The sequence below is a fragment of the Strigops habroptila genome, chromosome Z (genome assembly GCF_004027225.2).
Source record: "Strigops habroptila isolate Jane chromosome Z, bStrHab1.2.pri, whole genome shotgun sequence".
NCBI lineage: Eukaryota > Metazoa > Chordata > Aves > Psittaciformes > Psittacidae > Strigops > Strigops habroptila.
Genome location: NC_044302.2, coordinates 18,913,987 through 18,985,170, shown reverse-complemented (window position 1 = coordinate 18,985,170; position 71,184 = coordinate 18,913,987). Strand labels below are relative to the sequence as shown.

The 71,184-nt window shown below is 40.4% G+C and overlaps 2 protein-coding genes and 2 long non-coding RNA genes across 5 annotated transcripts in view; all 4 read left to right on the top strand.

The window, feature by feature from the left end:
* Positions 1-8,099, top strand: part of LOC115601254 (dipeptidase 2-like) — a 16,332-nt gene extending 8,233 nt beyond the window's left edge. The window contains exons 4-12 of the mRNA XM_030470989.1: positions 451-577; positions 1,052-1,181; positions 1,513-1,654; positions 2,445-2,514; positions 2,978-3,154; positions 3,811-3,898; positions 4,529-4,604; positions 6,369-6,504; positions 7,633-8,099. Of these exons, the coding sequence (XP_030326849.1) occupies positions 451-577; positions 1,052-1,181; positions 1,513-1,654; positions 2,445-2,514; positions 2,978-3,154; positions 3,811-3,898; positions 4,529-4,604; positions 6,369-6,504; positions 7,633-7,824 (1,138 nt within the window). The 3' untranslated portion in view covers positions 7,825-8,099. The remainder of the gene's footprint in view (positions 1-450; positions 578-1,051; positions 1,182-1,512; positions 1,655-2,444; positions 2,515-2,977; positions 3,155-3,810; positions 3,899-4,528; positions 4,605-6,368; positions 6,505-7,632) is intronic.
* Positions 8,100-16,857: 8,758 nt separating this feature from the next.
* LOC115601253 lies at positions 16,858-18,192 on the top strand. The gene is made up of 2 exons (XR_003989285.1): positions 16,858-17,358; positions 18,044-18,192. It is a non-coding gene; the product is annotated as an uncharacterized LOC115601253 (long non-coding RNA).
* A 1,487-nt stretch (positions 18,193-19,679) lies between these two features.
* On the top strand, positions 19,680-70,504 carry SLC12A4 (solute carrier family 12 member 4). 2 transcript variants are annotated; one of them, XM_030470987.1, is made up of 24 exons: positions 19,680-20,191; positions 41,294-41,388; positions 43,644-43,775; positions 50,162-50,308; positions 50,898-50,952; positions 51,275-51,405; positions 51,839-52,080; positions 53,985-54,199; positions 55,170-55,334; positions 55,418-55,516; positions 57,599-57,656; positions 58,115-58,289; positions 58,690-58,808; positions 59,251-59,349; positions 59,713-59,832; positions 60,554-60,658; positions 61,638-61,806; positions 62,875-63,070; positions 63,801-63,970; positions 64,140-64,271; positions 64,369-64,476; positions 65,253-65,437; positions 68,080-68,213; positions 69,321-70,504. In XM_030470987.1, exons 1-24 carry the CDS (start codon positions 19,918-19,920, stop codon positions 69,410-69,412), a joined length of 3,417 nt encoding a protein of 1,138 aa, XP_030326847.1. In that variant the 5' UTR covers positions 19,680-19,917; the 3' UTR covers positions 69,413-70,504. The 2 variants fall into 2 exon arrangements, with proteins under 2 accessions (XP_030326847.1, XP_030326848.1); XM_030470988.1 differs by lacking the exon at positions 59,713-59,832.
* LOC115601252 lies at positions 25,330-31,412 on the top strand. Its single transcript, XR_003989284.1, has 2 exons — positions 25,330-28,930; positions 31,266-31,412. It is a non-coding gene; the product is annotated as an uncharacterized LOC115601252 (long non-coding RNA).
* Positions 70,505-71,184: the final 680 nt, after the last annotated feature.

Here is a 71,184-nt window from a genome sequence, read left to right as displayed (position 1 = left end):
GTGCAGAGCTAGAAAGCAGGCATTGTACCTTGAGAGGGTACTCTTAAAACTTGAAAGAATGATGTCTGTGGTGAGTGTATTTTGACCTGGGAACACAAATGCTGACTCTTCTAGCACAGGCAGCACTGATTATTCTGTCAAAAGTACTTATTTCTAAAGAGCGTGGTGGCTGATTTCAATTCTTCCACTCCTTCAGCAATGGTAGGGAGAAAAATAGATACAGAAACACAATAGCTATGAAAATGGAAGAAGCAAAATAAAATTTCTTGCTGTCCTAATTAAGAAATAAAGCTTGTTTGCAAAAGAAATTAGACTTTTAAGCATATATTACTGCAAGGATTATTGCAAATAAGTGGTCTAAGAGACTATGAACAGTGGAAGAAATTACATTTGTGTTAGAAAGGGGAAAAACTTATTTCTATCACAAGCCCTATTTGTTTTCAATTCTAGCCACAATGACTTGGTACTGCGGCTGAGAATATTTTACCAAAATAGACTCAGTACAGTCAATTTAAGAGAACTCAACAAGACCCACACAAACCTTGTGAAACTTCAGGCTGGTTTTGTGGGAGCTCAGGTATGTACTGCCATGGTTGTGAGTCTGAGAACATATTTTTACATTTGCCTCCTTCCCAATCACAAATGTACTCCTGGCCTTGGTTTTTAGCTATTTCTGTTGAAAAATGATGAAACTGAAAAGCCACAGACACTTTTTCATAACATTTGTGTTTCAAAAGTTCATGTTTCATAATCCGGGTACCCTTATCCAAAACAGCGGTCTTTGTTTAGTGATAGGTAAATTAAACTTGCATCCGCTTTCGTGTGTGTACTGTGGAGCAGCTGAGTGTGTCAGGAGGCTTTAATTGTGTCTGGAGCAGATGCTCTTCCCTTACATCCTAACTCTTCTCTTTGGGGAAAAATTGTAGTGGCAACTCCCTTGTAAACTGTAGAAAATTATTTTGGTCTGTGCTCATGAACTTCACTATTAGTAATTGAAATTTTCCAAGTTGAAACACACGCTATCCTGTTTACTTGTCAATGTCTCTTTCAGTTTTGGTCAGTGTATGTTCTTTGCAGCGCTCAGAACAAGGATGCTGTGCGTCTGACCTTAGAGCAAATTGATGTTGTCAAGAGGATGTGTAACAGTTATGAAGAGCTTGAACTTGTGACAACTTCCCAAGGTGATGCTCTTTCTTATACCAGAAATGTTTTAAATGGGGTTGCAGGAGTTATGTGCAAAAGACAGAGCTACAAGGACGCAAGTTATCCTGCCTTAAAGAGTAACTTTAACTTCATTTTTTCCCACTGAACCACAATAACTGACTGTGCACAGTTGTAGGCCACTGCAGTCGTAAGAAAGTTTGCCATATAAACATGCACTTGTATAAGCTCCTGTTCTATGCAATGTCGGTATTATTGCTTGCAATTTACAATAACCATTGTTACTTCGTACTGCTTTTTTCTCATCTGTTATGAAATTACTTTGGAATTATCTTCCTTTGTTGTTTCCAGGTATCTCTGACAGTAGAAGGATTGCGTGTTTGATTGGAATAGAAGGAGGTCACTCCATTGACAGCAGTCTGGCAACGCTGAGGATGTATTATGACCTGGGTGTTCGTTACATGTCTTTAACACATTCTTGCAATACACCTTGGTAACTAATGTCATGTTTTTGTGTACACATCTAATGCAAAGTGGTGGCATTTTCCAAGATGGGGAAAACATGTATTCAGACACAGAGTTCACCTGTGAAAGAGACTGAACCAACTCAAAGATGATAGGGTTTAGGGGTAAATCACTTGCCATACATCAAGTGGGAGACTGAAGGATCTGTTACGTAGCTTGTTATGCTAATAATTCGGGAACTTTTAATCCTTGTTAACAGCACAAAGATGGTAAACTTGCTATCCCCTTTGCTTTATTAGGAAAGCTACATACGACAAAAAAAGGAAAAAAAAAAAGTACTAAAAATGCATAAGATGTAGATAAGAGGTAAATGCTATGTAGGTCAGCAGCAGTCAGCAGCCTTCAACACTGTCCTCTCTGGCCAGCTCAAAAGTGCAGGTCCCATGTGCAGCATCAGAGGTGGGTACTTAGCTCCATATCGGAATATTAGCACCTGCTCCTTGCTGGATTGACAAAATTTCTTCTGAAATTTTGAATACTGACTCAGGGAAAGGGGAATTATGCCAGAAAAATTCTTACAAGCATCTCTTTGCTTGTCTTGCATTGCTTCACAAACATACAACAGTTCTGAACACGAAGGCATAATGTCCAGAAAACAGTTATGAACAAGATAGTTATTATGAAGCTCATTATCCTTACATTTGGCTATGTGACATGGTAATGATTTTTATTGTGTGTAGCATAAGAAGTTTCAGTTGCTGATATTGAGGTGTCCAGAATAATATGATGTTTCTCCTTCCTCACCCCCACCTTTTAAGGTCTGAATCATCATCTAAAGGACTACACAACTTTTACCCAAATGTTAATGGTCTGACTGCATTTGGCCAAGTAAGGATCTCTTTCGAAAATGTTAATCTAAGCAATCTCTCATGCAGCTAAGAACTTCTGGCCTTCTCTTTTCAAAAATAACTTGTCATTAAAAATTAATTACTGGAAGTTCTTGATAGTTAGGAGATGGTCAGGGTTCAGTCAAACCAAATTCCCTGAGTGTTCTTTAGGGTAAAAGAAGTGCTATATTTAACAATTGTTTTAATACAGATCAGATATATGAATTAATACGTGGAAGTAGTGGGATGTGAATAACAGTTTTCTAAGTTTTGAGCATGTGGTGGTGTGCTAGTTAATTGTGAGTGAATAAACTACTATTCAATTCATAGGTAAATAGAAATCCATTCAGGCACAGAGTATTTATGACTAGCTGACAGATCCAGAACTTATTTATCTGTTTATATATATCAGCTAAACTGTTTCCTTTAAGGAAACTTAATACTAACAGTCTTGTCTGTTTTAGGAAGTGGTAAAGGAGATGAATCGTTTGGGTATGCTGATAGATTTATCTCATACTTCAGATATGACAGCAAAAGCTGCACTGAGTATCTCAAAAGCACCAGTAATTTTCAGCCATTCCTCAGCATTTTCTATTTGTAGTCACTCAAGAAATGTTCCTGATGATATCCTCGAGCAAGTGGTGAGCAATATGGTGCAGGTTTTTTGGTTGGTTGAGTTGGGTATGTGTGTATGTGTGTGTGGTTTTGTTTTCTTTTGTTCGGGGAGGGCGTTTGGATTTGTTGATCTGGGGATTTTTTTTTTTTGTTTGTTTGTTTGTTTGTTTGTTTGTTTGTTTTAATGGTCTGAGGCAAACTTGCACATTCAAGTCATGGTGTTTACTTTTCACCTTCTTGTATCTGAATTGGATTTATAAGCAAATCCCTAAGCAGCAAGTTACACATTTGCTTCTTGAGACATTTTATTTGGGTTGTGTATTTTCTTTGGCTACAAAAAATGAAGTGTTTGCAAATACTTTGAGTTCCTGGTTGAGTTTGTTTGACATGGACTGGACTTCTGCTGATTCAGGCTACATGAGAATATAATGTATCCAGGGTAAAGGACAGAGAGGCAAAGCCTTGTGCGGCCATCTAAGCTTTGATTTTTACAGAGTGTTGTTATGCTTACTGATGGATGGATGGATGGATGGATGGATGGATGGATGGATGGATGGATGGATGGATGGATGGATGGGTGGGTGGGTGGGTGGGTGGGTGGAGAAGGCTCTACATGAAATGCCCATGAGGTCTTCAGGAAACACAAGTTTCCATTCACTGCCTGTCTCTTCATATCTTCCAGAAAAAGAACAAGGGAATTATCATGGTGACTTTCAATGCAGATGTACTGGCCTGTGGCAGAAAAGTTGTTAATGTTTCTACCCTTGCAGGTTTGAAGTTAATATACTGAAGTTTTTGTGGGTGACTTCTATGAATTTCCTGGTGTCTGCACCATTTTTGAGACAGTGTAAATTATAGTGCTTGTTTATTCCCTTCCACATCGTACCCCAGCTCTAGGTAATTTTGGAGCTAATATTCATTAAACAATAACAAGAGGTACTAAGTGTGTAGCTGGAGGACATGATGCTCCCAAATGGAGCCAAGAACCATTAATCCCAGAGAAGTTGTTACTTTCTCAGGTCTTAAACCTTTGTAATTAAGAGTGGAAAACATAGGTATGTAATGGGTAATGAAAAATCTGTTGGTATATGTGGGGTACTTGTTGGGAAATAATGTGCTGTGATGATCATGTCTTTTTCCTCATTTGTATCTCATCAGAGTAGCTTTCATTTTTGAAGATTGCTACCTGATGTGCTTAATAACAGGTAACATCTAGTTAAGCATCAGTAAATACACCAACTGCATTATTAAATTTTAATTTGTATTATCAGGATGTCTTTTGACTTTTCATTAACAGGATTTGGTTAAGAACCCACGACTAGTTACCTAGTGCCAATATGGCTGAACTACTTCTTCTTGCTGGATGCTTAGATATTGTTTTCTTTGACATTTTCTTTCAGATCATTTTGATCACATAAAGAAAATTGCAGGTTCAGAATCAATAGGAATTGGTGGTGACTATGATGGAGTAGAACGGTTAGTAAAATTGCACATTACATTGACATCTGCTCCTTAAATTAGGAAGGTTTTAAATCCTTTTAGGGAAAAAAGAAGGTATACTAAGAGATCATAGAATAGTTTGGGTTGGAAGAGACCTTAAAGCTCACCTAGTTCCAATCCCCTGCCACAGGCAGGGACACCGTGCTCAAAGCCCCATTCAACCTGGCCTTGAAGGGTTATAGCAAGTTGTCTTGTGATGAGCACTAGACCAATTTTAATGAAAACAAGGCACAACGATTATTTTGTAGAACCGTATGAAGCAGTGCTACAAATGTGGAAATAGATTCTAACACTCTCTGAACTCTGCAATTGTGAGTTCTAGGCAGTGGTTTGCACATATAAAAACAGCAAGAGAGTGCTTTACTCCAAGAAGCCAAAGATGAGTAACAGAATACGTCAGCCTTTACATGGTTGATAGGTTAGCCTAGGGAGATGACGCATCACTCTTCCCTCCACTATTACCTTCTAGTGGGGAAAGCCCAACATATGAATTGACTCCTGCTTTTGAGACTTGGAAAGTGTTTGAGGCAAGCAGAGCATGGTGGACAGCCTACAACGTAACCTCTCCTGCTCACTCCTGAGCTATTATTGTTACAGCACAGGAAATAAATGCAGATTAGGTGGCATTTGCTGGCCTATTTTTGCTTTTTATCTTTCTGTTGAACCTTCTCTCCCTCACCCCCTCTCTGGGGTCAGACACGCTTTGGTAAGAAAGTCACAATCAGACTCACATCTGTAAAGTAGGATCACAAAAACAGTGCGTCAGCTCCCATGAGACTTAGCTAATCATAGCTCTGAAACTATAATCTCCAAAATAAAACCACAGATTGCAACAAAAGGACACATTTTATTGCATGCATTTTCGCAGAGACCATCAGTTTAATTGGTGGTGGAGTTGAGGTCCTAAGTCCTGGTAGAAAGTAATGGCACAGATTTCTTGAGATATGCTTATCACCACATCTCCACAGATAAGAAAAATAACAGAAAATGTTAGTTATCTCAAAACAAAGTCAAACATTCATGGAAATACAGTTTAAAAACATCTGTTTAATGCAGGTTTTGCAGCTTCCAATTCCTTTGTATTTTGATAAGAATTAGCACAAGACACAGGTCAATTTTGCTTACTGTAATTTCTTCAGTAGAGGACTCTCAACAGCTTTCTTTTCACTGCCTAAACTGCTGAATTCAAAACAACATTATTATTCTAATTATATGTTCTTTGGGAAAATGACTTTGTAAACAACAGAGCACATAAAATTGCCTGCAACTCCTTAGTTCATCATGTGCTAGCAGGTTCCTTCTTGTTCTTGGTTACACAAGTGGATTGTACCAACTCCATCTGTGATGCAGCTGTTTCCTCTTAAAGGCCAGATAAAGAGTGGGTTACTGCATACATGAATTTGGTTTTGTGGTGTTTGTTTTTTTTTTAATCTTTTGTTTTGTTTTAATGTGCTCCATACTGTTGCTTTACCCATATACAAGTGCATCTTAATTCCAGAATACACAGTTGTGTTCTGCTTATGGGATCCTCTGTGCAGAAAAAGCCTTTCATTGTGTCCCAGCCCTGCTTCTGTTTGTTAGTTGAATTCTTCATTACTTTTTTAACTTCTCAGAGGAAGAGTTGGGTCTAAAGTGAGCTCACTCCAAAGGCAAATATGTGCAAAAGACTAATTAAAAATATTTTTCTACATGTTTTTCAGTGATATGTGCTGAATGTTCTTGTGTGACTCTTGCCAACAGTTTCCCTGAGGGACTGGAAGATGTTTCTAAATACCCTTCTTTGATTGAGGAACTTCTTAGAAGAGGATGGAATGAAACTGAACTGAAAGGGGTCTTAAGGGAGAACTTCCTCCGTGTCTTCAGGGAAGTGGAAAATGTAAGATTAAAACCAAAACTGAATCTTGATTCGTACTAAAAGGGAGAGAGAACCTTGCTGCTCCCTCCCCCCAACCATGAGAAAGTTATGAGGGAATGTAGCACTTAATGCAATAATTACAAATGCTGGGAAAGAAGAGTGTTAGCAGAATAAAGGAAAGTGAGAGAGTGGACAAAGCTCTTTGGAACTTTTACTCTCTGTGGTAATCTGATAAGTACACATCACTGACTTCTCAATAGAATCACTTCATGGTTTGGAGGAACTGCGAACGTACCAGCGTCACAGTCTGGCTGTGTTCGCTGGTGCAGTAAGGAATGCTGTCTTCTGCAAATCAATTTAATTCCTGTCATGGGATCTGGCTGCTATCCAAAAGGCTTCTGCCATGATCAGATCATTAACAAGCCATAAACATAACAATTAGATCACGAGCTTTATGTGTAAATGTTAGATGCTAATCCAGAAGGAAGACAGAGGAGGAAAGGGAGAGACTGTATGAGAGTAAGACCCCCTAAATGGTAATAATTTCAAAAGCTTCTGCTGAAACTCACAAACTGCTTGCCTCCTACTGTTTTTATTTATAGGTATAAGTACGTAAACATTATACACAAAACCTTATAGACAACATATATTTCACAGTGATATTTGTTCCAGTGAAAAAATGCCTCTGGGGGGCATGTTAGATGAACAGAGTTCTGTACTGTTCCAGTTAATCTGCCAAAATATTTACGTAATGCCGAGTTGCATGTGTAGCAGTCTGGCATTATGAGGAGGTTGGAACTCATCACACCTAGCCAATCTATGGACTGTGAGCCGACTTTGGGGAAGAAAGATGATGAGTTTGTTTGCTTAAGGTTTTCCTACTAATGCATCCATATGTGGATGGAGCAAAGACAAAGAACAGCCAGATCTGTGACTCTCACCTCCAATGTATCTGTACCGAATTCTAGGAAGCGTTTCATAAGAATGCAAACATCAGAATAATTACGTAGATTTTCTCACATTCAGGTGTGTTTTTGCAATACAGTTTGAGTAGATTCACTTTAAATAGCATTGAATTTGCTAGCTGCATAATGCTTTCTGCTGTTGTGCCAGTCCGGCTTTCAGCGGCAACCTTTTGTATTCTTCTAGGTGAGGAACCTTAGCGGACTAATGGATGTAGGTGAAAGTGAAACTCCACAAGAAGTACAAAATTCCTGTCGCCTAGACCTACGTAATCATCAGCCTCAGAGAGTCAGGTCCTTTGGACTTCCTTTTGTGGCACAACCTTTGAGTCTGACACTTGTAACTATATCACATTTAATCCTGTATTATGAATTTTAAGACTTATGGAGCCTAGAGAGAGATATATGGAGTAATCTGCAATGCAATTAGTTATCTTTTGGGGATTTTGTTAATGTAAAGCTATGCTAAATTTTTTAATATAATTTCTATAAATTTGCCTGCATACTTGAAAGTTACTCTAGTTTTTAAATGCTGTAGCAAAAGCATTTGGATTTTGAAGTGATAAACTCTGTGTCATCCTGGCTAAACCAGGACTAACATTGTTAATGGAAAGTATTCACATCTAATGAATAAATTCTCTAATACACACTGGATTCCAGAGTCAGCAGTTCCACACAAGAACTAGGGAGCATGATTGACAGCTATGCTGAGATGTTTTCAGATATTACTTATTAAATCATACAACTTCCATCATCAGTCAAAGTCTTAGTCAGAAAAGACCAACCCCTGGTATATGTAGAAAAGTGGGGGTTTTGGGAGGCAGTTGTTTTTGGGGTTTTTTTTATTTTATATTATTTTGTTTTGTTTTTTAAAATGACAAGATGGATAACATAGAATCATAGAATGGTTTGGGTTGGAAAGGACCTTAAGATGATCTAGTTCCAACCCCCCTGCCATGGGCAGGGACACCTCACAGTAAACCATGTTGCCCAAGACTCTGTCCAACCTGGCCTTGAACACTACCAGGCATGGAGCATTTACCACTTCCTTGGGCAACCCATTCCTGTGCCTCACCACCCTCACAGTAAAGAACTTCTTCCTTATATCTAACCTAAACTTCCTCTGTTTAAGTTTAAACCCATTACCCCTTGTTATCCTATTGCTACAGTCCCTGATGAAGAGTCCCTCTCTGGCATCCTTGTAGGTCCCCGTCAGATACAGGAAGGCTGCTCTGAGGTCACCACGCAGCCTTCTCTTCTCCAGGCTGAACAGCCCCAACTCTCTCAGCCTGTCTTCATACGGGAGGTGCTCCAGACCCTGACCATCCCTGTGGCCTTCTCTGGACTTGCTCCATCAGCTCCATGTCCTTCTTATGTTGAGGACACCAGAACTGCACACAGTGCTCCAAGTGGGGTTTCACGAGAGCAGAGCAGACGGGCAGATTCACCTCCTTCGACCTGCTGGTCATGCTTCTTTTTATGCAGCCCAGGATATGGTTTGTTTCTGGGCTGTGAGTGCACACTAAACATGGCTATTTCAATTCAGATTTCACGCTTTAGGGACCCATCCTGCAGTACTGAACTCTTAATTTTGGACACTGACCGGTATACTGGGCAACTAGAATGTTATTGAAGGGTGCAGGTAGGTGTCTTGCTTTCAGGTACAGGTGACCAAGCAATGTTGTAGATACTTTGCTGTAACTTGGGAATTGCTGTTTGCAGCATGTTAATGGAGCTGGGAGCAAGAATAAGCCAGGAAAAAGCAGGAATTCTGGCTAGCCAGAAGGTGAGATCTTGTTCTGGTATTTTCATTGCAGCCTGAAAAGTATAAAGTGAGTATTTAAATAAAAATTTTGTTAGAATGTTCCACAGCTTTGTGGAAATCTTTTTCACATTTAAACAATGATCCTTATCAATAACAGGTTTTATTATTTTTATTCTAGCTGGCTGAAATCAGACCATTGTCCAAGGATTCATAGGCATGAGAATAGAGAGAAATCTTTTTATTAGAAATCTGCCATTTCAGCCTTTATAACACATTTTTGAATATGCAAGGTGTGTGAGGTTAGAAGCTACTGTTATACACACAAGCATATATTGTGATAGGCCTATTCTTGGTAGGCTAATATGGCTCAAAACGGGAAGGTTAATCAAACATCCTGAGATTCATGACTTAATCATAAGGTGGCAGCACTACATCTTTGTAGGGTCATTTGCCGGTGCTTGCTGGTAAATGCCTTCTCATGATAGTTGCTGTTAATTGTAATTTTTATCCCATGGTACGTGCTTTTATTTACTGATATGACATCTACAGAATTTAGCTGTAGTATAAAATTAAAGTCCTGTAACTGGCCTAAGGACAGCATCTGTAAACACACGAAGTATTTAACAACTGAAAGACAAAGCTAAGCATGCACAGAATAGAAACAGCAAGTCAGATATTTTCTAGAGTCACTTGAGACTGTTCCTGCCATCCCCTTCTGCGCTCCATATACAAGTAGAGTTTCTGGAAAAAGACTGTTCTTTCATTGCTTCATTAATTCCTCTGATAAGGTGGTCTCCTTGATAAGTATATTCTGAACATACTACTGCCACTTACTAAATTCTTCACAAATCACGTTGAATAATCTGGTTCCATATAAGTCAAGTTTTTCAGAACAGTTTCTCGACAAATACTGATCGTGGTTATGCATCCACAATGGAGAAATACTGCACCGACTCAGAAGTCTTGCCTTCCCTTGAGGCAAAACATACACATGAAATTTAAATAAAATATTGTTTAAAATTGTGTATAGATACTGATGTAATATCACAAAACAATGTGCATGTTCAGAACTCCAGGAAAACCTTCAAGAACCATGCAACTCTGCTGCAGAAGGAAGGCCAGGCTATCATAAGGGCTCTGTTCTCCTCTTCACAGGGAAGGTAGCCTCCCCCATAGCAGGCAGGATAAAGTCAAGTAAGTTTAACCCTAGAGCATCCTGGATGTAGGTAGTCAGCCTCATCTTCACCTAGATACCACCAACTAACCTGTAGAGAAGTCTGAGCAAGTGCATGTGGAAACGGGACATGGGTGACTCAGTCACTGCAGCGAGTCCATGATGACAGTGTTACCTACGGTGAATCACTTGGTCAAGCTAGTCAAGTCACTGAGAACAAGGCTTATGGGCAACTAAACAGGTTGCCTACACCAATGTTGGGATAACATCTATTTCACAGCATTTCTCACAGGTGTGTGATGATCTAGAAGTCCCTTTTTCCATTACTGGCTACAGTGTTAACTCAGAATGCTTCAAATAAGCTGCTTGTGTGAAAGTAACATCAGAGTGCAAAATCATCCAACAAGGAATGGAATCTTATGCATGGAGCAATGATTTTGCACATGGTATCTAGCTTATCTAATAGATGCAGTTTATTTTTCTTAAATGATTAAAATCACACAGCTCTAAACATGGTATAAAGGCATCTTATTAGAATTCCATTTCAAAAGTAAATGTCAGATGTGGCTGTGTCTGCTGCCAGAAAAACTAGTGACCCTGCAGTCTGAACTGCTAGTGTCTCCAGTTCTACTGACAGCAGTTTGTAGTAGCAGTTACAACACTGCATTTCTAACAGCTCCAGCATAAAGTGATTGCACTCTGATTTCTGCCTCCCAATGGAGAGGATGATTCATCTTGCAATTGAATGCCTTTGCCCTGCACCAATTAATAACAGAAATTTGCACTGGTAATTTGAAATGCATGCTAGCTCAACTGACAGATTCTACTATGGCTAGTGGTGTTAGTGAAGTGTCAGATATAATTGAGATACCAAGTTTGTAGCAAGCTTTGTTGGCTGCCAAATTGAAGAATTCAAGTCATTATTTACCTCTTCCAAATACTGCGCTGTGCTAACATGAATTCTGAGAAGTTTTTACTCTTTCTGTAAATCTCAAAACTGATGTACTATTTAGAAGTACTTTAGACTGACTTTCTTAAGACCCAAACTTCAAGGCATCTTTAACAATCTGAGGCTCATGCTTTCACATATGTCATATGAACAGCCAAAAACTACATACATAGTATTAATGTAGACTATTGATTCTAAAAGGTTGATGCCATTGCCCTTCTCCCAGTACTATCATTTTCCAGACTAATGAGCTGTAGCATCCACAGAAATAAACAACTTCAGTTTGCAGTTCTCTCATTTGGACAAGTGGTGATGCTAGAACCCAAGCCTAAAATGTCTGTTGCTGGTCTAATATATACAGCTGATCTGTTATGTAAAATGTGAGTAATCCAATTCATGTATCTAAGTTCTACTCAGTAGATGACTTGTCTGGGTCATAGAAGGACTCTTTCATGGTTTACATTGGATATGGACTACTGAAATGTGCCAGTGTTTAACATCTGCATTTCTTCTTGCATATCGTAGAGCTACTCAAGCAATATGCCAGTCTATTTCTCTGTTTCAAGGTCAGTAAACACCATGTATTAAATTTAACCACTTACATAAGTTTATTAACTTCTGTTTGATCTTGAACATAAGGTTCAGTGGATATCTCCACCACAGAATCAACACCGAAAAGCCAGGTTACCAGTGCATCTCCCTCACCTTCTGGAGTATGGTGCAGTGCCAAAGCAGTTCTATACCAGTGTCAACTTCGGCTGCAGCAGTCCTACCCTCCTTTGCCATGACAGCACTGGTGCTTGTGCAACTATATGGTAAGGTGGTTGAGGGTGCAGATCTAGCCAAAACCTAACTGTTCTCCTCCCTGAAGTGAGGAGTTTCCTGCTGATCATGTCAGTGATTGGGTTAACCATGCTCAGTGCTAGTTGAGGGGAGGAGTGGGAAAAGAGAGTGAGGCTGCAGCAACTTGGATTTCTTCCACTTCCTAGTGAAAGCAGCACCTCCTCTATTTGCTCTTCTCTGGATTGATACATACAGAAATGATTAAATTGCTTCATATTCTGAAAACGTAACATGTCTAAATTATAAAAATATTAATTAACCAGAAGATTCTTCCCACCAACAGTGGCTTTCATTTGCTCTTGTGATTTGCTGTATTTAATTCACAGACCCACAGCAGTATGTCGGTAGTTCTGCTGAACTGTTTTCAGGACAGACTGTGATGCTACCCAAGCCTTCTTGGGGTGTTTTTGAAGGCTTGATTCAGTGTTTCAAGAGCTACTTTTTTTTTTTTTTTTAAATCTGGTCTTGATTTTTGTCTTTATATTTTACCTACAAACCTTACATCTACATAGTACAACTTGAGATGGTGGTGGGTGCTTGGTGCTTCTGTAATTTTCCTTTTTTAACCTCTTGAAACCAGAGAAATTGAAAAGCTTTTACAAGCTTTCATATTTGTCTAGAAGTTCATTATATAATTCCTGTCAGAGGAAAACCAAAATTTGTGGCAATGGGAAGCATTTTTGTCCCATTTCTGTATTTCACAGATGCCCAGGATCTTTGGTGATTGAGTTAGAACCTAGTCACTTGGTCCCAGTATTTACCAGATGAGCTGTTCGCAGCCTGTTTCACTTCCTGGCGTTCAAATTCCAAAGGTGGCAATTCTTTTCCCAATGTCTGTACTGTTTGAGAAATTATTGCAAGCCAAGAAGGGTTTTTTGTTGTGGGGTTGTTTTTTTTTTTCTTGCTAAGCCATAAACAATCCCCCTTTCCTGAAGCTGTGACTTCAGAAAGATATTAGACTTGGATCAGCTGCTTCTGCCATGAGGCAACAAATGTGGGGGGAAAGATAAGTAAACAAAGTTCAGCATTTAGCTTACATCACAAAAACGCTGCTGCTTCTAATCAAGGCTCTAACCTTAACGATCAAAACCCAAATGAGTGGGCACTTAGTTTTGCTGTTTCTGTTGCTTCTCTCCAAATCGTTTTGTAAACTTCACTAGGATGATTCTTTCCCCTATAGAATGAGTATTTTCTCTGAAGTCCTTTGTCAGCACCTGGTTCCACTATTTTCATAAAGTATTTCTTTTGCCAGTTCTGCAACGTAAGAAAAGCGCAGAGCCCAGGAAGAACTCAAATTCCCCTGAGGGTTGTTGCCAAGAAACAAAGATTAAAATAGCTAAGATTAAAACTGAAGCTAACACATGTTCTGTCAGACAAATCAAAAGAAGGTCCCTTCAGTCTGGATTACAAACATTTGGAAAAAAGTTTAACAGCTTTGAAAAGTCCATTTGGATTAATTTTCCTGAATGTCCTCCTGTAGTTAAACTCAACATCTGAAGAATCTTGTCTAGGCCTGTGCTCAGTTTCTTCTTTGAGCCCTTTCTTAAAAATAGACCACAAAAACCACTGAGTAGCATTTTTTCAGCGTATTAATTGTAAACTAAGACTAAACTGTAATGTTTAACAAGTTTAGTGGAGAAAACTTTGATCTAGTTCTTATTTGAATTTACAGAATCTGATTGAGTGGGGCAAAAGATGTCAAAAACATAGTAACGTGTCAGTTTCCAAAGATGAAACTAAGGTATCTTTGTAGAAATGGCTATTCCACATATCAAATACAGTTTTGAGTCATTTTAGAAGTGAGGCAGAAGTTTGAGGTAAATTAATTTCGAAGATCAGTGGCACCATAGTGTCCTCTTGTGGTCGTCTAATGTCTAAGCTGTGACTTTTTTTTACGAGAACAGGAGCAAAATTTGCAGTTGCAGTTAGCATACGAGCTCGTACGTAAGTATAATGTGACCTTTCCTTGCCTTATTTTTCTCCTCGAACTGGCATATTGGGGATTGCACATCGCATCTCCCACAAGCTCTTACTACTCTGTCTCCAATTCTTCACATGTGGACGTATGGGCTGTGGTCCTCTCCAAAGGACCTCTTTCAGCGACTACTTATCTTTGTCATAGATGAAGTAGATCCTGATCTTTGTTAGTGAGAAACCTTTGCAGCCAGGTTGCCAGTTTCTGGCCTGCTTTGTCCACAAGGCTGGTGTGATCCTCAGATGTGGGGAAGCAGGAATGTGCTGAAAACAGAAGTTCACTACTGGTCATGAATTTGCACAATTTCTGCCAAGGCTCATGTCCAGGGAAGCAGTACCTTGGCAGTGGCAATTTTTGTTATTTTTTCCAGTGGTCAGCTTCGAGCTATGTGTCACCCAGGTTCCACCCCAGTGGAAAAAAATCTTTGAAAACAGTAAGTAATATTTACAGATCCACTGCTGTGCCAACCCCAACTTTTTTCTTCACACAGTTTTAAATATCTGTATCTATGCTTTTAAAAACATTCTGGCTTCAAAACTTCCAGGTATTTTTATCTTCCAGGTATGAGGGCTTTGTGCCTCACTGTATGGAAGATAACTGAGCAGGGTTTCAGTTTCCCAGAGATTTTTTTTACTATCTTAGATCTGCAAACCTTTCCTCCAACCAACAACGCTACTTCTGTTCTAACTGGAATGTATTTTTTTTTCCCCCTAGGACACTACCCTGTTACTAACTTGATGATCCAGGCTATCTTGGAAATACTTTACATGTCATAGGTTTAGAAATTTCTCATATGAGCGTAAGCTCATAGGTTGTCCCACTGACACAGAGGAAAGAATCGTTATAATGGTCTGTAATAATAACAGGGGTACAATACTATTATTATCTAAAATATCAGAATACAGGTATTCCACTCAAGTTTTATGTGTTTTGGATAAACACATTTTGGATGTTATCTCTTAGGCTTCCAGGGCAGTGAATCCTGTGCATATACTTCTAAGCAGGCCACGTGTTCTGCCTGGGGACATAAACACTGCAGTCAGCAACAGCAGTAACTGGGCAGGTCACTCCACCAATGAGGCATTTCAAATCTTCGTTTACAGAAAGTTAATTTAAACTTTCTACAAAGCTTTTTCAGGTATCATGTTATTATGAAGAACTCCAAACAATGTTGGGGCAACACAATTTTACAGATGAATAAAAAAAAAAATCTTAAATTGCAATTTTATCACATATTTATTTCTGAGAATGATACTTCTAGCTTGGCCTTTATTTTCCTCGTTAGAAAAAATAAACTAGTTTGTCTAAAATTAGCCATCCCTTCATGACATTCAGGAAGGATGGTAAGAAAAGCTGTCCTCAAACAGTTTCAAGTACTGGGTCATCCTATTCTTAAACAAATGGCAAATAATTTTTATCGAAAAGGGGTTGAAACAGTGTCACATTTTGTTGTTTTACTGAGGTTTAATCATACATTGCAAGTCTATAAGCCAATAATACTCAAAAGCTCATTTATAAGGGCCTTCTGATGTGCGTACTCCACCCCTTTGTGAGGGCTGAGGCAGGCTGTTCCCCCTACTATATCCTTAAAAGCAATCCCTAATAATGATATTAATTCTATGTTCACTTTCTCCTAGGATGACTCTATGAGGACCACATGAGAACTTGTCAATTGCTGTCTGGCAGGGAAGGGATGAAACACCCTGCACATGTAAGTCAAGTCCGTTTCTGTGACAGCCGATGTGGTGTGCAGTCACCATCTCGTGCTGGGCTGTAAAAGCCAAGCTGCCTTTTTTTGAATGCTTGAGTGTTGCCCTCTGTAATAAGTGTTCAAGCAAACTTGGCCTTGCGTGCCTGCCCTAAGAATTTGTATCAGGCTCTTCAGCAGTTTACCAAACTGCTCTTCTAGAAGACTTAGAGTTTCCCACACAATCTTTTTCTTTGAGTCGAATGGCATAGTTGTTTACTTTGAAAGCATACTGACCTTTCAGGTAGAAGCTTATACCCACTTCAGGTAGTTCACAAATACTCAGTGGCTTACTAATGAAGAGCTGAACTGTGTCTTTACTTACATGATTTGTAGGTTACAAACCATTTCAAAAGCAGTTCCTGCCTGTGTATCAGACAGATCATGACTTTGCTGATCTTTAGGCTGCTGATTTCACTGATGCTGTTACTGTACACTAGAGCACAGATAATTTAGGCCTTTTCTCATCTAGTAAGCCTTGATTCTGCTAAGTTGGTCTTGATGTTTTTCACAGTGAAACCACAAGACTTTTGTTTAGAAGTGCAGTTTTTCTCTGTTGGGGGTGGGGTGAGGTGTGTGGTATGGAGAGAGAGAGGAAAAAAACCATATTAATATTACTCTCTCTGCTCTTTCTTTTGTTTTCACTGATCAGTCTATACCCATATGAAATCATAACCCCAAATTCCATTTAGCTTTGTAGAAAACAGGTGATTAGTTTCATCCCCATTAGACAGTAATGTTGTCTCAGGTAAATGCCATGGTATTGTAGATCATTTCAACCTCATATTCATATCGGACAACTTCTAAGCTTACAATGGCCACTCAAAGTAACAATCAGTATTCATACTTGGGAGGTGGGGAGCAAACAACAAACAAAAGTCAATCACCCAGGTTGAAATTTCAGTTCTCTCACAAACCAGATGCTAAACAATAAAGTTGATACGGATAGACAAATTCTTATCTTTAAACATGGGCTTTCCACAAGTCAGTAAAGAACCATTGTCTTTAGACAAAAGAAATATTTTTGCTTCAATAAATTTGAATAGTTTCCTAGGGCTAAATTCTCTCCTAAGACATTTGGATACAGTTTCCATTCTAGAGAGGGGAGTTGCTGGTATATGTGCAAAAGCTTAATTTTACTTATTTTTTTACCCTCATGGGGTACAATTTCATTGCCATTGATTCCATGATATTAAAACATTTTATGGTGGCGTAGTTGCATTTTTTGGTACCTGAAGACAGACAGCTCCTTGCCAGACCTGCTTTCAAAAGCAAGATGAGAAGGAAGTGCCTAGTTTAATTCTTTTTCCTGAATAAGCATGACTCCAAAAACATTAACTCATGAGATTTCTTTCTTATAATCCCTGTCTCCTTTTTCCACGACAGTTTACTTAGACCAGACAATTTCACTCAAAAGCTTTACAAAGTGGAAAACAGTAAACATGACAACAGAAGACTAGGTATGAAATAACTTGCTTAAAAGTGAGTTATCATCTTGCCCCTTTTCTACATAAAATTCTTTGCACCCCATCAATTAATACTTAATTTTCTTGTTTTCTTCGTGGACTCCAGCTTATTAGGTCATATTTATTATGAATACCAATGAAACATAATTCAAGCAAAGAGGGTTAAACAGAAAATGCCACTTTTTGGCTAATTGTTCCACTTTCCTCCAGGGGAAAAAATACTGCTGGAGATAAGACAGTGCACTAAGAGGTGCATCAGGATGTTTCCAGTCTGTCGGAACTAATACTTCTAAGATTAACAGAAATCAAATTCTAGATCATCAATACTGGCCTAACTCGCCCAAAGAAATTGCTGGTAAAATGTCACAGTGCAACCGTATTTACAAATGTGCTCATTTTTGGCTTACGGGGGGTGGGGGGGACGGGACAACCCCAAAAAAAAGGTTCCACCATAGATTTTCAAGATAGTGTGAGTTTTGACTAGAGGGAAATCTGTTTTTTTATCTCCTCCAGAACTGATGAGGCTGTTATTGAGATACGTATGGCCACATGGAGATAACTGCTGTTTAACAGAGCAGGGAAACAAAAGTAAAACGTAGGTTAGAGGAAAGCACAGGAGTCTAAGTATTTCCACCTCTTTGAGCAATACTAAGAGGTGTAATTGCTCTGGTTTCCCTAGAGGTGGTCTACCAGCAAGTTTGTCTTAAGTGAACTGAGAGACCTGTACCACCACCCTTTGGCAGCAGTCACTTCACAGCATGGATCCTTCTTGTTTATTTCAAACCACAACTAATTAAAAGTAGACTTACTACTCAGTTCTTGTGAACACAGCATTCTCCCTCTTGTTTGTTTCTCTTCTGCTCATTACACATTCCTCTTTCTCCCAGCGACCTGGCGGTTGCTATGTCAAAAAGGCAGGACTAAGTTCAGAAACCTAGGGATAAGGTGGTTTTGAATACAGGACATGTCTAGTCTTATCCTTCTCCTCTGGTTCAAGTTTTACATTCTCCCATAGGCTCCTATGCAATCAAACGACAAAACTTAGACCAGTACTGGATTGACTTGTAACTATACACAGATTTCTTGATTAAGGAGTACTTCAGTAAAAAAAATCTACAGAAGTAGTTTGAGCTGATATTTCACGGCAAAATGCACAAACTCTTCTCTAGAGCTTTTTTCTGATGATTATGTATGCATTAAAAAGGGATCCTTCTACTTCCAAGGCCAGCTTTCAAACACAGACAATAAACAGCGTTATCAACTATTAATTCATGTTTAAACTCCATGTGAAGGCTACCATACATGAAACTAAGGCGAAGATACCCATTGCTGGCGCCAGCTTTTTCAAATGTGGAAGCAAAATTGAATTTTGCTCCCTCGGGGCTGAAATGTTGAGACGCTTGGGAGGGCCTCCTGCCACCCAGTCACCCACCCCACTGCATCCTTAGTGGGACAGAACAATGGTGCAGCCCCAGCTCCCAGGCCCCGCCTGAGCAGCAGGGCCACAGTTCATCTGCCCAGGCAGTCTGCTGCCCTAGCAACTGTCTGCTTTGCATAGAGCTGGAAATATGCTTGGCTCCAGCCTGCATCCAAATGGCCCCAGTGCAGGATTTTACCCCGCTCCCCCCACATCTTTTGTGCAGCTGGCTCCCTCAGGCTTGCCTCGTTTGACACGTTACTTCTGAGGGTTTTATGCAGGCAGAGAAGACAGCGAGCACCAGAGAACCACACACCCCACCCCCCTCTCCGCGCTGCCACCACAGGCACAGGAAGCGGGGACAGCTGCCGCATCTGAAGTTAACGATAACTTGCATAAACACACGCCCTGGGGAGACGGTGTGCCTTCCACCGGTTGTTGGTCAGCCCAAACCCGGGGTTTAACGCTCTGCTGGGAGTCGCGGTTATTTCTACTTGCCGCGCCCCGCTCCCTCCCGGTCCTGCGGTGTCTGCCGGGTCCCTCTTGCCCATGCTCTCCTCACACCACCCCTCCCAGGGGTCTGCGACCACCTCGCCGCTGACCGGAAGAGCACAACCAGACCGGCAACCGCCACCAGAAGCGGCTTCACCCGACGCGGCCTCTCTGCGGATTGACCCCCTCGCAGCCCCTCGGGCCACAGCGCTCCCTACACCGCTCCGGCCAACCAAATGGCGGCGGGGGTGCCAGGGGCACGGCGGAGGGAAGTTTCCGCCCTGAGGCGGCCCGGCAACGCCGGCAGGGGAGCCCGCCCCTCCGCTCCCCTCCCCTCCCCGCCCCGCCCCGCCCCGCCCCGCCCCGCTCCGCTCCGCTCTGCTCCGCTCCGCTCGGGTCCTGCCGCCCCCGGGCCTGGCTCCTGTCACGATGACTGCGAGAGGAAGGCTCGCCCTTCCCCGCGCCGCCTCCGGCCCCTCCTCCGCGCCCCCGCTGCTGAGCGCGCCCGCCCGGCGGAACGACCCCCCCCACCTCCCCTGCGCCCGGCCCTCGCTGCGGGGCGGCCCCGGCCTGCCCGGCCGCTGGCCCTGGGGGCGGCCGCCGCCGCCGCCGCACCGCCTCGCCGCCGCGGCGCTCGGAGGGGAATGGGTGGAGTTGAGGAGCGCGGTTTCCTGAGAGGAAGTGACCGCACGGGGCAGGAATGCGCCGCCGGCTCCGCGCCGCATCCCGCCTGCCTCTCTGCGGTGCCGCGGGGAGCCCTCGCTGCCCCGCCAGCCATGCCGCACTTCACCGTGGTGCCGGTGGAGGACAAGCACCGCGCCGAGTACGACAGCGTAGAAGGGCTCAGCTGGGTGGACTACCGGGAGCCGGCCGCGGCGCCCGCCCCTGGGGACTCCTACGACACTGTCAGCTCTGACGGTGAGCGGGCACGGCCGGGGCGGGGGGCGGCGGTATCGGCCGCTCTCGGGGAGGGGGTTCCGGGACGAGCCCGGCTGCCCCGCGCCGCTCCGCTCCCGCCGGCCGCGCCAGACAAAGGCGGGGGCTCTTGTGACGGCTCTCGGGGACCGTGACTGCTAGCACTGTCAGCCCGGGCCGAGTGGTGGCGGCGCAGCCCTCGGGATGCAGAGGAGCCGAATCGGGCCCGCTCGGGACCCGCCCCGGGATTCCCTCCGCCCCGCAGCACTTGTTGATGATAGCCCCGGGTGCGGCGGGCAGCGAGGCCGTGGGGGCGCCGGGCGTTATCGTTGCTCCCACGAACTGCAGCCTGCGGAGCTGATAAGAGAGTGGGGAGATACGCTCCGATATTTTCAGTGCTCCCCTACCAAAATAAACCGGTGACAGAGAATTCGGTTAAGTTAGACGAATCGTAGGTGACTGCTTTTCTTGCTTATGTCATCTTAAAAACTGCGCCTGCCTAGCTAGGGCTCTCCCTCAGACCGGGCCCTCCAATACTACAGCATGCCTGTTGTGTCTGTGTGTTTCTCACAACCGCTTCTGCTAGGCAGAGCTGCTTTTTGTTAGCGGTTAATTTATTCCAACTACAGAAGAGGATCATGTAAGTAGGAGGGGATTGGGATGGTGAGAAATGCATTCTTTAATTAGGCAGCTAATATCAGTGTGTAGACCGTCTTGTTGTTTTGCAGTGTCTTTTAGGTATAAATCAATTTAAATACAGTGAGTGTTTCTAGTGAGAAAATAAAGGACACATAGATTTGGAAAGTGGGGTAGTTCTGGTGAAGGATTGTTTTAGCTCTCCATGGGGATCTGTTTCTCTTTTCTGCCTTGGTTGTGTCTAGTTCTGTAACCTTTAGGAAGAGGATCTTCCGATGGGCTCAGTTGATGAATCTGACTTGCCCTCTGTGAATCATGCGTGACTCTAGGCAACAAAAGAAGAATCAGTAAACACCTGACCTGTTCTTCCTTCCCTGTGCAGTCAAACTTTTCAGACAGCAAATGTTACTGGGTGCACAGTAATCCCTGAAAGGAGTCCGCGCTGCTCAGGCCTGCCTTAAGGAAGAGAACAGTGTTATTTTTCTGAGTAATACTCAATTGTCATGAGATCAAGGTCCAGTGCCTGCCTTGCCACGCTGTTCAGTTCTCTGTGAATCTGTGCTTCAATCTCCAATATACCATTTCTCCCCCCACACACACACTTTCTTTGCATAGTTTTCAAAGGAATTTTAGATTTCGTATACCAAACAGCTTACATAGGCCTAATGCTCATTATGTCAGTTTGTTCCAGTTCTAGTGTCGAATTTTGGAACGATGAGAGGTAGGTGCTTTTCCCAATTGGTCTGTTATCACAGACAATTTGAGGTTCTAGCCCTGAAGTCTGTGCAGGGTCTTGACTTGATTTTGTAGAAAAGGTTCTATTCTTAGGTTATTTAACACATAGTTCATGTGTATGAAAGTAACCAGGTGTTTTTCACCCATCTCAGCAGGTTGAGGTGGAGATCTCGTGGAGTACTTTTCCGCTAACTAGCTTTGTCCGTGGGTTGGTAAGTGTGACTTGTGGAAGCTACGGGCGTGGTGGATCAAGGAAAGTCCACTCAAACTGCCTGTTGTTTGGGTATGAGACTGCCTGCAGGATGTGTGTGAACAACACTCTTGAAGATACTCAGCTCCCTGTCACAGTCTATCAGTAGCTAGCAAGCCGTGGTCTCTTAAGTACTGCTGAGTAGCACAGAACCCTGCTGCTGGAAGTTAACTGAGTCTCTTTATTTTAGAACTGATAAATATCTAGTAACTTCTCTATTAATATATGGTAGTTAGTTCTGTTTCTGTTTGAACTATAACTGCTTTCTATTTTTTAATTTACTTTCACGGTAATTAAGTGGTGTTTCATATCCTCAGGGTGTACCTATAAAGATATGCTGTCTTGCCTACCTGTACTGACAAGCATGTTCTTCTGCAGTACCCTTTTCTGTCTCTTCCTAGGTTTCTTGGGGTTTATAGCTCTGTAGAGGGGAATCTGAACTCGCCTGTGTTAGTCCTTTTGGTTTTGGTACTTCTTTCTACATCCTCTGCAAAGTACCATAACCTCTCATGCTGGGGAACATTGATAATATGAGATGGTGGAGATGGAAGCTCCTGCTGAAGGCAGAGTATCTCACAGCTGTTTAGCACTGGCTGGAGCCTGCAGACTGGAGAGAAGGGAGTGACCCTCCAAAGGCTTCTGTGGGAGCAGATTACGGGGCTCATGGAGGGATTCGTTGGTGTTGGTGATGGCCCTGATTGCAGATAAGGTAAACTTTGTTTGACTAGAGTGCACAGTTCTAGAGTTCTAGGCTGTGGCCCTATCAAATTACATACAATTCATATGCGCACTTCATGAATGCACACAGGCTGCCTGAGCAGTGCCATTGTGCAGGCTTTCTGTTCCATTGAGTGTTGCCGCCATAGTCAGGGTGGGGGATTGGTTGCAGTTGTTCTGGTCAATCTTCTCCAGGGAAGATTTTATTTTATCAGCTTGCCATTCAGAATCTTATTTAAAGACTTCTTCAGTTAGATTGATTTGATTGGAGATGGGTTAAAGTGACTCAGTAATGGCCCTTAGACTATCGTCTATCATGGTAGTGTAACTGTAGCTGCTCTGTAAAAGTGTACCTAGTAGTGGCTTTGTTGTCGAGTACTCCTTGCACAATCTCTTAGACTGTTGCTTATGATTCTGACAGATTCTTATTTCACTGACCTTTTCGCTCCAAACTTTGTCATAGCTTCGTTTTTTAATGTTTTCTCTGAATTTTGCTTTATTTCGGATGTCAGATGTCAAGTGATATGGTGTCATATAAACGCTACAGACATGAAACCATTCTGCAATAGAATTTGGCAACCGTTTCCATAAGACATTTGTCAGTGTGCAATAATTTAGCCTTCCCGGATAGCTCCAGTGCTTGCTTGTGAGTAAAATCAGCCTTTATTTTATAAGCAGGTTCCACTGACTGCCACTGCTTGTAATAGATTTTGACACCTTCCATTTAGAAAAAGAAGTACAAAGAATTATCCTGTGATCCTATGATGAACATGTGAGCCCTGCTTTATGGATCGGCAGGGATGAGAAATGTGAATTTGGCATCCCTTCAGTCTTTGCAATAATGCCAGCATGTTAGGTTGGGTACACAGGGTAAAAAGAGGGACAGTGGGGCCTGAATAGAGCTTAAAAAAACCAAATAAGCTTTGCTTTAATAGGAATCTCAGTTCCACAGTGATGGCGCACCCTGTTAACTGAAGTATGGCAATGTCATGTGTCCTGGGGGAAGTTATTTATCTTCCTTTGACTGTTGTTTGTGGAAATGAGACTCTAATCAGCCTGGTGTCACTAACCAGCTTTGGTCAGTAGCCACCCTTGGTTTTTGCCAAGGAATTGCTCTGCTTATGTTCCAGTTGTCATATGGCTTCCTTTCAGCCCAGAGTTTTCTAACTAGACATGAAGACCTTTTCCTCATGCTTACAGTTTGCATCAGCACATTCAGAGCCCTTGTGCAGCAACAGATTAAGCTGGTCATTTGCAGTAAGCTATTTTGGAGAAGATGGATGAAGTTCTGATGTGGGGGCTATAAAGCTTACATGAAATATGTCTGATTATGTGTTCAATGGGGATACATAAATAATTCAAAAATTCATTTTTAAAGCACTTCATTCTTACATGTAGGTGTTTTGGCGAAGTCCAGTGATAAAATAAAATTAGTCATATAATGAATTAGGTACTCCAGCTAGATAGGAGTGACAGAAATGTGTGCAGATATATTTTAGGTTATCTTAAATTCAAGAGCTTCTGCTAGAAGCAGTGTGGGTAAATGGTGCTGTTACAGTAGTCATAGAAGGATATTTTTGCATAACTTCTGTAGCATCTACATCTTTCAACATTTTTCATGTTGCCTCAAAACTGCAGAAAGAAGTCCTGGAGGCGTGACTTGAGGCAGAAGCAGCTCTTAATTGTCTGGGAGGAAAGAAAGTAACCTGAGAATAGAAACCCGCTGATATTAGTGAACTGCCTCTTCTGGTGACTTGTTTGTTATTGTCTTGCTGAAAATGGTGTGAAGACTGCATCTTCTTCAGTTTAGTTGCATTTTGAATGAGAAAAGGGCTTTTTTTTTTTCTCCTGTTCTGCTAAGCTTGACATCTATTTTTCCTCTCTGTGAATTTTAATGTAGAATCATAGATTCATAGAATAGTAAGGGTTGAAAAGGACCTTAAGATGATCTAGTTCCAACCCCCCTGCCATAGGCAGGGACACTTTGCCCTAAACCATGTGATCCAAGGCTCTGTCCAACCTGGCCTTGAACACCGCCAGGGATGGAGCATCCACAACCTCCCTGGGCAACCCATTCCAGTGCTTCACCACGCTCACTGTAAAGAACTTCTTCCTTATATCTAATCTAAACTTCCCCTGTTTAAGTTTGAAGCCATTACCCCTTGTCCTACCACTACAGTCCCTAAGGAAGAGTCCCTCCCCAGCATCCTTATAGACCCCCTTCAGATACTGGAAGGTTGCTATGAGGTCTCCACGCAGCCTTCTCTTCTCCAGGCTGAACAGCCCCAACTCTCTCAGCCTGTCTTCATACGGGAGGTGCTCCAGCCCTCTTATCATCCTCGTGGCCCTCCTCTGGACTCGCTCCAACAGCTCCATGTCCTTTTTATGTTGAGGACACCAGAACTGTACGCAGTACTCCAAGTGAGGTCTCACGAGAGCAGAGTAGAGGGGCAGGATCACCTCCTTCGACCTGCTGGTCACACTTCTTTTGATGCAGCCCAGGATACGGTTGGCTTTCTGGGCTGCAAGCGCACACTGCCGGCTCATGTCAAGCTTCTCATCAACCAACATCCCCAAGTCCTTTTCTGCAGGGCTGCTCTGAATCTCTTCTCTGCCCAACCTGTAGCTGTGCCTGGTATTGCCCCGACCCAGGTGTAGGACCTTACACTTGCCTTGGTTAAACTTCATAAGGTTGGCATCGGCCCACCTCAGGAGCATGTCAAAGTCCCTCTGGATGGCATCCCTTCCCTCCAGCGTATCAACCGAACCACACAGCTTGGTGTCGTCGGCAAACTTGTAGATTTGGAGATACTAAAGGTATCCTGTCAGTGCTAAATACGTCAATATTTGTTCCTGTTCTATAAAGGACACTTGTGAGATACTTGTAGGATACACAGCAGTGGTTATAATTGAAAATGAAAGGGGTCTCAGCAGCAGGGTTATCCTTGTGAAGTCCTATTTTTTTTTCTTCCCCGCTGTTTGTGCACTCAGCAATTAGCACAGCACTGATAGCAGTGCTAAACTTCAGAATGCTTTTTCAACAATACAGGTGCATAGATAAGTGCACCCTTGCTGCAGATAAGGAGAGGTAAGAGTCTGGTATGTGAAAAATGAGAGTGGAGAAGTACTTTGTGACATAACTAGTTGCTCAAGACACTTGAGAGGAGATGATGCATACTTTCTTTATAGCCTGTAAGCAAAGGAATTTCTCTGAGAAGCTCATATGAGTGGAGCCCATGGTGGATACCTCAAGTTTCTTTTAGCATCATGCAGTGTTACAAGGTTTAATCCTTCTATTAAAATGCTTGTCTAGGAAAAGAAAAAAGTTCATGTTACTGCATAACCTGTTACTTTTGCTAAGCATGTCTCTCATACCTCTTCTAATTTGTTCGGTGATTAAGACAGAGCTGGAGAGGCTGCAGCTGTCCGGTACCAAGGAGATTGTGGTGCCAACTGCTGGCAGCCAGAAGACTCAGCTAAATGTAGAAGAACATGGGCCTTTTTGTGGGTTCTGTGGTATTTCAGTTATTTGGGAGAGCTCTGGGTAGGAACTTGTGATATGTCTAAGTAATCTAAAAGCAACTCCTGTAACTATGTATCTGTGTGGTTTTACTTTGCAAAAAACCTAAGAGAAGAAAAAAAAACACCCAACCAAACCACCCTCTGCTGGTGTTTTGTAGCTGTTGATTTTTTTTGTTTCAGAGAGCACCTGTATTAGAAGGCTGAGGTATTGCATATGAAAAGATAGGGATTTTCCATCTAATTCTACCTGTAAATGCTCGCTTCTTTTGCTAAGTCCACATTTCAGACTTTTGTTGAGACTAAGTTTGGGGTTTTTTTTTACATGCTGAAGCTTTATCTTTTAGTCAATCTCTGCATTTTTCCTAAAGAAATTAAAATAAATTTTGGGACTTCTTATACTCTGAAGTGCATATGTTTCTCACATATAAAATTGTGTGTTATTCAATATCCCTTTACAAATTTCTTCAGTGTTTCACTTCCTTAAAGAAAATAGTGACATTTCCTTTCTTTTCCCCACTGCAACAAAATCAAAGAATACATTTTGGATGCTCTTCAATGTAAAGTTTAAATTTGGCTTTTGCTCTAAAGTTGTCTGTAGAATGGAGATTAAGGTACTTTGCAGCCTCATTGACTAGGAAATGTAGCCAAACATAATAAATGCAATTCACTGAAGTTAAAGTACAACAGCCACCTTGAGGAAGATCAAAGTTAGGGATCACTGCTTTCTTCTTAAGTGCATGGAACAGAATGGGGAGGGACACCCAGTACCACAGGAAGAGAAAAGCTGTATATAGTGAATTTCTCCTTCCAAGACCAAGTTAAGGATTTACACTAATTCTTGACTATGATGTAACAAAGAATTTATAGTGCAGACTGGTTTATATTACAGAAAAATCGCTATTGGCACCAATATGTGGGAGCAAGATTTATTTGATCAAAGGATTTGTGTCTTTAGCCTGGTGGTTCAAGGTTTTTCTTTGAATATTTTGATCTGAACTATGAAGAAAAAAATGCATCATTTTAAGACAGGGTCTAAAGCCCATTGGAATTACATTTTAGGGATGGTTCATTATCCTGAGTAACCTTTGAATCAGAAGTTTTTAATCTTTTAATTGTACTAAGCTGACTTATGCTCTCAGAGAAGAGAGTTTCAGTATTTTTTATTTAGTAAAACCTCTTTAATTATTAGTTTTCAACAGTCATCTGTTTAAATGATGCCAAATGGTCCCTTAGCAATGAGTAGTGCTGTTCTCTCAGTTGAGCTGCTTTGGGTGATTCCTTTCAGTATACTTGGATTTTGGCATGCATGGAGAACTGTGCATCTTTCACAGTGGCTGCTGTAATGAATGCTAAGCAAACAATACCTTCTTTTTAAGCAAGCAAAATAACAAAATACCATACATAAAAAATACTAGTCTTCTAGCAAAATCAAATACTTGACAAACATTTAATATCTTCTGTTGCTAACTATAAAAAGTCTATGTGACCAAGAAAAATACAGCTCTTATAATGTATTTAGGGTTAAAGTTCTCTGGATTTTGGATGTGATAGGATTTTGTATACTGCTGTGTGATAGAGGTCCCCTTATGCCATCCTTTTCACACCTACCCAGGGGTTATTTTGTAGGCTCTCTACTGCCTATTTGTCCTCACGGCTCTTATTTCAAGCATTGTTTCCTGTGTCTGAAACTTCTGAACCATAAAAAGAAGTTACTGGAGTTAAAGGAGTAGTATTTTTTCCTCATAGGTCATGTAATACGGCTTTAGATTTTGTGGTAGATTCCAGGTTTGGCCTGGAAAAGAAGACTGTTTGTTTGCTTACCAGCAGTGTTAATTCATGTCTGAGCAACAGAGGTGTAGGTTAGAACAGTTGTGGGGGTTTTGTGTTGGTGTTTTTTTTTTTTTTTGGTGGGGTTTTTTTTTCTGGTTTTTTTTTTTGTTTTGTTTTTTTTGTTTTTTAACACTTCATTGCTATTAAAGGAACTTGCTGGAATTTTTTCTTACTCGTCTTTTGATTTTCATTCTGTTATGTAGGACACAGTTTGATGTGCAGAATAGAGCACTAATTGCCCAGAAGGAGCTTGGACTCAATTAGATTATGGATGACTGTGGAAGGTTGATAACTTGGGTGTATTGCCAAGTTAGCTATGCTTTGCTGGATGGAGGCAGCCTAAGACCTCTTGGAAATGTAAATGAAATGGCATTTGTTGAGAAGAAGATGAGAGGCCAGTGCCAGGCTGGGCTGGGCAGCTGGGGGCCAGGGGCAAGGGAAGAGGTTGCTGGTACTGGTGAGTGGGCATCATTCCACCCTTGTGTTGGTGGTCACAGTGCTCTGACAGGCAACCGGGAAGCTCATTTGCAAGGCCTAGCAGCATTTCCAAAGGTATTCAGATTCTGGGTTTGCTTCATGTCCCCTGGAAGCTTCGAGGTCCATCCCCTTGAATCCAGAATACTGAATTTGCCCCCTTCTCCCCACTCCACCCAAGTGACCTGCATTGTCCTGCAAGCCCAACTCTTCCATTGATTGGCATGTGGTCTATAATATAATCAGGACGTAATCCATCGATTAATTTGAAAATGAGAATCAAAGCTGTAAGCTGGTGTTGGAAGCTGGCTTGCAAGGAACTCTAGCAGAGATTGTATAACAAGGTCCTGGGAGAGGAGAGATGACGCAGAGCTGTGTTTAGGGCAGAGGCATGCTGTACTATGTATAGGTTCAAGCTAATTATGCCTGAACAAAACTGTATGTGTGTTTTTTTCTACAGTCTAATTGGCAACCTTGATTTTCATCTCTAACCAGTAGCCAGCAATTTCTTGAGTTTCTCATCTGAGGGATTCAGAACACCGTTCAATGATTACAGATACCTCCTGATTGTGGAGTAGGTTAGACATCTAAACTTTTGCCTCTCACTTCTATGTCAAAGGGGAAAAAAGGATATTTATGGTGTGCCATTAGAAGCTGCCCATTTGCTGAGTTAGAGTAACTCCTAAGGAGGGCAAACTTGTTTAAGCTTGCACTTGCATACTTTAAATTACTACTTGCTGCAGTAAAACATAATTTTGATGCCCTGGAGTATTATTATTTTTCATAAAATTATCTGTAGCAATACTACTTTGTGTTATGACCCTGTCACTGCTTGCAAGCTGAGCAGCCCTGAGCTTAGTTACTGTGTGCAAAGTCCACCTCTGGATTTCCAGGTAGGAGGTCAGACCTGAGTCAGGACTTGGAGTAATTCCAGAAGACGCTGTAGCTGCTGCTGTCTCTGATGGAGGACAGCACATTACTGTTTCTCCTCTGCCTTCTACCTTTGCATTCAGGAGCTTTGCCTTCCTGATCCGCTTCTATATAATATAACTAATGTAATTTTTGCTGCTACTTGCTATAGTGTATATTTGTATCCAGAGCTGATGCAAAGGGCAGAGTTAGAAGTTCTTTAATCTTGCAAATCTGATTTAAGAACCTACTACTCTTGAGTATTTTCATCTGTCTTCTGCTAAGGTTTTCTCTGTCCAGTCTGTGATTTTACAATATGAAGTGTTCAGCAGCAATACCGCTTTTCTCTCTTCCCCCAGCAGGATCCCTTCTCCCTTGGTTCATATTGATGGGATAAAGGGGAATGGCTTTAAGTTGAAAGAGGGGAGATTTAGATTAGATATTAGGAATAAATTCTTCCTTTTGAGGCACTGTCACAGGTTGCCCAGAGAAGCTGTGGCTACCCCATCCCTGGCAGTGCTCAAGCGCAGATTGGAGAGGGCTTGGAGCAACCCAGTCTAGTGAAAGGTGTCCCTGCCTGTGGCTGAGGGTTGGAACTGGATGAGCTTTAAGGACCCTTCCAACCCAAACCAGTCTGTGATTCTATGATATTTGTGTTCTGCACGCTGTGGGGCATGATCTCCATCGCACATCTGGTTTTAGAGCATCACAAGCCAACCCTTGCCAAGTTTATCCGAACTCAGTTCTCACATGGATATAACATATCTTGGCTGCTTTGCCTAAGCAGACACAAACCATTCACTTTTTGATGTTCCACAGAATGCAATGGAAATGTCAGGGGTTTATTTCAGGGACATTGCGGCAGGTCCCTGAAATTAACATGAAGGCAGGTATAGTTGAGCCATGTTTGGTAGATCCCAACACTGCGTAAATAGACAGTGGGATGATTATCTGCATTGTGTTAAGATGCCTTCTAGCATACATGCAGGGAGCTTTAAAGCTGTAACTCAAGGCAATACACAGAGAATAACTTAGTTGCAATATTTTGCCTTTGCCCTTTTAAGAGACTGTATTCTAGCCTTTGTGGTAGAAGCATATGTTAAGCAGGAGTTATATGTTAAACTCGTTATATGTCACTGAGTTTCTTCTGACTTAGATTCTGTTTCATGGGCTTGATTTAATTCCTAACAGGTGGATCAGAAGACAAGTGATCTAACGTTGCCCATTGCTCCTTGAAGAGTTCCTGTAAGCTAATGTGCTGTACTAATTTTGCTCTCATGCTCTTGCAAACTGCTGAACGTTTTGCAAAATGATGATAAAAGCCCCTGTGGCTTCTCCAGATGTCTCACTCTCCTGGTCTGTGCCGTGTGTTGCACAGGGTGAAATAGTTTGTGCTATTTTCAAGAGCTTTTTATAAATGTGTTTGAATAAATGTACTTATAAAAGTACTGTGGTTTGTTGCTTATCGTGTGCGATGTCAGAGTGCTCTCCACCCTCTCAAATGTTCAGTGAGATGGAGTGACTTCCTTTGCTTGGAGAAGTCTCATGCTGAGACTTGTACTTTCTCTAAGTATTATGACTGAAGTTACAGTGAGTTTTGGCTGTTTGAGCACTTCATACTGAAAGGTCAGTTCTTCATCCTTGGAGCATATGCAAGCTTAGCTCTTTTTTGTCTTTCTCTTTTTATTTTCTTCCTCCTTTTTCCTTAGTTTAAAAAAATCTCTCACACACTTAGTTTTCACATGGATCAAAATACCTCTCAAATGTAAGAAAAATCTGATATTCAGCACTTTCTGTATGAGTTAGCTGAAAACTGAGAAAACATTCAGGGCATAAGCTGTAACTTATTACCAGTTACTGTCTTCCAGGAATGGATAATAGATGTCTGTTAATATACATTGTATAGTATGTAATACATAGAATGTACATACATTGACATTATCTAAGTGATTAAACCTCTTTTTTTTTTTTTTTTTCCCTCTGTAATTTTCTGCATCTTTTGAGAGATTTAGCACCCTGGCTCATATCTCCTCTATTTTTACTTGTTCCCTGTAGGAAGTTTTTTGAGCTGGTGGCAATATTGACTTAATGGTCACAGTTCCCATCTGCTTGTTCTCACTTCATGGTTTGAACCTGTAGAATTGTTTCTTTGGCATGTGTTGAGCTGGAGAAGGGAGCAGATACGTCTGAAATTGTGGTGTCTGTTGTGGGGTTTTTTTTGAGTTTGAATTTTTTGTTGTTCTCTCATTTTTCTTATTGTACAGCCATGGTCAGCTGAAAAGGTATAGAGATGAAAACAATGTTCTGTATTTGGTATTGGGGGAAAAGATGAATATTGGATATCTGCATGCTGGTCTCACAGATGTATCTTGCTGTCTTGGAGCAAGTGAGAACATTTTACAGCAAGGTAAGAGGCCTTTCCTGAGGTAGGGAAAATGCTGGAATACTTCTCCCTATATTTTTATACAGGGTGTGCTGTATCTGACGTGCTTTCGTGCATGTGAAGGGACAGAGTTTCAGGGAGGATAGTCATGAGAAATGATTTGCAGGCGTTCCACATGAAAGAACCTCTGAAGTGGATTACAGTGAAGTACAAAAGTTGTTTTCATAGTGCTTTTTTTCAGCTGGCAATGACAAGTTGTATTATGGAAGATCCTAAGTGATGTGGGTTCCTAAATCAAATTTCTCCAAAGTGACTTGGCATCTTTAATTACATAGGCATTCTTGATCATGGCACCTTCTGAATGATATAGGTAAATCCCAGTGTGGTGTGTGCTGGTATCCGGAGGAGCTCCTTATGAACGAGCAGTATGGAGGGGGTTCTGCTAATCATGAACTGCTTAGAATCTATAAGTTAGGATTTACTTATGTATCTTTTATAAACCTCCATTTCATCATGCTGATGCTTTTTTTTTTTTATGATCTTGCATATGATTCATCCATTAATAGATAATCATATCAGTATTGAAGATGGAAAGAAATACATCACTGTTTTCACTTGAAAGCTGAAATGCCTGGAGGCCTAACATCACAAAGCCATACTTTTCATGGCATTAGCAGGTTTAAAACACAGTGATTCCACACTCAGCAAGCAGCAGATTTGTGGCACACACTTTTCTGAGTAAGTGTGCAAACAGCTGGCAGTGTGCCTTGTAAGTGTGGCTGGGTTTGGATTTCACAAATAGCATTTTCAGTAAGATCCTGACGTTTGTGTATTTTCTCAGTGTTGAAAGGATTGTAATGCCAGGATTATACCAGTGTCAGCTTAGCTTTCTGTAAGAAACCCCTTTGCTTCCTGAAAGAGATCAGTCCCATTCATTATTGCAGACAGTTCATCAGAGGATATAAAAAAAGTTCTTTTGGGAAGACGGTATTATTAAACTTGTCCGATTCTCAGGACTTCACGGGGAAAGCATTTGCTAAAGCATGTGCTAAGAGCAGAAAGAAGAATAATGGTAAACCAAATTACTGAAAATGGCAAAGAGCTATTGCTAAAGGGTAAGTACTTCACGTTGATACTAATACCTGCAAAGGATTATAGTGTTCTGAATCAGTGTGTCTTAACTGAAGAATAAAATCACTGCGCTTCCTGAAACACAGTAATGTTAAATTGCTAAATGCTTTGAGTTGTGTAGTGTCAGTCAACTTAATTGGTAAAGCTGTTCTCTAATCTAGTTTTGCAAAGTACAGTAGAAGTCTGATAGTATCTTCATACGTATTTATCTATTGATAAATCAAAGGTCTGTGCTTAATTGTATGCTTTATTCTGTACTCTGGAGTGGGCTAACTGTTGCATAGGTTGTTGTCTGGGAAAGTTTTGGCTGGGTTTTTTTCATACATAACACAAGCAAATGAGGTCTTTAGAACTCAGAAGAACTGTTTCAAAGGAATTAATATATTGCCAACTATACAGCTTTTCAATTTACTTTTTGGTATAACTGTGCTTTGTGTCACTTTTGTAGATATCAAATCTGTTGCTGATGATAAATATGTACATGGTATCTGCAGTGTAGTGTGTAATGAATTTTAAGAAGCACACCTTTACTTGTTGGGTAAAATTCAGTAAACTCAAACATTAATGACAGTGCTAATTTAACAGTGAAGTAAATAATGCTATGTGTTAGTTTTAAAATATTATGTCATTCACATTGTATTTAAGAATATAATGTGAATGAACACATTATATTCTTAAAGTACCCATGAATGTCAATAGTTTGGCCTTTAAGCTGCAGTTTGTGATGGAAGCACGTGTCTCGGTCTGGCATGTGAGAGTTTGGTCTCCTCAGTGTAATTAATTGCTTGAGCCTGTGTTTAAAGTACAGAGGATCTCTTTGCTGCCTAAAAGCTATCAAGGTAAAGATCTGTCCTTTCATTCTGCCATTCTTTCCTCTCATACAGCCTTATTGTTGCATGAATTGTTACCTGGTGCAACTTTGGCCTTTATTTTCATAAAACACTGGGTCAGCCTGGAATTCACAGTTCACACTTACTGCCACCTTCAGTGAAAAAACCCTGGTAGCCCAAGGTCTTACGTGGATGGGCAATAACAGATTTCAGTTAGTAATGGAATTACTAGTAGACCATCCACTAGTAATTACTAGTGCCTTGTTTGTAGTGGGAATGAGCTTTATCTAACTAGATGCAGTGCTTTTTATTTCCTGCTTCTCCTATTTCTGATGTAAATGTAATACTCCTAATAACAAACAAACTAAACCAAAAGAACACCAAAAAACTCCAACACATAAAACACCTCAACCCGAAGAACGTAGTCACGTTTTCAAAATATTTGAGAACTGATGTTTACAGAGCTTGGAATGTTGCTATCAATCTTTTGCTACTGCAAAATAACAAAATTCTCATTTTCAGTTCTGAAAAACTTGAAAGTTAAATCTTAAATTGTGACTTTCTGGTTTAGCATGAGAAGTATTTTGGATAATATTAACCACTTTGTAGCTAAAGTGAAAATAAGTATTCCTCATTATCAGCTGCCTGTTCTGCTGCCATAAGTGAGTTTGTAATCAGAATTTTTATTTTACAAATGCTTCTTGTTTCTGGCTAGCTGTATGTGGTGGTTGTTGGTGGTGGTTGTTCTTATTATTTCTACTTTGGACTGTTACTGCTATTGGATTAGGATTTTTTCTAAGCAGTTGAAAGCAAGTAATTTAAGAAAAGAGGCAATACCTGATTTCTGTTTATGAAATTTATAGTTAATACAAATAGATATAATAATAAATTTAGTAATTTGTTATAGTCTCCCAAATGAACCAAAAAAAGAGGTTTCGTAACAGTTCTGAGAGTGAATAAGAGCCCAGCCACATGTGAGGAAATGCATAAATAAAGTATACAAGCAGATTTGGGATGTATTTGAAATCAAATTAACATCTACACGTGTCTTAGGTTATCTTAATATGTCAATCTCTTGATATACGTCGGCAATACTATTGAATGCTTTGCTCCTGAAATGTGGAGATATCTGGGGTCTTGAGCTATTAGCAAAGGCCAAGGAACTTGTTTTCTGTTCTTCAGTAGTATTCAGTTCTGCAAAACTTTACTGCTGGTGGATAATGAGAAGAATGCTCTCTGAACATAGAACTTAGGACAGCCTTTTGGAGTGAACCAAGTTTTATCTTGCAGTGCAAGTGCCTGGGAAAGTAGTATCATGGTTAACATCTGGGAAGTGCTTTCTCAAGAGCTGTGTTAAAACAGCTTCTTTTGTAGAAACAAACCAAAACCCCAGATTGTAATAAAAATTTTTCAATATTAAAACTTTATCCTTAAGGCTGTGAACAGATGTTTTAAAAAATAATGTTGTGATAATAAAATTACCTTATTATGCAAGGAAGAAATGTTCTCCCTACCTATTTTGGGTGTATTCATTTGCTCCTAGGTCTTGTAAGAACAGTAAGTGTAGCAAACCTGGTTTGGTTTTGTAGTCGAAACATCAAACTGAATTCTGGCTTAATTATCAGTTTTGTAGAAATTTGCAGAAGACCTTGACACATCAACATCTGGAAAAGCAGAAATAAATTGGAATAGAACTAACATGCTTTCCAAAGTGGGATAAATTTTGCTTACCTGAAGTTACCTGTAAATTAGTTTTTATTTATGCTAGGCTCTCTTTAGAGGTAATTTGCAGCATGCCAAGATCATGTACAGGAAAGGCACTCCAGGGATCAGCTAATTGAGCCGTCTCTTTCTGGGGAAAAAGCAAGCCTGTATTATTAGTTATATATATCTGCCTGCTGTTTAGATAGGTGCAATTAGGTTAAAGGAAGCCCACACCTATCACTTCTAAGTTGGGTATCACTTCTAATTTCTAATCTTAGATTACAGTGTTATTTGTAGATGGAATAATAAAAATACAAGTGATATTTTTTTTTTCTTTTAATTAAAAAGAAGGGCTAAGGTTGAATAATGTTCTCTGTGCATGAAAACGCCTCAGTTTGTGTCCGCGTACAGTCTATTACATCTTTCCTCCTTATTTTTTTTTTTTTTTTTTTTTAACAGTAGCATACACAAAGGTGTCTATACCTGCTTTGGAATCTTTCTTTTTTAAGCCTCACTGCAGCTCAGTCAGCATTACTCTCTTTTTCACTTCTTCTGTTATCTATGTTGGCTAGACTAAAGCTAGTCAGACTATGTCCATCTATGCCTTCAGCATGCCTTAACTTGTCAGGTAGATAGAGCCGCCATAAGAACTAGGTGAGTTAGTCATGGCCAAATGGAAAGATCTGAAGTTGGTTTAAGATGTAACTAATTTCTATTTATTTAACTCAACATAATGAAGTAGGGGAGTGGTGGTTTTCTTTAAGGGAGTTCATAAACTGACAGTAGAGGAGAATAAAACCTTGGCAGGTTGAGTCGTGCAACCACTCCTGCCACCTGCTTACAAGGATGATTGTTCTTTTAGTAGTCTGGCTGAGTAGACTTTATCACTGTGAAGCTTCCTGGTCTTTCTTTGTGATAGTCTGACTGTGCCTAATTGTTCAGCTTTCATTTACTCTCACTAATCTTTCTTTTAGTTAGTTTCATATGTGTTTTGTCTGTAATTCTTTCTAAATTCTGGTTTACATCCTTCAGTTACTGAAGAAAACACAATGGCTTGCACAAAAGACTTGCATTTGGCATGGTCAAGCACTGAAACTGTCTCTTGCTGGTCTAATCCCCTTCCAGAGGAAAACAGTAACATGAACACTGTCCTCTCTGTTCTTGATATTTTATTTTATTTTTAAATAAAGACAATATAAGTCTTTTGGAGAAGAGCAAAGTAAAACCACTCAGTAGAGTATCTGCTACAGTTTTGCCACAGTGTTTTTTCATGGCAATGAGATAAAAGTTTGGACATCCCTTTATTGCTTTTATTCTCTCCTGGGCTTGTGTGTTTGCGTGTATAGCAGTATGCACATTTAGGACTTGTAGGTTTTGTTCCATGAGCCATCTTTCATGTTTGATGGATGTCAGGTGATGTACACAATGATGAACCTTGGTTCATACCTGTGTCCGTTCCCAAGTAGGGGAGCTCTAAAAAGTTCAGGGACCTAGGGTGGAGATGTTTAGATAAACTTAGGTATAATTGTAGTGGTGGTTGCAAATAGAATTATTTGGTTTGGAAGAGAACGGTAGCATTCAGAAATAAAGTGTCTTAATTACTGAAAGATAACAAAGACTGAGAAGCAATGAAACAAGTGAAGAGGAAACATTAACCAACTTGGAATATCGTTTGCCTGTCTCAAAAATCGATATTAGTTAGGGACTAAGGCAAATAAATTATTCTTTGTTGCAGAAGATATAGATCCCTCTTTAAGAAACGTTCCTTCCAAAACAATCTTACATATGAAAACTTACACCACATAGCTACTGTCCAAGACCAAAGACTTGGTAACTGAGAATGGGGAAAACTGTACGCATAGCACAGGATGGTGCTTGCCCAGGAGACTCATGCTTCAGAATGTAAACTGTCCTCGTGTGGCGCTGGGGCAGGAATTCCCTGGAGTAGCTTTCCGAGGTCACCTCCGCTCTCTTCCAAAACTGATGGAGAAAGCAAGCTCTTCCCATGCAAGTAAGTCTCTTTGAAGCTGCTGGTATTGCTCATTGGCAGATGGAATGTACTAGGTAAATTTTTTATTGCAGTGTGTATTATATACTGTGCTCCAGTCCCTTCTATTTTGTCAAAGTACATTTGTGATTCCTGTTGAGGGAATGGTCATCTGCCATAGGTTTTACTCATGAAATTGGAAGCAGAATATGGAAAGAGAGGAAATGAGATGAACACTTTGATGATGTGATTTAGGACATGTCTGAAAAGTAGATTGTACCAAACGTGCAACTGTGGCGAGGCTGATTTTGCCTATCGTTCCGTTAGCTGTATTTAACTTCGCAATATAGCACTGTTCTTTAATCAGCACACATCTCTGCAGCACCCAGTTCTACATATTGGTGAAGTTAGAATAGGATGTCATTGTAAAGAACTTGAATATAAACCTACACTCCTTTGCTTCTTGTTGAAAATGTTAAGTGTTAGAGAGGGGTTTAATGTGGCACTTCATCGGATCAGTAGAATCATGCAGTTTGAAAGTTCACTTTTATTCTCGCATTGTTCACAGTAATCCATAATCTGTATATATTTCCAGGATAATGGAGCTAGTGCTGTGAATGGGATAAAAAGCCAGCTGTATTTCTCTATCAGGTGAACTTTGCCATCAAGAGAAAAATGTGCCGTAGCAATTGCAAAAACAATACTCTTATTTCCAGTCACTAGTTCTACTGATTTTTCTATTGCAGTTTGCTTTATTTGAACTTCCTGTGTGCAGGAAGATGTGTAAAGCAAGCAACCAAGGAGTCAGATTGAGAGGGAAAGTCTAATGGGAAGGAATTGGGTGATGCTAGAAAATGCTGATAGAGAATCAGAGAAGCTGAGAGCTCTTTTTAAGAGAGTGAACTTCTGAAGAGACCAATTCTGAAAAACTTGCTGATGGTAAAAACGAAGATGCACCCAAAAAATACTGCCAGTTAACTTGAAGATGCATCTTAAGTCACTGGACTTTGTCAGGCTCAGAGAGATGGCGTAGAGTAATCTTTCTTAACTGAGGAGAGGTTATAATGACGATGGTAATGAGATGCCTGGCATTTGGAGAGATCAAAACAATTGTCATCTTATATAAAGTCTAAGATCCAATGTATGCATTATCTTGGCAACAGTGGGATGTTATACATAAAAAGGGGGAGAGTTTCTGTAAGCATTAAAGTAAAGGAACACCATTATACTTTTTTGAGATAGTGGTAAGCTGCATCTCTATGGTAAGGTTCCTGATGGCAGAACAAGGAAAACTAAAAGCAAAGAACTGATTTAAAAATCATGCAGCGATTTAAAAAAAAAAAAAACGAAAAAAAACCAGTTTAATTTTTCAAACATTCAGTTACCAGATCTAGTATATAGGGAATGAGAATCCAAAACCAAGTTACTCCTGACCTTGCTGTGTTTGGTAAGTGTGATGATGAGAAGATAGAGCACAGACTAAAGCCTTGAAGAATCAAGTAGACAGTATTGCTGTTCATGCTGTCATTTGCCCCTGTGTCCAGTTTAATGAGTAACACCTATGTGTTAATGAGTAACACCTATTTTTTCCTCAGCAAAAATCGCAAATATACTTCACAATAGAACAGAACAGGTTGCAGCACAGCTTACAATAGGTAGTTGAACAAAATTGATCTTATATAGGCTTTCTGCCAATATAGTTGTAACAAATATAGTAAGCAATTAGGTTTGGCTGCTTTTTAGTAAATATTTGCTTTGCTGAAGTTGATAAACATTGTATTTTAATGCTGTGTTGCTAAGCTTACTGGTATTTTTGTAGGAGCACAAAAAAATCTACAAAGTACAGCAATATGAACCATTTTTTATATGTAGGTCCTGTATGTAGCAGGGCAGCTGCTAAGTAACATTTGCGTGTTAGTTGTCAGAGCTGTGAGAAAAGCAATAGGCAGCGAAACACAGCAGTCTGCTATTTACAGATATTTTGGTCAGCTAAGTGTTTACTTCCAGAAACTAAAAAAGACCTCTGTTGTTTGTGAATATTGGTTTTCCAAGTTCTGTTCAAAGCACCTCTCAGCAGTTTCCAATTGTGTTTCTTTCCATGCACCCTTTCCCCTCAGTAAGAACAGCACTGAACTTTCTCATAATTTCTTTGCTTAAAGCAATTGTTTTTGTAACCGTGGTATATGCTGATCCCTGTGTGTGCAGGAGGACTCTTCTGTTTGCCTGTTAGCTTCATTTTTTAAGTTGATTCAGATTTCAAAATGCAGAGATACTTTCACTTCAATTATATTAAAATAATCTAGTGAAGTCTTGTTGAACTGATTACCTTCATCATTGAAAATATGTACCCAAAAATTGAGCCGTTTAATCTCTTGTTTTTTATATATTCACTGTACAATACTGCGTTAACTTGACATTTTCATTTGAAATAATATTTTCTTTCTTTCATTTTCAATTTCTGTAGTGGTTACTTTTTTTGTAAATAGAAAAAAAAAGTATTCCTTGGATTGATCCTTTCTTAAAGAGATACTCTTGGAGATGTCTTTAGTTTGTATTGGCTGAAAGAGCAGGGAGTGAGGAGTTACAAGCGAGTGAAAGGATTTTTTGTTTGTCAAGCAGTGTGTTGGGAGCCAAAGGTTCTGAATGCTGGAATCAATTTTATATATTCCCCTCGCCCCCGCCCCGAGCTCATTTTGTACTATAGTGCCCTTTTTTTTTTTTTTAAGTGATTATTTGTTACAAAAAGCTCTACTGATAATAGAATCATCATAGAATGATTTGGGTTGGAAGGGACCTTAAAGCTCATCCAGTTCCCACCCCCTGCCATGGGCAGGGACACCTTCCACTAGACCAGGCTGCTCCAAGCCCCGTCCAAGCTGGCCTTGAACACTGCCAGGGATGGGGCAGCCACAGCTTCTCAGGGCACCCTGTGCCAGGGCGTCACCACCCTCACAGGGAAGAATTTCTTCCTAATGTCTAATCTAAATCTCGCCTCTGTCAGGTTAAAGCCATTCCTCCTTGTCCTGTCACTACATGGCCTTGTAAAAAGTCCCTCTTCAGATTTCTCGTTGGTCTCTTTAGATATTGGAAGACTATTAAAGGGTCCCTGGAGCCTTCGCTTCTCCAGGCTGAACAAGCCCAGCTCTCTCAGCCTGACCCTGTAGCAGAGGAGCTCCAGCCTTTGGAGCATCTTCATGGTCCCCTCTGCACTTGCTCTACTAATCTTCCATGTCATCTTTTTTTTTTTTTTTTTTTTTTTAATACATTCATTGCGTAAAATGAATGCTTTACTTTTACTGTATCTGATATTAGGCTTTAAATGTAAAAGCATAAGAGGAGTCTGAGTGTCTAAATGTTCAAAATACAGTAAGGGTAAAGGCATCATGAAGTGAACACGTTTGATGTCTAAGATTAGTGGGCATAGTAAGAAAACAAACAACAACAACAACAACAAAAAAAATCCACAACAACCAACCAACCAAAAAAAAAAAACCAACCCCAAAATGGAGGTGCTTTGGTGTATTGTAATAACAAAATATATATAGCCTTTGATTTGTTTAGTCTTACTAAATCTACCTAATCTGTTTGGATGTAGTGCTCAAACGTTGCTCTTAACGTTACAGTGCTGCTTAGCATTAGTAATGATTTCTGAGTGCACAGGAACTGTCTTTTTACTCATTACTGTTCTATATAAGAAGTAGTTATTGAATGGAACATTAGAGAATAAGTGCACAGATAGTGGTGTAACTATGATCCTAGTTGTAAGTTTTACTTTGAGGTCATTTTTTATTCGATTTTAATGAAAATGGAGGAGTAGAAACAGAAATAACTCTACCTTGAGAGTAACACTCCTGATACTGATAACGTTGCATAACTTCAGATACTAAAAAGAAACAGATTCAATTGATCAAGCAAGTTTATTCCCTGTGAGTTTTGTCAAGGTTAAACAGTCTGTCTTTCTGTGCTTATCAAAACCTCATTCTTTTTCAATTTGCAGGTCATGGCAACCATAAAGAAAACAGTCCTTTCCTGAACAGTTCAGAAGCTGGCAAGGGAGGTGATTACTATGACAGAAATCTGGCATTGTTTGAGGTATCTTCAAACTGTTTTTTATACTTCTGTTGTGATTTGTGATCTTCCAAGATAGAAGGGATTGAGCACATTAACTGCATTGCAAAGTTCCAGGGAGTGGGCTGGTTCCGAACTCCCACTGCATGACCAATCTTAAAGCCATTGGTGTGCTTAGGGGTATCTCTACAAAGCAGCAAAACACAATGGTGCCAGAGGTGACCTGAATAATTTAAGTAGTGAAGCTGTGGCACTGTGGGCTAATGAGAGTGAAAAAATGAGCATGGGCTGATTTATTGTGCTAAGAAGGACTGTGTTATTCTGTAAATTCAGGCAGTCAAATTAGCCTGGGTAGCCTGTATTACTACCACAGAATGTCAGTAATATGGATTTCTCCCCCATGTGCTTTTCTGTGGGCACATGTCTGTTGTCCAAGGTACCAATGGCAGAGATACCCTGTGTGATGTAAAACCTTAGATAGTATGACCACTCAGGACTGTGAGGCAGAGAGGTATGACTGTTTCCATGAGGAAGTGAGGAGGACCAGAGTCTCATCTGGGAGGCCAGCTGGAGCCACACCAACTCCAGCAGAATCCTCCTCCACATCCTCACCTCACTTGCACTGCGTTAAATACAGATATATGATGGTTTCTAAAATACGTTTTCAGAAGCTCCAGTACTGGGGAGTGCTGCAGAGTCTTTGTATGGCTCTGTAGCAGCTTTCCAGCTGGGCATCCGAGTTAGCTTCACAGCAATACTGGCAACATAGCATCGTAGAATGGTTTGGGTTGGGGACCTTAAAGCTCATCCAGTTCCAACCCACTGCCACAGGCAGTGACACCTTTCACTAGACCAGGTTGCTCTAAGCCCTGTCCAACCTGGCCTTGAACACTGCCAAGGATGGGGCGTTTCCCACTCTGGAAACTCAGTTTGAGGCAGCCAGAACTGGCTCTGCACCCTGCCAGGTTGACACCTGCAGAGTTCAGCTGCTTGGCATAGAGCCTGGACAAGTGTAAACCTATCTGCTGCTAGATAGGCACTCACTGTGGAAAGGCTACAATCATGTTTGCCGGCAGCGTGCTTGAGCTAAAAGGCTTTGAAGCATGCTCTCAGCTCTCCTCCCTCCAAGGCATGGTAAATCTGTGACCAGGATAACCTCACTTGTAGGTCATGCAGAGTTGGCCACTTGTGGCATGGCTACTATTAGTCACATGCCTGCCTTTTTCAGAAGCAGTAATACGGTACCACACCGAGTCTGCAGGCTCCTCATGTGCTGCAGAGAGGGAGGAGCATCCCAAAGGCCATGCTGCTCAACTGAACAGGAAACATGTGTTGCCCCTTTCTGGAAGGAATTGCAGTCAGGTTTTTAAAGATGTGAACTGCAGATCAGAGCAGAGGAAACAGTCGGAAGAGGGGTGCTTGCCTTGTGGCATCTGCTTAGCCATTTGAGGTCAGATTCCATCAGGTACATAGCATGTAACTCTGCTGATCCTACCAGAAACTGTTTGTGGTAATACAGGAAAATATGATAACGCTGCAGACAGTGAAATCTTTCTTGATATTTTTTTTATTTCCTGTTTAGAAAGTTGTTTCTCTTTACCATGTATTACTTACTGTGCAGTTAGATGCATAAGACGATTTAGTTTCAAAGAGAAAGGGGGAGGGAATGATTTTGTTCTTATTTTTTCCCCTCTTTCTTTTTTCCCCTTGAACTTAGTTTCAGAAAGAGAAGTTGGATGGGATAAATGTAAAGATGTGAGGCTTCTGTGCATGTGGCTTCTGGGATTTTTACCTAGATCCACATGAGTTAGATGACATAGTTTGAATAATGAAAAAAAATAATCACGGTGCATGCATGCCAACAATGACCAGAGTTTAATCACTAAATCTGTAATTTGTTAGGCAACTTGACACTTTTAAAAGTATATCTGTTAATACAAGCTGACATGAGGGACACAGGCAAGCTACATGTTAATTTTCTTATAGTCCCAATGCTCAGACTTCTTTATTGCTGTAATTCATGCTTTTCAGCACCTAAGGAGAAGGATGCATTCAGTGCAGACCTGTGGACATCACCTTTTCTCATAAGAGTTGCCCTCCTTTCAGTAAATTAAATCCTTTTGTCAGTGGTTCTGGCACAATGAAATATTCTGTCACTCCCTGGATAATTTTCCTGGTGTATTCCCTGGCAACTTCAGGCATGCGAGGAAGGCATGACCCAAGCCACCCTTCATAAATGCTGTGAACTGCAGAAGCTGACTAGTTGTCTTCTTCCACAGGAAGAACTTGATATACGACCAAAAGTGTCATCTCTGCTTGGCAAGTTGGTCAACTACACAAATCTTACCCAGGGTGTTAAGGAACATGAAGAAGCAGAAAGTACTGATGGCTCGAAGAAGAAAGTGTCAAAAGTAAGTAAAAATTCTCTGCATGGCCAGCTGATAAATGGGATGATTCCCTATGCATTTTTTGGGGACCTGGGATCCTTTCTGTTTTATCTTATCCTCTGTCAGAAGCCATGATGCTGTTTCAAAGAAATAACTTAGAACTCTGAAGGTAACCAGATGTTAAAAAAGAATTGGGGCAGATGAGTGGTTAAGCACTGTGCACTTAGGTACACTTGTTACGGATTAAGATAAGGAGGATAGGCTTTTAGCAATGAATCGAATAAACAATAAAACAACCCTCCCACCTTTTTCCTAGTGCTGTTTTAGCTGCCCAGCAGCATCTGTCACATCTCTCCAAGCCTGGTAGGTATGACACAGGACTTGCAGGAGACAACACCCTTCTAGAGTAGTGGCTGGAGCTCAGATAGGACACCCTGAGGCAGCTCAAGAGTCATTCTGGTGTTAGGCGCTTAGGCAACAGAATTCTGCCCCAAAGTATCAGCATTTAGATGGTTAGGCCATTTGGGCTGGGCTTGTAATAACTAGGTATAAAGTGGGGTTTGGCTGTTGGTAGTTAGATTTCTATCAGGAGGGCTGTTCTAACTGCTGCTCTTAGTGCTCTGGCAGTCCAGCAAGTTGTTTCAGTTAGTGCTAAACCCTCAAGTGGTGTGGTTGCATTTTATGACACTTGCAGGCCTGTCAGTCTGCTTGCAAATTTTGTCAAAAGAAAGTCTTCCAAAAAGCTAAGATAGCCCTTGAATTATACAGATTTTATAGTACTGCCCTGTTGAAAGTTTGAGCCATTTCAGAAAGAGATGGTAGTGATAATGTTGAAAACCAGCACATTGTTCTCAAAGAGAATGCATGTTGCCCCATGCAGAATGCCAGATTCCAGCTCCCTTACTCACACACCAGTTCTTTACTCTGTAGGGCTTTACGCTGAGGTTAACAAAGTTGTTTAGTCAACACTGAAGCTTAAAAGTCAATTATATCTAAGACCATGTGCACTGAAGTGCTGTAATATTGTGGTTAATATGACATCATTGCAAGACTAAGTGAAGGTCATCTTGGTGTAGTAGCTGCATTCTGGTACTATAAGCTTACATTAAAAAAGTAACTTAAAACTTTTAATTGTGAATTTCTTTTGTGTGGTGCTTGGTGTTATGCTAATTGCTGAGTCTATCCAGAGTTTTTGCCTTTGCCTTACTAATACGAAATGTCAGCTGCATCTCTGTTTTAGCATGCTTTTGGTGGGAGTAATGACAGGCATCAGCTGCTAATATGGTGTTATTGCATAACCTAAAATAATTTTCAGCCTACCATCAAAAGCAGATTGATTATTACCTAACAAAGGTAGAATGGACTGCGATACAATATGTATACTGTCTTTACTATTTTGAGGCAGTTCTGATTGCATTTGCTGTTTGTTTCCTTATTAATTGCATGACCAGAATACCAGGGTAAGATGCAGTCTAATCTGAAAGCTAGTCGCTTACTTCCTTTTTGGAAAAGGAATAGGGAGAATTTGGTGATGGATCTCTAGTGTAAAGTTGGTTAAAGCAAATGCATTTTACCTTCATAAGGTAAAAATGGAGCAAATAACAGGAAATTGAGAAGTTGTTTTAAATCCCTGGTGTAGTAACATGTAAGATTTGGTGTTAGTATTTTTACATTTAGGTACAATTTATGTTAACACTTGCATATTCTCAAACTGTTTACTGCCATAAAGAAGGACTGTTGTCCATGTTAAAGCTATGCTTCTATGGCAAAATAGAGTTTGGGCTTAATACCTGGGTTGTTCTCAACTATGCTTTCCCATGTCCCAGAAATGTGTGTTTGCAGATTCTCAGATGTTTTTTGTATAATGAGTTGGGTAACCATTCCAAAAGTGACAATGTCATCCTGTGTTAATATCTCAGTGTTTTCTGTGTAAACACTGCAGTTTCCTTAAGCGGCTCCTTGCCTAGCATGTCTGTCTCTGGGATAAATTGCATCAGCTGCAATACTATACCTGTAGTCTGAATTTCTTCTCTCTCTCTTGCCATAAGCTATATGAAATTTTTCTAATGAAATATGAAAATTCTTCATTTTTTTTACTATTGAAATGTGAAACATCTTGTAGAATATAAGAAGATGGACTATTAACTTTGCCAATAATTATAACCATTAAACCAAGAAATTCTCAATCAGTAGCTGTACAGTGCTATGGATTGAAGGTATCCTGAAACTGTGCAAATGGGATTCTTCCACACATTTGTTTTTAATCATCTTTAAAGTATAAATCGATGTGCTGCTGATACCTTATCCTTCCCATCTGAGCATTATTAATACAGAAGCATGAATATCTACCCCAGCCCCATAAGAACAGAACCTGCTAAGTGCCAGCGTTGTTAACTGACTTGTTGCTGAATGCTGTACTGGGTACACTCAGCAAGTACATAGCCAGTGTGACAAAGTGTGAAGAAGTAAGCTCTGTCTCCTGATGTGTCACTCACTGGAATTGGCATCTCGTAGGCGAGAACTGGAGCAAGGGGGTGAGCAGGCTCTAGATCTGGTATTCAAAAACTGAACGAAGAAAGCAGTACTTTCAGTAAGTGAATATGTCATTTTCTCTCCGAGCAGGTAAGACAGGTCTCTCTGAATACCTTTTTGTGACCCAGCACACCCCTGCCCACTGAATCACCTCTATTCAATGATAGAAAACCCCCCCCCCACAAAAAACTAACAAAAAACCCACCCACACACACACAAAAAAAGAGACAAGGCAGCTGTGTGCACATGAAGTGGCTGAATCTCTGAGAGGTGGGTATCAAGAAAGAGATCTCTCTCCTGAAGTTAAAGCTTAAAGGTCTGGAGAATGATGTGCTTCAGCTTGTGGAGATTGCTGTTGTCAGCATGTGCTTCCTACAGTGACAAGACAAAAAGAGACTGGAATATTTATACAGCGTCTGGAAAATACATTACATTACTATGCCCCTTCTAATCTCTTGGAATAATTGCTGCAGAGTTTGTGGAAGATGCAGAGGAAGATCGGGACAGTTTCACTACAAGGTGGCTGAATATGAACATACTACCCTGTTTCAGCATTCCCATTAAGTATTTTTTGATAGTAGCATTCTGTTAGATACACATCAGATAAAATATACACTGCTCCATGTAATAGGGTAGAAATTGGGTTGCTTTTTATCTTTTCTAAATACAATATTGTATTAAAGCACTTAATAGTTGCAGTGCTATAAAAAATCTCCTTCTCATCTCATGATGAAAAATGAGATTAACTCACCATTTCATTTTGTCCTGCTGTCTGTCCGCATGCCACAGAACACCCATAAGAGCTGTCATTACCGATCAATGTCCTCAAGCCCTGCAGCCAAATGCTTTGATAACCCATCATGCTGGCACAATGGAAATAGTGTCCTTGAGACTCAGATCAATATTTGTATCAATTATGTGTCTGCAGCTGACTAGAGTGAATGGAAACATGATCTGCATCACTGAAACTGTTTTCGAGATTTTTCTGTCCCTTCCTGGTTGATCTAAACCAGCGTTCTTAAAAATGTCTGTTTATTTCCGTTATGCACTCGGGGGTGTTGTTCTTTTTTTTCATTTCTTGGCTGTTTCATGAGGGTAATTCCCTTCTTATTTCAGATTGCATTCTGTTGAGACTTCAGCACTAGTTTAGTATCAGTTCCCGATTCTAAGATGCTATAAAAAAGGGTCAAGTCACTGGAGATTACTAGTGTTAAATATTTCTGTGAACAAGCTGCTTCAAGTGCTATTTGTGGATTATGATTCTTTTATACCAGTATTTTTGATTACACAGGGTAAGAAAATCCAGACTAAACTCTTATGCCTGAGGTACATTTAGTAATAGCGTGGTTTGGGTTTTGTCTGTGGGCAGACACTTGTGTGTGACTATACAACTAATGGACCATTTGTCTTCCTCTGTGGCTGAAGGTAGCTTGTAACTTGATAGCATGAGAGGCCACTTAAGAGTGAAGGAGGGAGGATGATGAACAGTGGAGCAGAGCTGCAGGGACTGTATAGGGCAGAAGAAAGACCAGAGCTGAGCTGAGGTAAATCCTTACACAAAGGAACAGGATTTGGGAGATGTGTAAAGGGCAGGCTGAAAACTCACCTGCTTTGATAGTGTTTGGAAGACTCTATACAGGGTATACAGTAGCTGTGCTCCACTTGCTTGTCCTGCATAGGAGCAATAGGTTGGGCTTTTTCCAGATGCCACTTTAGACAAACTCTTAGGAACTCCTTTTCCTCTGAGATACCCATACGTCTGATAAATTCGCTTACTGCTGGGTTCAGAGATGTTGGTTGTGAGGGGGAGCGACTGATGGATGAATAGTCAGATAGATGATAAAACCATGTGGAATGGGTCTTTGAGAGGCAATGAGTACATTAAGGTGACAATGGGAAGTCCTCGTGCAGGGCAAAACCTGCGCAGTGCCTGGCAACATCATTTAGGCCTCTCTCAGTTAATGTTTATGTGATTGAAGGCACAGTGTGAATCAGATGAAGGTGTTTGAATGAAAAGTACCTGAACCTCCCCTTCTTGAGGAGATAGGTCCATTATAAAGAACGCCCTGAGAAGATCCTCCTCCACTGTAGCACTGGAGCAACTCACTTCAAAATCCTTACCTTACCCTGATCAGGGTACTCCTGTACAAGTGTCACTTCTGCTTGTATCAGAAGGCAACAATTCCTTTTGTCCTTACACATAATCTCAACAAAGCTGGTCAGGTTAGTTCTGTAGGATGGCAATTTTTGTACAAATGGCTGGTGACATTTTGGGGATTATTTTTTTTTGTAGTGTGGCATTGCAAGAGCAGAGTAACAACTCTGGCCTCATGCTGGTGGAACTCACAGGTCAAGTCCATTGCAAACCATTACCACGTGGTTCTGTTGTCTGCTTCAGGAGGTTCACCTAAGTCAAAGTGTTTATGGGGAAAATCTGGTTGATCTGATTTAGCTTTAGTCACACAGGGGATTCAAAGCTGACTTCAAAACATTCAGTCAGCAATTTCTGGCTTTTCTAACACAGAACTGTTCAGATGGTGTTCTTGGGCACAGTGTTCCTTCGTCTCTGGCAAGGCAGATTTCTAATGCAGATGAGGAGATTTCGAGTTGTAACATGTAATTCCGAGTTGAAGCACTGCATTCCTAGGTTGCTTATTTTAACTTGGTGATCTCTCAACCATTTGATTCTTCTCGGATTTTGCTTTGTGTAATAAAATATACTCTTGACATACCTAAGGTAACTAATTTTTTCTATAATGAAGACAAGGCAAGAACAAAGTTTTTGATAGCCTTTTAAAGAGTAACATGCTTGTCTTAAGCAGTAGTGCTTTTGATTCATGACTAATTTCTCTATAAGGGTGCATGTGACCTGTTTATTTTTGCATTTAGTTAATGCTATGTAGAGTCAAATTTGAACAAGTGTTGTCACCTCCCTTTAATACCCTTCTCATTGGGATGATTGTTCATGGGTTTCTTTAAATGCTGTCTATCTGTAATAGTGTTTGGAATTCAGGTTTATTTATAGATAGAAGTATGGAGAGGGATGAGCCTTTGAGAAGCTACACTCTCTATTCCCCCTGTGTGTCAGTGTTCTGTATAATTTTAAATGCAAAACAAGGCCTCAGAGAGCAGAAGCAATGAAATGTCTTGGCAGGAAGCCACAGAGGTTTTGGTTCCTGAAACTCTGCTAGTGCTAGGTGTGCCAGTGCAGGAACACTTTTGTATTCCATGAAATAAAACCCTTATCTGTGTCATTTTGATATCGTTGTTTTGGATTTGACTGTCTTCTGACAGTAACTATTTGGGCAAAGGAGAATTCTACAAGATATTATGTTGAATGCCAGTCATGTGCAGTTCCTGTGAAGTCACACAACTAACTTGTATTTTCTCAGTCGCTGTCAAAAGTAATTCAGAGTTTGATACTAACATTAAACATGAGAAAGGTTGGAATCATTAGTTTTACATGAAATATATAAAATGGAAGCAAATACATTATGTATGTCTGCAGATTCCTTCCAGATCTTTTCTAGTTGTAACATCACAAAAATATGTTTTCCATGGAACTAATCTGTAAACTCTGGGGATTAGGGTAAGATCTACAGTAAACTAAATACATGTATGTTCTCTTGTTAGTAATTGGTGTTAAATACTGAGTATAGTTACTTCAAATGTGAAGGTATGTTAGGGTCAGTATTTTGTTCAGAAATTTGTGGTTTCGGAGTTTGCTTCATGTTTTGTGAACAGAACAATAGTACTTGTATGGGTCTACCTCATTTTTCCCAGATTCCTACCACTTGAAAAACAGAAATTGTAGGGTTTTTTAGTTATTATGCTTTAAATAATTGCAGTTAATAGATGTCCATGAACTTGTTTTTCAGTCACCCAGCATGGGCACCCTGATGGGGGTGTATTTACCATGCATGCAGAATATCTTCGGGGTTATTCTCTTCCTTCGGCTGACCTGGATGGTGGGAATGGCTGGTGTTCTTCAGTCCTTCCTGATAGTATTACTTTGCTGCTGTTGTGTAAGTATATAGGTAAAATAACGCACATGATGTAACCTCTGTGAAACTATTGAGGAACTTGGAGAGACTGTATTGTAGATATATATGTAAAGAAAAGCCAGATTTATGCTAGACACTTACGCTATGTTTGTAGCCGTGTTTGTAGCCATGTGATTTTTTCTTTTTTTCCGCTAGTATTTCTGAAGTGGCAAACTGTATCTAGTGCAGGTGCAATCTCAAAGCTAGTGTTTGTTCAGCAGACAGCTGTTTCCTGTGCCTGTCCCAGGTCATGGCTGCCTGCTTTGCTGGAATCTCAGCTGTGCAGATGGAGGGACACCTGCACTCTTTTGTCTTGCTGTGTCTTCAGACACCTGTTACTTGACCTGATAAAGCAGTGGTCATTTCTGAGGCAAAAGTCTCAACAGCTTGCTGATTAAATTACTGCTGCCCTTGTTTTCTTTCAGATAATGACCTCTCAAGGCAGAATAAATAGAAATATTGTATCCTATATGCAGTGGCAACTTTAGTCTATCAAGAAATCAGTTATGTTTTTAAAAATATTGTTGACACCTTTTTGCTTCCTTTGCTTCCTTTTCTTTGTTCTCCCCAGACTATGCTGACAACCATATCAATGAGTGCTATTGCCACAAATGGTGTTGTTCCAGGTAAGTACAGTTAGCAAACCTCTCATTTGTGTTTAAAAAATAAAAAGTTCCTGTAAGCTGTTACCATGGTTTTATTCCAGAGAAATTTGTTTAAGCCAGGATAAAAAGCCTGAATTCAGATCTAGTGTTTGTTCTTCTTATCAATTAGGCTAAAGATTAATTTATTCGGTCTTTGGTTACACCTGTGCTAACAGAAAGATATTTGAATTGAAACCCCCCCCAGCAGATACACAGTGTATGATTTTGTTGTCTTCTTGTTAATATTTCACAATTTATAACAATAAATCAATGATAATTTTACTCTCATTTTCTTCTTTTGTAGCTGGTGGCTCCTACTTCATGATATCCAGGTCACTGGGCCCAGAGTTTGGTGGAGCTGTAGGGCTATGCTTTTATCTGGGAACAACATTTGCAGGAGCCATGTATATCCTTGGTGCCATTGAGATTTTATTGGTGAGTAGTACTGGAGTAGTCCTGCTTTTAAGACAAACAGTGTATAGAAAATGCCCCAGCATTCTTGTCCCATGTTTGTATACACATTTATGGGTAGAGACAAGAAGGTCTCTTGGTGTCTAATTCTGTACTGCTAGTGCTTCCCTTTGAATGCTGCATGTTCTATGGGAATCCAGAATGGAAGCTCTTCTGAAAACATAGATGGGAGTATGAATGAATCAGACACATGCTCATCGCTGATAAAGTTGGCTCAGTTGTGCGATGGAAATAGAATGGGCTATTATCCCTTGACTTTTCCTATAAACTGAAGGTTTCTGTTGAAGAGCATGTTGCAAATCGGGAAGTGATTTACATTTCCAGTATAGGTACAAGATCACTACAGTAATAGAGGTCTGTTCCCGTGTTCCTTCAGCTTGCTTTCTTCTTCTTTCAGACATATATTGTGCCACAAGCAGCAATTTTTCATCCATCTGGTGCCCATGATGCATCCAGCACTATGCTGAACAACATGAGGGTGTATGGCACTGTATTCCTCATCCTGATGGCAGTGGTGGTCTTTGTGGGCGTGAAATACGTTAACAAGTTTGCTTCCCTCTTCTTGGCCTGCGTAGTAATATCTATACTGTCCATTTATGCTGGAGCTATCAAGTCCATCTTTGATCCACCTGAATTTCCGTGAGTAGTACTTCTGGATGGGCGTATAGCTTTGCCTGCAGGTCTGGAAGGTGGGATTCAGTGAAAGTTACTTAAAACTTGTGCCTCATACCTTTTTTGTGAATTACTTCTAATTTTTTTTTAGCTGTATATAGTGACAGTGGTCATCTTCTTCATGCAGAGCTCATGGAATAGATGTTTTGTAGGCTAAAATGAATGCATGATTACATTCTTTAACTGTTTTGGTAGAATGAAGTCTCGTGGTGAGCATTCAGATTGATGGAGGCTGACATTTCTCTGCTTCCTGTGAAGACAATCCAGTACCTTAGCCTACAGCTGTTGAGTTACATTTTAGCTAGAATTTTGCTGGGTTATTTATGGCAGGCAGTAGGAAGCAGTTTGGCAGGTCTGTTTTCCTGAGGCCAGTCAGACATGATGTGCTGCCTTCATGGCTGGAAACTATGGTGGTGTGATGCAGCCGCTTGCTGAGAAATAGGGTATCTCTTAGGGAGTTGTGATGATGGGGCTGTGCTGAGGCTCCAACAAAACTTCCGCTTGGTCTGAAAGCAGATTTGTCTGCTGTGTGAGCAGTCCTGCTCTGAACACAACACGTGATCCTTGGCATGTTGGCAGTTAAACATGTAATATGATTTCTTAAACTCAGAGCAATAATGTGGATACATGTGTTTTACCAGAAATGCAAACGGTATTTCCTGATACCGCTGACAAGAGATGAATGGAATGGAAATAGAGGAGTCAAGTCTGTGTAATTATTCGCCTCTTAAAATGTTGTGACCATAACTAAGTACTTGCAACCCTCAAGGGCTCCCTTTAGATATTATGGGCCCGATGATTATAATGTTTTACAACATTGGCAGGTTTACAGCAGTAAAAATAAAACAACGTCTCTACCTCCCCCTCATTATCTCTTGGATTGTTCTTGAACGTCCTCCCTATCTTTCTTTTTTGGGCTGTATTTCTTTCTCTGGAGAAACTAATACAACATCTAGTTACTCGCTGAAGTAACTAGACATTGTACTTATTTTTAATTCTGGAGGGGAAAGCTTCTCTGAAGTTACAGTTCACAGGCCTGCAAACCCTACAGAAATGGCTCTGTCTCTTCCATTTTCCTGGCTTTAGTGATTGGTAAGATCTGTGAAACAATTAAACTTACTAAAATTAAAGAAACCAGTATTTTTTTTTTCCTGTGGATGTTTTCTGGCACTGGAAAGAGAAGCTGAATGAACTTTCAGTGGCAGCAAGCTGGTAGGTTATATCACCATGTCTTGTGGAACCATCTTTGGAGAACTGGATTAAAATTTTTCAGTGCTGGAACAAACTATGTTTGTGGTGAGGTGAAACACAACAGGCACTGGAGGATTTTAGGAATTATGCACAGTATCTTCTGACAAGAAGAACCTTTGCTTATTGTGATTGAAATGTATGTTCATATGTCTGAAGCTAAAATGTCAGGCCGTTTGAATGCTACCCTACAGAAACTGGGATAATGTGATTTCTAGCATCTTTAGATTTTCTATATATCTAGGAATTTGAATTCTACTATTCAGAGCTCTTCCACTCCAGTAGTTCTGTTTAACTGGGAGGGATAGGGGAGAGGGGGGAGGGAAAGTGACCTAGTCTTTCCCTTTCATTGTTTAAAGTAAATTTACCAAATTCAATAAATAACACTGATGTAGCTTTTTATACCTTTCCCAAGATAGTTGGGAAAGTAGCTTTATACTTCTGACCCTTAAAGGAAACAGTTACACAGTCTTTGTCTTGCTGCCACCATGTTTTTGAAGCTGCTTTACTTAGCAGACTAGAGCCACTTGAGGTTTCCACGGTACGAAAGAAGAATTAAGTGGAGGGTGGATTTCATTTTCCCAGTACATGCAGTAACACTGGTTTCCATGCTTACCTTCCAGGATTTGCATGCTGGGCAACAGGACATTGTCAAGAGATCAGTTTGACGTTTGTGCCAAAACCGTAGTTAAGGATAACATTACTGTGGCCTCTAAGCTTTGGGAGCTCTTCTGCCATAGCACAAACTTAACCACTGAGAACTGTGATGAATATTTCCTAATGAACAATGTCTCAGAGATAGCAGGAATTCCAGGAGCTGCTAGCGGCATTTTGAAAGGTATGATAAGGGTTTCTTTCCCCCCTTAAGGAGGCATGCTGAGCAGCTGAAATGGGTTGAACTCTGTTCCTTGCTGTTTAAGAAAGAGAGATTGAAGAAATGTAATTACAGTGAAGAAAATTATCTTCGATAAAGAAAACCAGTCTTATTATCTTTAAAAAGAATACATGGCACTTTTGTCCGGATACAGGACTTGTCTGCTGTGAAATTGATTAAATCTGCCTTCTACATCTCATAATTTCAGCAGGAAGTCAGCTGTGATTATGAGCTAGACTAACATGAGTAAGTTGTTAAAGTTTTTCGGAAGTCTGTGTAGCTGTGAGTCTCCATTTTAGACATTTTAAGATTATGTCCTGATAGATGAGAGTACTTGTACAGCAGTAGTGTAATTCCTTCTTTGCCTGCTCCTGAATATAATATAATTGAAAAGTGTTCATTATTGACATGAACTTCAGAGAACAGTTGCTTTGTGCAGGTGCTGAGTGCCTAAGGTTCCCCTTTTCACAGGAACCACTAGCCTAGTTTCTAAAGTGGACTTGGTGAATTTTCAAAGGCCAGCCATGTAATTCTGTAATTCTTCCACTGTCTGAAGAGCTAATCTGTTTATATCTAGAAAGCTGGTCAGTATTGCTTTGAATTCTCTGATCTGTGGTGGGTATGGTTCATTAAAAATACTCAGACTATTTCTTGGGATTAAAATAGGTATGAAGCTAAAAGAATGTTACATCTAGTAATATTAAAGGATAAAAAGTGCTTAGGCTTCTCTAGGCTATTCATACATATTTATTGGCTTTGTTAACAGATTCCCTTGAAAGCATGCAAAATAAATTTTCTTTGATGTATTAATTTGTGTTGATCACTGAGTTGCATTTGTAATGCTCAGTTGTAGACCCATTATAATGCAAACAGTTGTAGACCCATTATAATGAACCATGCTTTTCTCTTCTGTGATGTGATGATAACACTGAAGACAACTTATGGAGCAATTACTTGGAGAAAGGAGAGATACTGGAGAAAGCACATCACCCATCTGTGGATGTGGCAGGCCAGAAGAACAACCTCCATCTGTACGTGCTTTCAGACATAGCTACTTCATTCATGGTGCTGGTTGGCATCTTCTTCCCTTCAGTGACTGGTGAGACTACTGGGATGAAAGGGCATCACGAGGCTCTGAGCTTTCTTCTCTCCCATGATCTTATGTCCGAAATGTATTTTCAGGTATCATGGCTGGTTCAAACAGGTCAGGGGACCTCAAAGATGCACAGAAATCCATTCCTGTTGGAACAATTCTTGCTATTGTCACCACATCACTAGTCTGTATCCTTTTAAATTTAGAGCCCTGGCATGTTGTGACTCAGGTGAATTACTGTGTATTCCATTTGTGGAACTGCCTTCAGGTGGCTAAATTATCAGTGTGAGTGTGATTGGACACTGGGGAGTGAAAAACAGCTGTCCTTGAGCTGAAAGCATTAGAATTATTATCCTGCTGTTTTCCATTCCCACAGTTTGTGTTGGGGTAATTGTTTTGGTCTTTTGCCTTTGTATTGCTTTTCTTCGCTATGCAGTGATCTATGGCTTTCCAGGCTGGTGGACTACAGGTATACATTTTGTTAGGATGCAGCGGACCATTAAGATGAGGAACGTAAGAGATCATAAATTTCAGGTCCTTTAAAAAACAAATAAATGCCTTTCAGTTTGAGTGACATTAAGGAGTATAGGCTTTCTTGAACATTTTAGGTTAAGATAAACTAGAGTTAGAGATTAGACTAGATGCTCCCCAAGTGGGTTGGGGGGGAGGGTCAGGAGGAAGGTTCATGAATCTCTGTATTTATTTTGAAGTTGGTGAAACAAGATCATCTTACATCAGTTTATAAGACAGTATTACCTCTCCCTGCCTCGATTTTTAAGACATTGATCTGATTTAATGCTATTCCATGATTCTTAGATACATCCCAGCTGGCATGCCTGGAGGTGTTACAAATGCTCTGCTCAGTAGTGAGCTCCATGAAGTTGTGAATGACTCATTGTTTCCTGACTGTTTCTACTGAGACTAGAGCACCTAATCTGCAGAATATGAGGATATTCGTCATACCAGATTTCTAGGTGCTGAGTGTGTGTTCAGAGGAACAGCCTTTGTCGCACTTGAAGTTCAGGGTTTAGGACTGCAGGAGCTTTGCTCGGGAAAGACTGTCTTAATCTCTTCTCTCTTGCTAGAGCAGAGATGAAGCCAAAGTCTTTCAGCATCATCTAGCCGTTGGTGTCTGTCATGGTAAACCATATATATATAATTTATTGTACTACAACTTATTAACATAGGATATTAAAAAAAAAGGGGGGGAGGCAAAAAAGGCAATTAATATGAGCAAGGACTTCAAAACTTCTTTGTATGAGCTCTCTGAATAAATCCCACCCAAAGGACAACTGTCCAAGATGGGGACTCCTGAAAATTCTGCTGTTTCAAACCTGGTTTTCACAAGAACTTGCCAAGCTGCAACTCAGGATCCCAGCGTGCTTGTCCCAGCTTCTTTGGAGCGCAGCCTTTTCCAGATGTTCCTTTGGGAACTGACCTTATACCAGGAAGTCTGCATTTCCTTTGAATGTAATAAGTATTAAGACAGGTCACAGATGTAACCCCTAGCTCTAAGATTGAAATACTTGCAGTTCAAAACTACTTTCTTGTTGGTAACTTTATATGTAGATGTTAATACACCACCCAGTGGAGGGCTTACATGATAACTTCTAGGCGTGATCAGTGTTCAGCTTTGTATTACCTTTCGTATTTTACAATTGCCTTTCAGGGGTAGAGTTTAGGATTTAACCATTCATGTAAACTTAAATTGCAAGATGAAAAGCTTTACTGTGATGCCAGATCCAAAACCTGAGATATTGTGTACTCCCCAACACAGCAGTAGTACAGATTAATAACAAACACAATATTCAAAGGCTAAGACTATTGGTGATGTGAATGCCATCAGACTACAAAATGAGAAAGTGCAAGGTAGTGGTTTTCTGTGTGTCCAAAATCTCTTCAAACACAAGAGAAGGATGGAGAAAAGAAAGACACTTTAATAAGTTTCTGTTTTATACTAGCAGATTAAATTGATGTTTACATATCAAAATATTTCTTCTGGAGTTATCTTCTTTGTTGTAACATTTAACAGTATTTTTTTAAAAAACTGAACCTTAGAATAACCACTTTATCACTTTAACATTAGAAGGTATATATGAGCAGTGAGACATTAACTTACTCACCAGCTTTACCTTCTACTAAAGGAGAGACTGCAGAGCAAATGCTGTAGAACAGAGGCACATTTTGAACTTTCCGCAATACTTTCTATGGTTGCTTTTATCTGCCATGTCTAAATAAATCCTACTTCCTTAACACAATCTCTACTCAAGACTTCAGTTGTGTATTATTGTTTGGAGCCTGCATAGAAGGAGTAGTCCTGAGAGATAAGTAAGTTTTACTGCTTTTCTGCTCTCCTTTCTTCTTTTTTTGCAGAGAAGGTGTGTTCTTTCCCATTTCAGGCCCCTCCCACTTCTAGGTGCCTTCTAAACCATATTTGTATGTAAATTGTAAAGTGTTTTGGGAATCTTCTTGTATTTGATTTGATATTTTCCAGCATGGCTCCTTCAGATTTTCCATCCTGTGTCTTAATTCCTGCATTTTTCTAAGTGAAAGTGGAAAATAATATGATAACATAAGAGTTTTATGGTACATAATCAAAAGAAAGTTTTTGGATTGTTGAAATCAGGCTGCAGACACTTCCTACCTGTGCATCAAAAGTAACTCAGATTGTTTGCTACTTTCTATATTTTCTAATCAAGAAAATATGTAATATTTAAATGACATCTTAAAACTGACCCAAAAAACCAAATGTGAGTGTCAAAATGTCTCACTGTTTCTCTCTGCAGGTATGGCGATGCGGTCAACAGGAACCTGGTGGTGGGCACCCTATCATGGCCCTCACCATGGGTCATTGTGATAGGATCCTTCTTCTCTACCTGTGGAGCAGGTTTGCAGAGCCTCACCGGAGCTCCTCGGCTGCTGCAAGCCATAGCGAAGGACAACATTATTCCTTTCCTCTGGGTTCGTACAGCTTAAAAACCCACCACTGCCACCACCAGAGCCATTCTGTACATATTAGCTAACCAGCTGTTTGACTTCATGCTCTCGGAAATCAGATTTATTTTCCCTAGTTTGCCCAGCATTGAAGTGAAGGTCAATATTTTATATTTTAATACTTTGTTTTCTTCTGTTAAAAACTAGGAATATTTTTAAAGGATTTTGAATATATAGTAATTTTATGAATAAAATTCGCATCCAATTCAGTGAAGTACAGAAAGTCTTTAGAATAATTTGACTTGTTGCTCTAGAGAAAGAAGTATGTGGGAAAATTACTATTTTTTTTTTAAATGTAATTTTTCTTTTTTTCATTATAACCATATGCAATACTTGGAAGATACGTTTAATGTTTCTGTTTCTTCAGGTTTTTGGTCATGGAAAAGCGAATGGTGAACCAACATGGGCTCTTTTGTTAACAGCACTGATTGCAGAGCTAGGAATCCTTATTGCTTCACTTGACATGGTAGCTCCGATTCTCTCAATGTAAGAAACAGGCAGGTTGCTACTTAAGGCGGGAAGAGCGGTACTCTTGAGTTTTGCTAATTTGATTGTCTTTCAGAACCATATTCTGGAACCTGAGTTCCACTTTTGTTATTTCTGTGAATTCTCTGATTTCAGGCTCTACATATAAATCTACTTGTTTCTGCTCTGGCATATGATGTGAATAAACACGTTTCTGTATCTTGTTATTTTGTTTGGGAAAATGTTATTTTTATCACAGAACAAAGATAGTATTGATGTTGTGGATAGATCCAACTTATTCTAACTAGTGTATATTGATAATTCAGGCTAGTAAAAATCAGAGAGATAGGCACACATAACAGGGCAGCTGTATTTTGACTGTAAATCATTCATATGATTATAATATGTGACAGAATCTATAAATGTGTGTGCTAAAAGGTTTTGCCCTTTTTTGCTCCTGCAGGTTTTTCTTGATGTGTTACCTCTTTGTTAATCTAGCATGTGCAGTACAAACACTTCTTCGAACTCCAAACTGGCGGCCTCGATTTAAATACTACCATTGGTAAGCAAAAGGCTGGCACAGCACACTCAATGCCTAGTCTGTAAGCTGCAGTGAGGGTTTCAGAAGAACCCTCTCCATGAGGGTTGTGGACATCTTTTATTGCTCTAGATATCAGCTCTAGGCAAGAGTAGATGTCCTCTAGATTCATTTGTAGTGGACCAGACCAAGGTACTTAATGGCATGAGAGTTTCATTTCAACAAGAAGACACTAAAGCTACTGGGGACTGGGGATATTCATTGGAAGCTTTACTTCCACTGCCAATTCAGAACAGACAATTTAAAATAAAAAAGCAAGGGAATAATTGACTTGTTTTTAAGCTTTTCTGCACTGCTTCTTACTGGTATCTTTGTCTTTTGTTTTAGGGCACTCTCATTTTTAGGCATGAGTATTTGCCTAGCACTGATGTTCATTTCATCTTGGTATTACGCTTTGGTAGCTATGCTTATTGCAGGCATGATTTACAAGTACATTGAATACCAAGGGTAAGTATTGACTGGATAGAAAAGGGCAAGAAGGAGATTGGGTCTATTTTTTTATGAATTATCTCTGGCCTTCACATTTGGAGAAGGATTTGTCCAGAGATGTGACTTTCAGGGCTTCCCTTATTCATTTTTTTTTTTTTTTTTTTATTATTTTACTGTGTCAGCTAGACAAAAGCCCCTAAAGGTGTTTGGTGACACTTGAGAGTCACAGGAAGCAGAAGCTTGGTTGGGATCTATCCTTCTGCTGTCTGTCACATGTAAATCAGGCCCAGAACAGCTGAAGGCAGCCATCTTACTCCAGTTGATCTGATGCAAAGGTCTGTCTACAACAGTCCTAGAAAAGCTGAATCTGCAGATCAGGTTGCCTGAGATAGTTAATATCTGATGGACTCAGGCTCTAGTGTGTGACTGTGTAATGTAACATTAACAATCAGGTATTGACATGCGTGATGTTTATATAGGCTTGGGACGCCTCTATAGTGGAGTGTTGCTTACACATGAAGCACAGAAGGGTGGTGGTGTCATACACATTTGACTTAAACATTTGCATTTTCTCATGTGATATGTTGTATCGCAGACATATATGTACAAATCATAACTACATGTGCGATGCATGCTACTAATCTTATTATAAGGTAATGTTTTCTTTATAGCATGACTGTAATTGTGCAGTTAACCACTCAGGAAACCTTATGTTGGCTAAACTGTGTGTTCTTCCCAGGGCGGAGAAGGAATGGGGTGATGGGATCCGGGGTCTTTCACTCAGCGCAGCAAGATATGCCTTACTCAGACTAGAGGAGGGCCCTCCACACACAAAGAACTGGAGGTACTCATTTTGGATTAATTACATCCACTGTCATGATTATCTACTTACATTTTAGGAGTTAAACTGGACTCCAACCAAGATGCTTTTGGTCTGTGTGAATGAGTTGAAATGCTCAGAATATTTAAAAACAAAAAGTTGAGTCTGTGGTCACTGCCTAGGCTCAACTATGCAGCCCCTGTCTGGGCAGAGCTTTCGTGTCCTTTGGATCTTTAATTGGATTCTGAACTGGTGAGATCAGAAGTGGAACTTGGAGAAACTCTGGAGGTCTCTGAGTACAGAGGTCCAGATGCCCATGGTAATTTGCACTGGGGGCACAGAGAAGTCACTGCTATATATCTAGGATTAAAAACCAGAACAGTGGTCAACATTTTTCCTTCTGGCTTTGTGTGTAGATCAGATGGGCAAGCACCTTCCTCTCGGTTATGCATCACACAACTCTTAGGCTCTGAGCAAGAGGACTAGGAATCTACCAAAGAGAGTTTTATAAATCTTTTTATGCTTCCTCAACCTTAGCTTAAGACAGACAATAACTTAATTGATGTGTGGCAGCACCTTAAAAGACAGAAGACAAGTGGGATATGTATTTAGATGAAAATACTCATATTTCCCAGTTGTTTGGCACAAGGATCCAGGTAGCTCTGGAAGGGCAGCCCTGCAACGTATGCTCCAGTAGTACTTAAAAGAGCCTTGAAAATCAGCCACATAAATAAAACACTAATGCAAGCCTCTTAAGTACATGAAGGAGTTTTATGACTGTCAAAACAATACAGCAAAAGAATTCCCTCAATGCTCAGATCTGCTTTGAATCAGGAGAAATAAAATATTAATTAAAACCCCTCTAGTGTGTGAGATACAGGAAGAATGTGCTGTTTCAGAGTTAATATTTAAGCACAGTTAAAGGGATAGAGAGGCAGTTGTTTTAAAAGTGTTTTTGTTAAAGCCTTAGTGAAAAATAAATTCCCTTTTCTATTTTCTGCAGGCCTCAGTTGCTGGTGCTTTTGAAGCTTGATGAAGATTTGCATGTAAAATACCCTAGATTGTTAACATTTGCATCCCAGCTGAAAGCTGGTAAAGGTTTGACTATCATAGGGTCAGTGATCCAAGGGAATTTCTTGGAAACTTATGGAGAAGCTCAGGCTGCTGAACAGGTCAGCGTCTTAAATTCTTAAAGTAAAAAGGGATGAGCGGGCAGATAACTTAAAGGTTTCATAATCATACATGGAAAAAAGTGTATCCCAGGAGATACAAGACTAGAGGAGTAGTGCTACAGCAGTTCAGGAATGGGCTTGCAAACATGCTTCAACTGCTGGTTCTGTCTTTGGGAATATAAATGATCAACGCTTGCAACTTGTGTAAACAGCCTTACTTCATAAAACTGTCTTCATTTATAAGAAATACTAAGTGTGTAAGTTTGGGTATGCTGATCAGTGGAGGGAGGAGTACTGGTTAGGTTTCTGAACATACCAAAAAGCATTTCAGTTACTGTAAGTTATTACACACTTAGCAAATGTGCTGTGTCTCTTCCAGCATGGTAATAAATTTCTTAAAGAAAGCATCAAAGGATGGTCCTGAAAATATATTAATAAATCATTTCATATTCCTTGCTGTGCAAATGTGACATCATAGCCCTGTTTACATAGTATCAGCACATCGCTGTTTTCTTCCCTAGAGGCTTTTTATACAGGAAAACCGTTATAAGGGGAAAACTAATTCATAAGCCTGTGTGTTGACCAAATTTGTTTAGTTTTTAAACAAATAAAGGGTATGGTATTCCTGATAGGTTTGGTGGTTATATTTGTAAATTGAATATAACAACACAGCATGCGACATAGGAATCTGGAACTGGAAATCCAAATGAAGTTAGTTAACCTTCGGTTTAAAAGGCAAGTGTTTTAGGATTAGAAAATGGAAAAGTGAGATGGTAACACAGATATCACTAACTACTACTATGAATAAGCGAACCAAGAAACCCTTATCTTAATCTGTTAGAAATAATTATGTTTGGAAGGGAACTCTCTGTGTTTTAAGCAAGTATTATACACAATTAGTGGATATTTTCTCTTCTGTTTTATTAAGGAAAGCAGATGAGCAGAACTTTGCTTTGAAATGTGTTTTACCTGTGGATGTGTGAACCAGGAATTTACACTGTAATCACATGATAGAGAAATACAAAGAGTTCCTTTTGGTCGTGAGGTTTTTCCTTGTCCATCTTGCAGACTATTAAGAATATGATGGATATTGAGAAGGTGAAAGGATTTTGTCAAGTAGTCGTAGCAAATAAAGTTCGGGAAGGAATTGCCCACTTGATCCAGTCCTGTGGACTAGGTGGCATGAAACATAACACCGTGGTTTTGGGATGGCCATATGGCTGGAGACAAAGTGAAGATCCAAGGTCATGGAAGACGTTTATAGGTGAGCTTTATAGGTTCTGTGTGATCAAATACTGTGAAGAGAGGTGTTTATTACACACCTGGCACACAGAAGGGATTTGAACGGAATCCTTGTGAAATTGGTTTTTGTTTTTAGTCTTTTTTTCTTTTTTTCAGTTTTGATTGTGAAGTAGATAATTTCTCACAAAACTGTTTTATGTTTGGAATATCATTTCTTGTATGTAAAAGACCTATGAAAGATCCTCAAAGATTAATCTAGTGACCAAAATTCATCTGTCTAATGAATGGTTAAAAAGTTACAGACTTGAGAGGTGCTGTTTTAATGGCAAACTATAATTTGTTTCCTAGATAATCCGTCTTTTCACTGATCCTAACCTGTCCTCTCTTCACTACTGCAGCCAACGCTGCCTGTACTGCAGCTTCCCTTGCCTGTACCCTTCTCCTTCCCCTATGGTCCAGTTCCTTAACACAGTCAGATTAGAACAGAGCAGATGCTTTCTCCGCATTCCTAGCTTTGGAGATTGCTACTTTTCTTTCAAATATGAAATAGGGCTTGGTTCCTGTAAGTCTGCTTTATCTGGGCTTTGTCCTTCGGTCTGACCTGTCTTTGCAAGCCTTACTGTACGTACTTTTTGTAAGCAATGACTTTTAAGGTTTGCTGACATTTACTTAGTAACTGGTTTGTTTGTTTAGGACCATAGATCACCGTTGCAGAATTGGAAGTAACTGTCTGTCTTTCCTCTGTTGGGCAGGTACTGTTCGCTGCACGACCGCAGCCCACCTGGCTCTGTTGGTTCCCAAAAATGTGTCTTTCTACCCCAGCAACCATGAGCGTTACAATGAAGGCAACATTGATGTGTGGTGGATTGTGCATGATGGAGGCATGTTGATGTTGCTTCCTTTTCTTCTCAAACAGCACAAAGTAAGTAGCTAGCCAAAAAATGTCACCCAACTATTTTTTCGAGTGTTAAAGATACAAATTCCAGTGGTAGAGCCTGTATTGATAAAGAAGAGTGGATATATTGAGAAGTTCCTATCTCTTGGAGCAAAATATTGGTTCAAATACTAAAGAGTTTGTGTTCCCTCATCAGGTCTGGAGAAAATGCAAAATGAGGATTTTTACTGTAGCTCAGATGGATGATAACAGCATCCAGATGAAGAAGGACTTAGCTACTTTCCTCTATCAACTCCGAATAGAGGCAGAGGTAGAGGTGGTAGAAATGGTAAGGAATTTGAGCCTGGTTTTCACTTTATGATGCAAATGGTGGTATTTGGTTCTGACTTGATTACAAGCATAGTATTTTTTTCTTATTTCTGCAGCACAATAGTGATATTTCAGCATATACTTATGAGAGAACTCTTATGATGGAACAGAGATCTCAGATGCTGAGGCAAATGAGGCTGACAAAAACAGAGAGGGAAAGGGAGGTATGTCATTTGTGGTTGATCGCTATGGGCTGCTGAGGTGGATGACACAAAGTGCATTCCTGGTAGTGTTTTATATAGCTGCTGGTTAATTTTAACTCGTATGTTCTAAAGAAGTAAGGAAATACTTTTAGTGTAGCTTTTTTGTTTCCCAGAATTGCTCGTGGTCGTTGGATAGCCTGGCTGTCCTTCTAAAACTGTGCTAGAAATTATTTGTTTGGGGGCAAAACAATGGCAGCGTAGAAAGGATTTGTGTGTTCCCCTTTGTGATGTAAATGACACTTGATGACTTGATGTAGGTCTCAACCTCTTCTTGACCCTGTTGCTTTATATGGGATGTCCGGGGTTTGTCTCAATTTATAGCATATCCTGTTTTCCTACGGAAGATTTCGTTCCAGTTTGGCCTGTCAGGACACATTGCGATGACAGGTGCAAGTGATCTAATATTTCTGCTTGTGTTTGTCCAACTTTTTTGTTGTAGGTTTTGAGTCAGACTTTTCCATTGTTTCAGACCATGTCATGATGTGAGCTAGACTGTCTCTCTTGTATAGGCCTCTGTTAGTCCCAATTCTGCATGGCTTATATGCATCAAAACTGCTCAAAGTTAGTTTGTTGTGCAAGATCATCGGCTAGGGCAGATGCCTCATGTAAGAGCTGTTCTAATGGCTAAATTGACTGTACAAAATAAAGGATACAATGGAACAAGAAGTCTTCTATTGCTTAAATAGAACCAGGGAACGTAAAATAATGTCTCTTCTTGTCATTCATGTGACCTCTAGGCTCAGCTGGTAAAGGACAGGCATTCAGTGGCACGTCTAGAAAGCCTCTACTCAGATGAAGAAGATGAGACAGAACCAGTTCCTGAGAACATCCAGATGACCTGGACAAAAGAGAAATGTGACGCTGAGAAGCGGAACCGAGGCAGTGCTGTGGGAAGCTTTAGAGATCTCATCAGCATTAAGCCGTGAGTCTTATCTAAGTCAACAGCTCACACCTCCTGAAACTCCAGATGTGCTGTGCTTTTACTATCTTTGTCTCCCAATCCTTGGTTTAGACGTGCACAATAAACATTGAGACCCGACTACTGAAAAGACAGCAGTTAACCTCCTGGGAAGTCTCTAACCAATTAAATGTGGCACACATCCCTCAGTATTTTGCTTGGTATAGTCAAATTCTATCATAACTTTCCTCCTGTCTCCCAAATACCTTAACAAAACACACATTTTAAAACCAGACTGCTAATTTCACTGATCTAATCAGAATTAAAAAATAAGACTGATAATTTCAGTGTCTAATGCATAGTGTGGGTGTTTAACGGAGCAGGGAAGCAGCTGTGGAGATGATAGATGGTGATGAATGACTATGAACAGAGTATGTGTGTGATGGAACTCTCCAAGACAGACTTGCTGTTGAAGTACTGACATGTAACAACAGCTGTAGCTGTGTGTATCCTATGAAGAGCTGGAAGGAAAGGTCTATTTTGGCTTTGCATAAAAATGTGTGAATCTCCTATGACCTCTTTGATGTACCACATCTTACTTGAAGAGTTCACACAGTTTTGCAATCTCAGCAAAGTTCCAGATTTTTATTACTAATAAATCAGTGAGAATTCAAATCTGTTTTAGCCTGAATCATACTGTAGAAAATCTGCTGAATTTGGTGTTAACTACCTGTACTTTTTCCTCTTCCATGCTTTCAGAGAGTGGGAAAACTTGTAAGTTTGTTATTTAACTTAGAAGTACATTAAGATGGTTGAGAGGCAAGACTTCATTTTCTCAACTAAAAGTAGGAAAACCATATGTAATTATGGAAGGAAAGAAAAGGAGTTAGCTGAGCAGTCTTAGCAGTGTTTTGAAAGGGAGCAGGATTACTCACTTAAGCCAAGTATCGTAAGTAGCACATAACAAACTACAAGAGCTGTCTTGACAGGAACTAAGTCAGGATAGAAAACAGTTACAGGCCTGAACTTGTTTGCTTAAGCAGAGTATGACACAAGAAATGGGAAACATTACTCATTTAGAGAAGCTCTCATTCCACAGTATTGCTATGATGTTATTTCTGTCAGTTTCTGGGCACTAAAAAACCCCTTTCTTATAGCCTACACTTTCAAATCACTGGGGGGGGATGGGAGATGCCAATTATAAATGTCACTTTGGGAATACCAAACCTTTAGTTTTCAATTCCTTTTCCAAAACTATATGCAGTTAATGATAGTGCATTGCTTCTGGTGCTGGTTTCTTCCTCACTTCCTGCAAACATAACCTGGTCTCTGTGTTGTCCCTGACTTTCTGAAGCTGATATGAAGGCAGAGGATGTCCTTGGTCTAAATTAAATAGGAACATGCAATAGCGGAGAGGCAAGTCACAGTGGATAAATTGTGCTGTTAGTATAATAAACATTATTCTTATCATCACATCTATTTTCTGTCTGTATAAATATTTTTTTGCAAACCTAAATGTTCAGAAGAGCAGCAAGGTTACTAAAAAGTTTCATAAAGCTGAGTTAACAAAACTATAGATTTATATTAGATTAGTTTCTACTAATGCTTATTTTTAATATGTTAAAATGAAAAAAAAAAAACCCTAAACAAGTGCATTCTCCCTTTGATGAGTCTATTTCTGTATTGTTTTACATTACCAAAATAATAGTTGATTTTCTGGTGGAACGAAACATTCCCTGGCTCAAAATCCTCGAAAGATACTTTCCACTTCCATTCCTGCATGAATGGGTGTTATTTTGTGATAATATCTTCTAAATAATTAATCCTGTTGCCTCTCCTAGTCTGGATTCTTAAGGAGTAGAGGCTTTTGAGATCATTCTGCACCTATTCCCTTCTCTCCCATAACTTTCGAACCAAGTGGCTATTCAAATTTGAAAGCATGATTGAGATTTTAAAGCTACTCGGGTCATCAGTGTTTGTTGTAAATAGCCAGGCAGAAAGGTCGATTAGTGTCCAGCTGGAGGAAAGGTTAAAACCATTACTAGACACCAGGAGGGCCCTGTCAGCAGACATACACCCAGCTGTTTGTGGGCTGTGTTTCAGTCTATGGATCTGCAGGAAATCAAGCTTTCTCCAGAGCTGTCAACTGCTGTTCAAAAGAAAAAGCCAAGTGCACATGTAGGAAGTGTGGGCTGAGCACAGTGGTGCTGGCCTGCTACTTAGTTCCAATGGATCTCTGAGTTTTTCGGTACTGAATCCGGAGAGGTGTATGGTCTGTGCTGCCGGGGGAGCGGAGGGATGCCTGAAGGGAAGGCTCCGCAGTCACAAGTGTCCATGGTCAAAGAGCATGTACCCTTGTGCAAATGTGTTTTAACTTCTTACACAAGACTTACATCACCTTTGTAAGTCATGCTTCTTGAAGAGCAATATAACTTCATAAACCGGAGACTTGATCCAGGGATCTTAAAATCTGTGGACTAGCTGTACCTGAAGAACGCTGTAAAATCTCTTTTGTACCTTCATCAGTAAGTTTGAAAATATTTAATGTGTGTCAACATGTAACGGGCTATTTAGGAGATTGCAGGTATGCTTTTAGGGGCCTCTTTAATATTTCCATTTTCAGAGGCATGTTTCTAACCGTAAGTCTGAATGTGCTTCTTCTACAGGAACCAGTCTAATGTCCGAAGAATGCACACAGCAGTGAAGCTGAATGAAGTTATTGTAAATAGATCCCATGATGCCAGACTTGTTCTTCTCAACATGCCTGGTCCTCCAAAGAATACTGATGGTGATGAAAACTGTATCCTTTCAGGCAAGGCCTGGGTCACAGAGAGGATCTTTCTTTGAATTCATTTGCCGCAAATACTGTCAAGCTGTAATGTGTGACAAAGTGTCCACGGAGTGGAGGGTACTGGCTTCTTGTGGCTGTTACGTAGTAATTGCTAAAGTAAAAGTTGCCACAGGACCCTTACAGGTTTGAATTCATTCTTGTCTAAACTCTTACTTGATATATTTATTAAATATGTTTAATTTAGTTCTCAATAGTGGATGTAGCAGACATCTAAGGTGCATTCACAGCAGCTGGCATTCTGGGCAGAGTGATGTCTGAATCCAAGTGAACAGAAGTCCTGAAGGAGAGGCTGCATTGCAGGCGTAGCTCATGCATCAGAATTTGGGAGCTTAGCTCCAAGTGCAATGCTCTGGTAAGGTTAAGATTCAAACCCAGGGTGTTTTGGCACATAGAGGGATACTTGCACTGTGCCCTGGAGCAAGGCAGGAGCTGAGGGTTGTGATCTGCTGAGGTGGCTGGCATTGCAGTTCTCTGTCCACAGCTGTTCTTCAGCCTTGCTTTGCACTGTTAAATTAGTGAGCCTTTCACTGGCCTGCGCCAAAAATGTGTGTCACAAATCACAGACTAAGTGATTGGTTTCTCCTAAACCTAGATAGCAGTAGTAATGGTGTTTCACAACAGCATGCTGGCTAAAGTAAGGATAAAAGCGTTCCTCTTAGCATAAGGGAGGTTTAACTGCAGCTACTATAGCTCAGGAGAGATTTTAAACTTGAGGTTATGAGTGAGGATGCTTATTACTTCACCCTTTCTTGGGGAGGCTGAGCCACTGTGACCAAAGAATGCTACATATTCGTGGAGTGTGGCTGGGAGGGAGTGTGGCTGTGTAACCTGGTGCACCAGCATCGCTGCTGAGTGCAGCTTCGGGCAGTGGCAGGTTCATTTTGGAGCCATCTGAAACTGGCTCTGTACAACATGGGGCAGCCCGTGGTCTTGTCTCCCAGAGGATGCCCCTGCAGCCTCCCTGCTGCCAAGATCTTCCCACAGAAACCCAACAGAGGCTAACTACTGTGTATTTTGGGTTTGATATTCCTGTTGTCCTTGACTTCCCTGAAACAGACATGGAGTTCCTTGAAGTCTTGACGGAGGGTCTGGAGAGAGTACTACTTGTGAGAGGCGGCGGCCGAGAAGTCATCACAATTTACTCCTGATTTAGTACAAGATTCTAATGTTGGTCTACATTTACCTTCTTGGTGATAATGGACATTCCAGTTTAAAATGGAGAAGAAAAAAAAGGTCTTTTTGCCTAAATTTCTCCTCATCCAGTCCTGTCCATTGTCTTTCCATTTGCAACATACATATCTTTTGGGATTGCAGTCTTGTTGTTATACCATCCAATTAGCAACCTAAGTTAATTGTGAAGCTGCCACATTTTTAAGTTTCTGCTTTGGTACTCCAGCATTCATGCATGTAGTTTTAACACTAAACCTATTTTTATTTTTAATCAGCACTGCTATGTGCAGTATTTTTAGTAACTGTATGTAAAGTTAGGACATGAAAGCCAGTTACTGTAAAAAGGTTTTAAAAGCTTTTTATATTAGGTTTGGGGGCTAGAATTACATTACATAGCAGCTAGTTTTTGCTGAAGTCCAGCTATAAAGCATTTTCTAAGAGCACAGTAAATTGTAAGAGGGGACTGAAAAAGCTTTGTTTTTCTGGGTTTATTTCCAGAACTAAACTCTCAGTATTGGATAAGAATTTATACTTTTATTACATTTATTGATAGAGATTTAAATAAATTATGTTGATATAGTTGGAATTATGTATGTAGCTTGCTACAAACTGTTGCTTCTGAGACTTGAGGTTCTGTGAGGCCAGATCCCTATTTATTTTTGTATTTATTTGTCAGAAATATTGAATAAGCAGATGCAGACTGTTTAGGATAGCAGAGATCTCACAATAAATTTTGAATTGGCAGTGGATTGAAGGACCAGTCCTGTGCAGTTCTTCCATGCTTTAAATTTCTTGCAGACCATCCATCAAAGTACAGTGAGCATGCTGGAGTCCCATGTGTAGAACCGGGTGCTTTGCTGCACGCACAGCGGTGGGATTGCACTTGCACAGGCACAGGGGACCTGCAGCTTCATTGTTTGCTTTATGCCCTTAGAGGAAAAAGAAGAAAAGAAGACCCGTATTAACTAATAAGTCTCCAGAGAGTTTATCAAGCCCATGAAGTTGTACTTTATGTACAGAACACTGGTATTTTTTCAATAAAACGTTGCATACACTTTGACCCTATCCTCCATTCTGCGTGCCGTGCCAGCTCCTTGGGAGAACACCATCTGTCCTTCCTTGCGCTGTGGCACTGCGCTGATCTGCCTGCAGTGGGTCCTCTGAGGGCGGGGAGGGTGGTGGGGCTGTGTTGGTGTTCACCAAATGGCTCAATGACTGCTCAGTGGAGACACCAGCTCAGGCTTCTGAGCAGCCTGGTGCTGTCCCTAAGTGTGGGAAGACTCCTGGGTCTAGAGTTACTGCCATATGCAGTAACCAGGTGGAAGTCTGCGCCAGTAGACTATGAAATGCGTGCAAGCTGGAACCCCCTCAAGATCTTGGGCTGTCTGGGAAAGCTATAATCCCATACAAGGGGCAGGGGTGAGCTAAGCTTCATGGGATGCATTACTAGTAAAGAAAGAAAGGTAGGAATTGATGCATTTCTCTGACCTATGTGCTCTTGTTAGTTGGTGTATACTAGTTGTGTCAACCTTGTTGTGATAGTACTCTTAGTTGTTTCCCTGATAAAAGCATGAGTGATTTGTCTGTGAGACAGAAATCTGGGAAGCTATCCAGGCGTCTGTCTTGAGTAACATAATAAAAAAATGCTTTTTTTATCAGTTTTACAGTTAAAGCCTAAGCTTGTTCTCTCTGAAACAGGACCTTCCTGATGGAAGTGGGGTGGCATTAGTGCCTGCACGATCCCTGTAAG

What these genes read in the sequence shown, in the direction of transcription:
- SLC12A4 (XM_030470987.1), top strand. Translation starts at nt 19,918, where the DNA reads ATGGGTGGAGTTGAGGAGCGCGGTTTCCTGAGAGGAAGTGACCGCACG. An exon ending in TGTCACCACATCACTAGTCT is followed by an intron (nt 55,517 to 57,598) that starts GTATCCTTTTAA and finishes TCTCTACTCAAG; the next exon opens with ACTTCAGTTGTGTATTATTG. An exon ending in AAGCTCAGGCTGCTGAACAG is followed by an intron (nt 61,807 to 62,874) that starts GTCAGCGTCTTA and finishes TCCATCTTGCAG; the next exon opens with ACTATTAAGAATATGATGGA.